General features: G+C 45.4%; 1 protein-coding gene across 1 annotated transcript; it reads right to left on the bottom strand.

Moving 5' to 3' along the window:
* Positions 1 to 25,062: 25,062 nt before the first annotated feature.
* LOC149451007 (vomeronasal type-2 receptor 26-like) lies at positions 25,063 to 49,505 on the bottom strand. Its single transcript, XM_089691151.1, has 5 exons — positions 49,380 to 49,505; positions 38,060 to 38,815; positions 30,594 to 30,821; positions 28,849 to 28,972; positions 25,063 to 26,183 (listed from the first exon to the last, which is right to left on the bottom strand). The coding sequence occupies exons 1-5, from the start codon at positions 49,503 to 49,505 to the stop codon at positions 25,273 to 25,275; spliced, it is 2,145 nt and encodes a 714-aa protein (XP_089547277.1). The 3' UTR covers positions 25,063 to 25,272.
* Between the last annotated feature and the right edge of the window lie 22,584 nt (positions 49,506 to 72,089).

The raw sequence follows: 72,089 nt of genomic DNA, 5'->3' as shown, positions 1-72,089 counted from the left end.
GAGAGGTAGACAAAGAGAGCCTCCATAGTGAGATGCCGTTTATTCCATATAGCAGATGAAAACAAGCCAAAAGAGAACACTCACAGTATAGCAGATCTCATCCAGCAGGTCTCCCATGTGCTGTGGGTGTACTGCAAGGTGCTGGGTGTTCAAAGATGGCTTCTGCCGGAAATGTTTAACCAGAAGTACATCACTGCGCTCCTTAGATTTTTTTTTTCCTCTTATATCACTGCCCCACCTTACATCAGTGTCCCCCCTTATATCATTGCCCCACCTTACATCAGTGCCCCCTCTTATATCATTGCCCCACCTTACATCAGTGCCCCCTCTTATATCATTGCCCCACCTTACATCAGTGCCCCCTCTTATATCATTGCCCCACCTTACATCAGTGTCCCCTCTTATATCACTGCCCCACCTTACATCAGTGTCCCCTCTTATATCATTGCCCCACCTTACATCAGTGTCTCCTCTTATATCATTGCCCCACCTTACATCAGTGTCTCCTCTTATATCATTGCCCCACCTTACATTAGTGCCCCCTTAAATCATTGCCCCACCTTACATCAGTGTCCCCTCTTATATCACTGCCCCACCTTACATCAGTGTCCCCTCTTATATCACTGCCCCACCTTATATCAGTGCCCCCCTTATATCATTGCCCCACCTTACATCAGTGTCCCCTCTTATATCATTGCCCCACCTTACATCAGTGTCTCTTCTTATATCATTGCCCCACCTTACATCAGTGTCTCTTCTTATATCATTGCCCCACCTTACATCAGTGTCTCCTCTTATATCATTGCCCCAACTTACATCAGTGTCGCCTCTTATATCATTGCCCCACCTTACGTCAGTGTCCGCCCTTATATCATTGTCCCACCTTACATCAGTGTCTCCTCTTATATCACTGCCCCACCTTACATCAGTGTCTCCTCTTATATCATTGCCCCACCTTACATCAGTGTCTCCTCTTATATCACTGCCCCACCTTACATCAGTGTCTCCTCTTATATCATTCTCCCACCTTACATCAGTGTCTCCTCTTATATCACTGCCCCACCTTACATCAGTGTCCCCTCTTATATCATTGCCCCACCTTACATCAGTGTCTCCTCTTATATCATTGCCCCACCTTACATCAGTGTCTCCTCTTATATCACTGCCCCACTTTACATCAGTGTCCCCTCTTATATCATTGCCCCACCTTACGTCAGTGTCCCCTCTTATATCATTGTCCCACCTTACATCAGTGTCCCCCTTATATCATTCTCCCAACTTACATCAGTGTCTCCTCTTATATCATTGCCCCACCTTACATCAGTGTCCCCTCTTATATCATTGTCCCACCTTACATCAGTGTCCCCTCTTATATCATTGTCCCACCTTACATCAGTGCCCCCCTTATATCATTGCCCCACCTTACATCAGTGTCTCCTCTTATATCATTGCCCCACCTTACATCAGTGTCTCCTCTTATATCATTGCCCCACCTTACATCAGTGTCTCGTATTATATCACTGCCCCACCCTACATCAGTGTCCCCGCTTATATCATTGCCCCACCTTACGTCAGTGTCCCCCCTTATATCATTGTCCCACCTTACATCAGTGTCTCCCCTTATATCATTCTCCCACCTTACATCAGTGTCTCCTCTTATATCATTGCCCCACCTTAGATCAGTGTCCCCTCTTATATCATTGCCCCACCTTACATCAGTGCCCCTCCTTATATCACTGCCCCACCTTACATCAGTGTCTCCTCTTATATCATTGCCCCACCTTACATCAGTGTCTCCTCTTATATCACTGCCCCACCTTACATCAGTGTCTCCTCTTATATCATTGCCCCACCTTACATCAGTGCCCCTCCTTATATCATTGCCCCACCTTACATCAGTGTCTCCTCTTATATCATTGCCCCACCTTACATCAGTGCCCCCCTTATATCATTGCCCCAACTTACATCAGTGTCTCTTCTTATATCATTGCCCCACCTTACATCAGTGCCCCTCCTTATATCATTGCCCCATCTTACATCAGTGTCTCCGCTTATATCATTGCCCCACCTTACATCAGTGCTCCTCTTATATCATTGTCCCACCTTACATCAGTGTCCCCTCGTATATCATTGCCCCACCTTACATCAGTGTCTCCTCTTATATCATTGCCCCACCTTACATCAGTGCCCCCCTATATCATTGCCCCACCTTACATCAGTGTCTCCTCTTATATCACTGCCCCACCTTACATCAGTGTCTCCTCTTATATCATTGCCCCACCTTACATCAGTGCCCCCCCTATATCATTGCCCCAACTTACATCAATGTCTTCTCTTACATCAGTGTCTCCTCTTATATCATTGCCCCACCTTACATCAGTGTCTCCTCTTATATCATTGCCCCACCTTACATCAGTGTCTCCTCTTATATCATTGTCCCACCTTACATCAGTGTCCCCCCTTATATCACTGTCCCACCTTACATCAGTGTCTCCTCTTATATCACTGCCCCACCTTACATCAGTGTCTCCTCGTATATCATTGTCCCACCTTACATCAGTGTCTCCTCTTATATCATTGCCCCACCTTACATCAGTGTCCCCCGTTAGATCATTGCCCCACCTTACATCAGTGTCCCCCCTTATATCACTGCCCCACCTTACATCAGTGTCCCCCTCTTATATCATTGCCCCACCTTACATCAGAGTCTCCTCTTATATCATTGCCCCACCTTACATCAGTGTCCCTTCTTATATCACTGCCCCACCTTACATCAGTGTCCCCCCTTATATCATTGCCACACCTTACATCAGTGTCTCCTCTTATATCATTGCCCCACCTTACATCAGTGTCTCCTCTTATATCACTGTCCCACCTTACATCAGTGTCTCCTCTTATATCATTGCCCCACCTTACATCAGTGCTCCTCTTATATCATTGTCCCACCTTACATCAGTGTCCCCCCTTATATCACTGCCCCGCCTTTTATCAGTGTCTCCTCTTATTTCATTGCCCCACCTTACATCAGTGCCCCCCTTATATCATTGCCCCACCTTACATCAGTGTCCCCCCTTATATCACTGTCCCCACCTTACATCAGTGTCCCCCCTTATATCATTGTCCCACCTTACATCAGTGTCCCCTCTTATATCACTGCCCCACCTTACATCAGTGCCCCCCCTTATATCATTGCCCCACCTTACATCAGTGTCTCCTCTTATATCATTGCTCCACCTTACATCAGTGTCTCTTCTTATATCATTGCCCCACCTTACATCAGTGTCCCCCCTTATATCACTGCCCCACCTTTTATCAGTGTCTCCTCTTATTTCATTGCCCCACCTTACATCAGTGTCCCCCTCTTATATCATTGCCCCACCTTTTATCAGTGTCTCCTCTTATATCACTGCCCCACCTTACATCAGTGTCTCCTCTTATATCATTGCCCCACCTTACATCAGTGTCCCCCCTTAGATCATTGCCCCACCTTACATCAGTGTCCCCCCTTATATCACTGCCCCACCTTACATCAGTGTCCCCCTCTTATATCATTGCCCCACCTTACATCAGTGTCCCCCTCTTATATCATTGCCCCACCTTTTATCAGTGTCTCCTCTTATATCACTGCCCCACCTTACATCAGTGTCTCCTCTTATATCATTGCCCCACCTTACATCAGTGTCCCCCCTTAGATCATTGCCCCACCTTACATCAGTGTCCCCCCTTATATCACTGCCCCACCTTACATCAGTGTCCCCCTCTTATATCATTGCCCCACCTTACATCAGTGTCCCCCCTTATATCACTGCCCCACCTTACATCAGTGCCCCCCCCCCCTTATATCATTGCCCCACCTTACATCAGTGTCTCCTCTTATATATCATTGCCCCACCTTACATCAGTGTCCCCCCTTATATCACTGCCCCACCTTACATCAGTGTCCCCCCTTATATCATTGCTCCACCTTACATCAGTGTCTCTTCTTATATCATTGCCCCACCTTACATCAGTGTCCCACCTTACATCAGTGTCTCCTCTTATATCACTGCCCCACCTTACATCAGTGTCTCCTCTTATATCATTGCCCCACCTTACATCAGTGTCCCCCGTTAGATCATTGCCCCACCTTACATCAGTGTCCCACCTTACATCAGTGTCTCCTCGTATATCATTGTCCCACCTTACATCAGTGTCTCCTCTTATATCATTGCCCCACCTTACATCAGTGTCCCCCGTTAGATCATTGCCCCACCTTACATCAGTGTCCCCCCTTATATCACTGCCCCACCTTACATCAGTGTCCCCCTCTTATATCATTGCCCCACCTTACATCAGTGTCCCTTCTTATATCACTGCCCCACCTTACATCAGTGTCCCCCTCTTATATCATTGCCCCACCTTACATCAGTGTCTCCTCTTATATCACTGTCCCACCTTACATCAGTGTCCCCCCTTATATCATTGCCCCACCTTACATCAGTGTCTCCTCTTATATCACTGTCCCACCTTACATCAGTGTCTCCTCTTATATCATTGTCCCACCTTAGATCAGTGTCTCCTCTTATATCACTGCCCCACCTTACATCAGTGTCCCCCCTTATATCACTGCCCCGCCTTTTATCAGTGTCTCCTCTTATTTCATTGCCCCACCTTACATCAGTGCCCCCCCTTATATCATTGCCCCACCTTACATCAGTGTCCCCCCTTATATCACTGTCCCCACCTTACATCAGTGTCCCCCCTTATATCATTGTCCCACCTTACATCAGTGTCCCCTCTTATATCACTGCCCCACCTTACATCAGTGCCCCCCCCCCCTTATATCATTGCCCCACCTTACATCAGTGTCTCCTCTTATATCATTGCCCCACCTTACATCAGTGTCTCCTCTTATATCATTGCCCCACCTTACATCAGTGTCCCCCCTTATATCATTGCTCCACCTTACATCAGTGTCTCCTCTTATATCACTGCCCCACCTTACATCAGTGTCCCACCTTACATCAGTGTCTCCTCTTATATCATTGCCCCACCTTACATCAGTGTCTCCTCTTATATCACTGCCCCACCTTACATCAGTGTCCCACCTTACATCAGTGTCTCCTCTTATATCACTGCCCAACCTTACATCAGTGTCTCCTCATATATCATTGCCCCACCTTACATCAGTGTCTCCTCTTATATCATTGCCCCACCTTACATCAGTGCCCCCCCTTAGATCATTGCCCCACCTTACATCAGTGTCCCCTCTTATCACTGCCCCACCTTACATCAGTGTCCCCCTCTTATATCATTGCCCCACCTTACATCAGTGACCCCCCTTATATCATTGCCCCACCTTACACCAGTGTCCCCCTCTTATATCATTGCCCCACCTTACATCAGTGTCCCCTCTTATATCACTGCCCCACCTTACATTAGTGTCCCCCTCTTATATCATTGCCCCACCTTACATCAGTGTCCCCTCTTATATCACTGCCCCACCTTACATCAGTGTCCCCTCTTATATCACTGCCCCACCTTACATCAGTGTCCCCTCTTATATCACTGCCCCACCTTACATTAGTGTCCCCCTCTTATATCATTGCCCCACCTTACATCAGTGCCCCCCCCCCCCTTATATCACTGCCCCACCTTACATCAGTGTCCTCTCTTATATCATTGCCCCACCTTACATCAGTGTCCCCCCTTATATCATTGCCCCACCTTACATCAGTGTCCCCCCTTATATCATTGCCCCACCTTACATCAGTGTCTCCTCTTATATCATTGCCCCACCTTACATCAGTGTCTCCTCTTATATCATTGCCCCACCTTACTTCAGTGTCCCCCCTTAGATCATTGGCCCACCTTACATCAGTGTCCCCTCTTATATCATTGGCCCACCTTACATCAGTGTCTCCTCTTATATCATTGCCCCACCTTACTTCAGTGTCCCCCCTTAGATCATTGGCCCACCTTACATCAGTGTCCCCCCTTAGATCATTGGCCCACCTTACATCAGTGTCCCCTCTTATATCACTGTCCCACCTTACATCAGTGTCTCCTCTTATATCACTGTCCCACCTTACATTAGTGTCCCCCTCTTATATCATTGCCCCACCTTACATCAGTGTCCCCTCTTATATTACTGCCCCACCTTACATTAGTGTCCCCCTCTTATATCATTGCCCCACCTTACATCAGTGTCCCCTCTTATATCACTGCCCCACTTTACATTAGTGTCCTCTCTTATATCACTGCCCCACCTTACATCAGTGTCCCCCCTTATATTATTGCCCCACCTTACATCAGTGTCCCCCCTTATATCATTGCCCCACCTTACATCAGTGTCCCCCCTTATATCATTATCCCACCTTACATCAGTGTCTCCTCTTATATCACTGCCCCACCTTACATCAGTGTCTACTCGTATATCACTGCCCCACCTTACATCAGTGTCCCCCCTTAGATCATTGCCCCACCTTTCATCAGTGTCCCCTCTTATATCACTGCCCCACCTTACATCAGTGTCTCCTCTTTTATCATTGCCCCACCTTACATCAGTGTCTCCTCTTTTATCATTGTCCCACCTTACATCAGTGTCTCCTCTTATATCATTGCCCCACCTTACATCAGTATCCCCCTTTAAATCAGTGTCCTTCCTCACATCAGTGCCCCCCTCACATCAGTGCCCCCCTTATATCAGTTACCCCCTTATATCAATGTCCCTTCTTACCTCAATTCCCCCTTACAGTAGTGCCTTCCTTGCATCAGTGTTTCCCTTACCTCAGTGTGCCCCCTCCCCCTTACCTCAGTGTGCCCCCCTCTCCCTTGCCTCAGTGTGTACCCCTCCCCCTTACCTCAGTGTGCCCCCCTCCCCCTTACCTCAGTGTGCCCCCTCCCCCTTACCTCAGTGTGCCCCTCCCCTTTACCTCAGTGTGTATCCCTCCCCCTTACCTCAGTGTGACCCCTCCCCTCAGCTTTCCCCCTCCTCCTTTTACCTCGGTGTGCTCCTCCCCCTTACTTCAGTGTGCTCCCCTCCCCTTTACCTCAGTGTGCCCCCCTCCCCCTTACCTCAGTGTGCTCCTCCCCCTTACCTTAGTCTGCCCCCACCCACTTACCTCAGTGTGCCGCTCCCCCTTACCTCATTGTCCCCCCTCCCCCTTACCTCAGTGTGCCCCTCTCCCCCTTACCTCAGTGTGCCCCTCTCCCCCTTACCTCAGTGTCCCCCCTCCCCCTTACCTCAGTGTGTCCCCCTCCCCCTTATCTCAGTGTGCTCCTCCCCCTTACCTCAGTGTGCTCCCCTCCCTCTTACCTCAGGGTGCCCATCTCCCCCTTACCTCAATGTGACCCTACCCCCTTACCTCAGTCTTCCCCCTCCCCCTTGCCTCAGTGTGCCCCCCTCCCCCTTACCTCAGTGTGCCCCCCTCCCTCTTACTTCAGTGTTCTCCTCTCCCCCTTACCTCAGTGTTCCCCCTTCCCCTTACCTCATGGTGCCCTTCTCCCCCTTACCTCAGGGTGCCCCTCTCCCCCTTACTTTAGTGTGCTCCTCCTCCTTACTTCACTGTGCCCACTCCACCTTAACTCAGCGTGCCCCCCTCCTCCTTTTACGTCAGTTTGCCCCCCTCCCCCTTAAGTGTGCCCCCCTCCCCCTTACCTCAGTGTGCCCCCCTCCCCCTTACCTCAGTGTGCCCCCCTCCCCCTTATCTCAGTGTGCCCCTCCCCCTTACCTCAGTGTGCCCCTACCCCTTACCTCAGTGTGCCCACCTCCCCCTTACCTCAGTGTGCCCCTACCCCTTACCTCAGTGTGCCCACCTCCCCCTTACCACAGTGTGTCCCCCTTGCCTCAGTGTGCTCCCTCCCCCTTACCTCATTGTGTTCCCCTCCCTCTTACCTCAGTGTGTATCCCTCCCCCTTACCTCAGTGTGCAGCACTCCACTCAGCTTTCCCCTTCCTCCTTTTACCTCAGTGTGCCCTCCTCCTTATTTCAATGTGCCCCCCTCCCCATTACCTCAGGGTGCTTTTCCCCCTTACCTCAGTGTGACCCCACCACTTACCTCAGTGTGCCCTCCCCCTTACCTCATTGCCCCCCCTCCCCCTTACCTCAGTGTGCCCCTCTCCCCCTTACCTCAGTGTCGCCCCCTCCCCCTTACCTCATGGTGCCCCTCTCCCCCTTATTTCAGTGTGCTCCTCCCCCTTACCTCAGTGTGCCCCCCTTCCCCCTTAACTCAGTGTGCCCCCCTCCCCCTTAACTCAGTGTGCCCCTCTCCTCCTTACTTCAGTATGCCCCCTCCCCCTTAACTCAGTGTTCCCCCCTCCACCTTACCTCAGTGTGCCCCCTCCCCCTTACCTCAGTGTGACCCCCTCCCCCTTACCTCAGAGTGCCACCCTCCTCTTTACCTCTGTGTGCCCCCCTCCACGTTACCTTGGTGTGCTCTTTTCCCCTTTACCTCAGTGTGCCCTCCTCCCCCTTACCTCAGAGTGCCCTCCTCCCCCTTACCTCAGAGTGCCCAACTCCCCCTTCCCTCAGGGTGCACAACTCCCCCTTACCTCAGGGTGCCCATCTCCCCCTTACCTCAGTGTTCCTCCCTCCCCCTTACCTCAGTGTGTCCCCCTCCCCCTTACCTCACATCAGTGCCCCCCTTATTTTAAAGTCCCCTCATACATCAGTGCCTTCATTACATCAGATTTCCCCTTTATATTACTGTCCTCCCTTATATTAGTACCCCCCCATTTGACAAGAGTCCTTCCTTACATCAGTGTGCCCCCTTACCTCATAGCCCCTCCCTACATCAGTTCCCCCTTCATATCAATGTCCTCTCGTAAATCGGTGTCCCCCATTACAATAGTGTCTTTCTTGCATTAGCGTCCCCTCTTACTTCAGAGCCCCCCCATATCAGTTCTCCACTTTATATCAATGTCCCCTCTTATATCACTTCCCCATCTTACATCAATTCCACCTTAAATCAGAGTCCTTCTTTCCTCCAGAGTCTCCCCTTACTTCAAAGCCCTTCTTATATCAGTTACCCCCTTATATCAATGTCCCTTCTTACCTCAATTCCCCCTTACAGTAGTGCCTTCCTTGCATCAGTGTTCCCCTTTACCTCAGTGTGCCCCCTCCCCCTTACCTCAGTGTGCCCCCTCCCCCTTACCTCAGTGTGCCCCCCTCTCCCTTGCCTCAGTGTGTACCCCATCCCCCTTACCTCAGTGTGCCCCCTCCCCCTTACCTCAGTGTGCCCCCTCCCCCTTACCTCAGTGTGCCCCTCCCCCTTTACCTCAGTGTGTATCCCTCCCCCTTACCTCAGTGTGCACCCCTCCCCTCAGCTTTCCCCCTCCTCCTTTTACCTCGGTGTGCTCCTCCCCCTTACTTCAGTGTGCCCCCCTTACCTCAGTGTGCCCCCCTCCCCCTTACCTCAGTGTGCTCCTCCCCCTTACCTTAGTGTGCCCCCACCCACTTACCTCAGTGTGCCGCTCCCCCTTACCTCATTGTCCCCCCTCCCCCTTACCTCAGTGTGCCCCCCTCCCCCTTACCTCAGTGTGCCCCTCTCCCAATTACCTCAGTGTGCCCCTTCTCCCCCTTACCTCAGTGTGCCCCTCTCCCCCTTACCTCAGTGTGCCCCTCTCCCCCTTACCTCAGTGTGCTCCCCTCCCTCTTACCTCAGGGTGCCCATCTCCCCCTTACCTCAATGTGCCCCTCCCCCCTTACCTCAGTCTGCCCCCTCCCCCTTACCTCAGTGTGCCCCCCTCCCCCTTACCTCAGTGTGCCCCCCTCCCTCTTACTTCAGTGTTCTCCCCTCCCCCTTACCTCAGTGTTCCCCCTTCCCCTTACCTCATGGTGCCCCTCTCCCCCTTACTTTAGTGTGCTCCTCCTCCTTACCTCGGTGTGCCCCCCTCCCCCTTACCTCAGGGTGTCCCTCTCCTCCTTACTTCAGTGTGCCCACTCCACCTTAACTCAGCGTGCTCCCCTCCTCCTTTTACATCAGTGTACCCCCCTCCCCCTTACTTAAGTGTGCCCCCTCCCCCTTAGCTCAGTGTGCCCCCCTTACCTCAGTGTGCCCCCCTTCCCCTTATCTCAGTGTGCCCCTACCCCTTACCTCAGTGTTCCCACCTCCCCCTTACCACAGTGTGTCCCCCTCCCCCTTGCCTCAGTGTGCTCCCTCCCCCTTACCTCATTGTGCCCCCTCCCTCTTACCTCAGTGTGTATCCCTCCCCCTTACCTCAGTGTGCACCACTCCCCTCAGCTTTCCCCCTCCTCCTTTTACCTCAGTGTGCCCCTCCCCCTTATTTCAATGTGCCCCCCTCCCAATTACCTCAGGGTGCTTTTCCCCCTTACCTCAGTGTGACCCCACCACTTACCTCAGTGTGCCCTCCCCCTTACCTCATTGCCACCCCCTCCCCCTTACCTCAGTGTGCCCCTCTCCCCCTTACCTCAGTGTCGCCCCCTCCCCCTTACCTCATGGTGCCCTTCTCTCCCTTACCTCAGGGTGCCACTCTCCCTCTTATTTCAGTGTGCTCCTCCCCCTTACCTCAGTGTGCCCCCCCTTCCCCCTTACCTCAGTGTGCCCCCCTTCCCCCTTAACTCAGTGTGCCCCCCTCCCCCTTACTTCAGTATGCCCCCTCTCCCTTAACTCAGTGTTCCCCCCTCCACCTTACCTCAGTGTGCCCCCTTACCTCAGTGTGACCCCCTCCCCCTTACCTCAGAGTGCCACCCTCCTCTTTACCTCTGTGTGCCCCCCTCCACATTACCTCGGTGTGCTCTTTTCCCCTTTACCTCAGTGTTCCCTCCTCCCCCTTACCTCAGAGTGCCATCCTCCCCCTTAACTCAGGGTGCCCCTCCCCCTTACCTCAGTGTGACCCCCTCCCCCTTACCTCAGAGTGCCACCCTCCTCTTTACCTCTGTGTGCCCCCCTCCACGTTACCTCGGTGTGCTCTTTTCCCCTTTACCTCAGTGTGCCCTCCTCCCCCTTACCTCAGTGTGCCCTCCTCCCCCTTACCTCAGAGTGCCCAACTCCCCCTTACCTCAGGGTGCCCATCTCCCCCTTACCTCAGTGTTCCCCCTCCCCCTTACCTCAGTGTGCACTCTCCCTCTTACCTCAGTGTGCCCCCCCCTTACCTCAGTGTGCCCCCCTCACCTTTACCTCAGTGTGCCCCCCTCACCCTTACCTCAGTGTGCCCCCCTCCCCTCAGCTTTCCCCCTCCTCCTTTTACATCAGTGTGCTTCTCCCCCTTACCTCACTGTGCCCCCCTCCACCTTACCTCACTCTGCCCCCCTCCCCTTTACCTCAGTGTGCCCCCCTCCCCCTTACCTCAGTGTGCACTCTCCCTCTTACCTCAGTGTGCACTCTCCCACTTACCTCAGAGTGCCCCCCTCCCCTCAACTTTCCCCCTCCTCCTTTTATGTCAGTGTGCTCCACCCCCTTACCTCATTGTGCCCCCCTCCCCCTTGCCTCAGTGTGCCCCCTCCCCTTTACCTCAGTATGCCCTCCCCCCTTACCTCAGTGTGCCTCCCTCCCCCTTACCTCAGTATGTATCCCTCCCCCTTACCTCAGTGTGCCCCCTCCCTCTTACCTGTGTGCCCCCTCCCCCTTACCTCATTGTGCCCTCTCCCTCTTACCTCAGTGTGCCCCCCCCCTTACCTCAGTGTGCCCCCCTCCACTCAGCTTTCCCCCTCCTTCTTTTACATCAGTGTGCTCCTCCCACTTACTTCAGTGTGCCCCTTCCCCTTACCTCAGTGTGCCCCCCTCCCCCTTACCTCAGTGTTCTCCTCTCCCTTAACTCAGTGTGCCCTCTCCCCCTTACCTCAGTGTGCCCCCCTCCCCTCAGCTTTCCCCCTCCTCCGTTTACATCAGTGTGCTCCTCCCACTTACTTCAGTGTGCCCCTTCCCCCTTACCTCAGTGTGCCCCTCTCTCCCTTATTTCAGTGTGCCCCTCTCTCCCTTATTTCAGTGTGCCCCCCTCCCCCTTATGTTATTGTGACCCCTCCCCCTTACCTCAAGGTTCCCTTCTCCCCCTTACTTCAGTGTGCCCCCTTCCCCTTAACTCAGTGTGCCCCATCCCCCTTACCTCAGTGTGACCCTCTCCCCCTTACCTCAGTGTGCCCCCCTCCCCCTTACCTCAGGGTGCCCAAATCCCCCTGAACTCTGTGTGCCCCCTTACCACAGTGTTCTCCTCCCCCTTAACTCAGGGTGCCACCCTCCCCCTTACCTCAGTGTTCTCCTCCCCCTTAACTCAGTGTTCCCCCCTCTCCCTCTTACCTCAGTGTTCCCCCCTCTCCCTCTTACCTCAGTGTGCCCCCTCCCCCTTACCTTAGAGTGCCCCCCTCCCCTTAACCCAGTGTGCCCTCTCCCTCTTACCTCAGAGTGCCCCCCTCCCCTTAACTCAGTGTACCCTCTCCCTCTTAATTCAGTGTGTCCCCTCCCCCTTAACTCAGTGTGCCCTCTCCCTCCTATTTCAGTGTGCCCCCTCCCTCTTACCTCAGTGTGTCCCCCTCCCCTCAGCTTTTCCCCTCCTCCTTTTACATCAGTGTGCTCCTTCCCCTGAACTAAGTGTGCCCCCCTCCCCCTTACCTCAGTGTGCTCCTCCCCCTTACAACAGAGTGCCCCCCTCCCCTTAATTCAGTGTGCCCCCTCCCCCTAAACTCAGTGTGCCCCCTCCCTCTTACCTCAGTGTTCTCCTCCCCCTTAACTCAGTGTGCCCCCTCCCACTTACCTCAGTGTGCCCTCTCCCTCTTACCTCAGTGTGCCACCCTCCCCCTTACCTCAGTGTGCCCTCTCCCTCTTACCTTAGTGTGCCCCCCTCCACTCAGCTTTCCCCGTCCTCCTTTTACATCAGTGTGCTCCTCCCACTTACATCAGTGTGCCCCTTCCCCTTACCTCAGTGTGCCCCCCTTCCCCTTACCTCAGTGTGCCCCCTTCCCCTTACCTCAGTGTGCCCCCCTCCCCTTTACCTCAGTGTGCCCCCCTCCCCCTTATGTCATTGTGACCCCTCCCCCTTACCTCAAGGTGCCCTTCTCCCCCTTACTTTAGTGTGCCCCCTTCCCCTTAACTCAGTATGCCCCCTCCCCCTTACTTCAGTGTGCCCCTCTCCCCCTTACCTCAGTATGACCCTCTCCCCCTTACCTCAGTGTGCCCCCCTCCCCCTTACCTCAGGGTGCCCTTTACTTCAGTGTGCCCCCTCCCCCTTACCTCAGTTTGCACTCTCCCTCTTACCTCAGTGTGCCCTCTCCACCTTACCTCAGAGTGCCCCCCTCCCCCTTACCTCAGTGTGTCCCCCTCCACATAACTCAGTGTGCCTCCCTCCCCCTTACCTCAGTGTGCCCCCCTCCCCATAACTCAGTGTGCCCCCCCTTACCTCAGAGTTCCCCCCTCCCCTTAACTCAGTGTGCCCTCTCCCTCTTACCTCAGAGTGCCCCCCTCCCCCTTACCTCAGTGTGCCCCCTCCCCCTTACTTCAGTGTTCCCCCCTCCCCCTTACCTCAGGGTGCCATTCTCCTCCTTTCTTCAGTGTGCCCCCTCCCCATTAACTCAGTGTTCCCCCCTCCCCCTTAACTCAGTGTGACCCCTCCCCTTTAACCTCAGAGTTCCCCTCCCCTTACCTTAGTGTGCTCCCCTCCCCTCAGCTTTCCCCCTCCTCCTTTTACGTCAGTGTGTCCCCCTCCCCCTTACTTCAGTGTGCCCCCTCCCCCTTACCTCAGTGTGCCCCCCTCCCCCTTACATCAGTGTTCCTGCCTCCCCCTTACCTCAGGGTGCCCTTCTCCTCATTACTTCAGTGTGCCCCCTCCCCCTTAATTCAGTGTGCCCTTCTCCTCCTTACCTCAGTGTGCCCCCCTCCCCTCAGATTTCCCCCTCCTCCTTTTACCTCAGTGTGCTCCTCCCCTTACCTCAGTGTGCCCCCTCCCCCTTACCTCAGTGTGCCCCCCTCCCCATAACTCAGTGTGCCCCCCCCCTTACCTCAGAGTTCCCCCCTCCCCTTAACTCAGTGTGCTCCTCCCCTTACCTCAGTGTGCCCCCCTCCGCCTTACCTCAGTGTGCCCCCCTCCCCATAACTCAGTGTGCCCCCCCCCTTACCTCAGAGTTCCCCCCTCCCCTTAACTCAGTGTGCCCCCTCCCCCTTACCTCAGTGTGCCCCCCTCCGCTCAGCTTTCCCCCTCCTCCTTTTACATCAGTGTTCTCCTCCCCCTTACCTCAGTGTGCCCCCTCCCCCTGAACTCTGTGTGCCCCCTTACCACAGTGTTCTCATCCCCCTTAACTCAGGGTGCCACCCTCCCCCTTACCTCAGTGTTCTCCTCCCCCTTAACTCAGTGTTCCCCCCTCTCCCTCTTACCTCAGTGTGCCCCCTCCCCCTTACCTTAGAGTGCCCCCCTCCCCTTAACTCAGTGTGCCCTCTCCCTCTTACCTCAGTGTGTCCCCTCCCCCTTACCTCAGTGTGCCCTCTCCCTCCTATTTCAGTGTGCCCCCTCCCTCTTACCTCAGTGTGCCCCCCTCCCCTCAGCTTTCCCCCTCCTCCTTTTACATCAGTGTGCTCCTCCCCCTTAACTAAGTGTGCCCCCCTCCCCCTTACCTCAGTGTGCTCCTCCCCCTTACCACAGAGTGCCCCCTCCCCTTAATTCAGTGTGCCCCCTCCCCTTACCTCAGTGTTCCCCCCTCCCCTCAGCTTTCCCCCTCCTCCTTTTATGTCAGTGTGCTCCTCCCCCTTACTTCAGTGTGCACCCTCCCCCTTAACTAAGTGTGCCCCCTCCCCCTTACTTCAGTGTGCCCCCTTCCCCTTAACTAAGTGTGCCCCTCCCCCCATCTCAGTGTGCTCTTCCCCCTTAACTCAGTGTCCCCCCCTTCCCCTTACCTCAGTGTGCTCCTCCCCCTTACCTCAGTGTGCCCCCCTCCCCTTAACTCAGTGTGCACCCTCCCCCTTACCTCAGTCTGCACCCCTCCCCTCAACTTTCCCCCTCCTCCTTTTACGTCAGTCTGCTCCTCCCCCTTACCTCAGTGTGCCCCTCTCCCCCTTACCTCAGTGTGCCCCCTCCCCCTTACCTCAGGGTGCCCATCTCCCCCTTACCTCAGTGTGCCCCCTCCCCCTTACCTCAGTGTTCCCCTTCCCCCATACCTCAGTGTGCCCCCCTCCCCCTTACCTCAGGGTGCCCTCCTCCCCCTTACTTCAGTGTGCCCCCTCCCCCTTAACTCAGTGTGCCCCCCTCTCCCTTACCTCAGTGTTCCCCCCTCCCCCTTACCTCAGTGTGCCCCCCTCCCCCTTACCTCAGTGTGCCCCCCTCCCCCTTACCTCAGTGTGCCCCCTCCCCCTTACTTCAGTGTTCCCCCCTCCCCCTTACCTCAGGGTGCCATTCTCCTCCTTTCTTCAGTGTGCCCCCTCCCCATTAACTCAGTGTTCCCCCTCCCCCTTAACTCAGTGTGACCCCTCCCCTTTAACCTCAGAGTGCCCCCTCCCCTTACCTTAGTGTGCTCCCCTCCCCTCAGCTTTCCCCCTCCTCCTTTTACGTCCGTGTGCTCCTCCTTCTTACTTCAGTGTGCCCCCTCCTCCTTTTACGTCAGTATGTCCCCCTCCCCCTTACTTCAGTGTGCCCCCTCCCCCTTACCTCAGTGTGCCCCCCTCCCCCTTACCTCAGTGTTCCTGCCTCCCCCTTACCTCAGGGTGCCCTTCTCCTCATTACTTCAGTGTGCCCCCTCCCCCTTAATTCAGTGTGCCCTTCTCCTCCTTTTACATCAGTGTTCCCCCTCCCCCTTACCTCAGTGTGCCCCCTCCTCCTTACCTCAGTGTGCCCCCCTCCCCTCAGCTTTCCCCCTCCTCCTTTTACATCAGTGTTCTCCTCCCCCTTACCTCAGTGTGTCCCCTCCCCCTGAACTCTGTGTACCCCCTTACAACAAGGTTCTCATCCCCCTTAACTCAGGGTGCTACCCTCCCCCTTACTTCAGTGATCTCCTCCCCCTTAACTCAGTGTTCCCCCCTCTCCCTCTTCCCTCAGTGTGCCCCCTCCCCCTTACCTTAGAGTGCCCCCCTCCCCTTTAACCTCAGAGTGCCCCCTCCCCTTACCTTAGTGTGCCCCCCTCCCCTCAGCTTTCCCCCTCCTCCTTTTACGTCAGTGTGCTCCTCCCTCTTACTTCAGTGTGCCCCCTCCTCCTTTTACGTCAGTGTGTCCCCCTCCCCCTTACTTCAGTGTGCCCCCTCCCCCTTACCTCAGTGTGCCCCCTTAACTCAGTGTGCCCCCTCCTCCTTACCTCAGTGTGCCCCCCTCCCCTCAGATTTCCCCCTCCTCCTTTTACCTCAGTGTGCTCCTCCCCTTACCTCAGTGTGCCCCCCTCCCCCTTACTTCAGTGTGCCCGCCTCCCCATAACTCAGTGTGCCCCCCCTTACCTCAGAGTTCCCCCCTCCCCCTTAACTCAGTGTGCCCCCTTACCTCAGTGTGCCCCCCTCCCCTCAGCTTTCCCCCTCCTCCTTTTACATCAGTTTTCTCCTCCCCTTACCTCAGTGTGCCCCCTCCCCCTGAACTCTGTGTGCCCCCTTACCACAGTGTTCTCCTCCCCCTTATCTCAGGGTGCCACCCTCCCCCTTAACCCAGTGTTCCCCCCTCTCCCTCTTACCTCAGTGTGCCCCCTCCCCCTTACCTTAGAGTGCCCCCCTCCCCTTAACTCAGTGTAACCTCTCCCTCTTACCTCAGTGTGTCCCCTCCCCCTTACCTCAGTGTGCCCTCTCCCTCCTATTTCAGTGTGCCCCCTCCCTCTTACCTCAGTGTTCCCCCCTCCCCTCAGCTTTCCCTCTCCTCCTTTTACATCAGTGTGCTCCTCCCCCTTAACTAAGTGTGCCCCCTCCCCCTTACCTCAGTGTGCTCCTCCCCCTTACCACAGAGTGCCCCCCTCCCCTTAATTCAGTGTGCCCCCTCCCCCTTACCTCAGTGTACCCCCCTCCCCTCAGCTTTCCCTCTCCTCCTTTTACGTCAGTGTGCTCCTCCCCCTTACTTCAGTGTGCCCCCTCCCCCTTAACTAAGTGTGCCCCCTCCCCCTTACTTCAGTGTGCCCCCTTCCCCTTAACTAAGTGTTCCCCTCCCCCCATCTCAGTGTGCTCCTCCCCCTTAACTCAGTGTCTCCCCCTTCCCCTTACCTCAGTGTGCTCCTCCTCCTTACCTCAGTGTGCCCCCCCTTAACTCAGTGTGCACCCTCCCCCTTACCTCAGTGTGCACGCCTCCCCTCAACGTTCCCCCTCCTCCTTTTACGTCAGTCTGCTCCTCCCCCTTACCTCAGTGTGCCCCTCTCCCCCTTACCTCAGTGTGCCCCCTCCCCCTTACCTCAGGGTGCCCATCTCCCCCTTACCTCAGGGTGCCCATCTCCCCATTACCTCAGTGTGCCCCCTCCCCCTTACCTCAGTGCTCCCCTTCCCCTTACCTCAGTGTGCCCCCCTCCCCCTTACCTCAGGGTGCCCTCCTCCCCCTTACTTCAGTGTGCCCCTCCCCCTTAACTCAGTGTGCCCCCCTCTCCCTTACCTCAGTGTTCCCCCCTCCCCCTTACCTCAGTGTTCCCCCCTCCCCCTTACCTCAGTGTGCCCCCCTCCCTCTTACCTCAGTGTGCTCCCTCCCCCTTACTTCAGTGTTCCCCCCTCCCCCTTACCTCAGGGTGCCCTTCTCCTCCTTTCTTCAGTGTGCACCCTCCCCATTAACTCAGTGTTCCCCCCTCCCCCTTAACTCAGAGTGCCCCCTCCCCTTACCTTAGTGTGCCCCCCTCCCCTCAGCTTTCCCCCTCCTCCTTTTACGTCAGTGTGTCCCCCTCCCCGTTACCTCAGTGTGCTCCCCTCCCCTCAGCTTGCCCCCTCCTCCTTTTACCTCAGTGTGCCCCCCTCCCCCTTACTTCAGTGTGCCCCTCCCCCTTACTTCAGCTTGCCCTGTCCTCCTTTTACCTCAATGTGCTCCTCCCCCTTACCTCAGTGTGCCCCTCTAGCCCTTACCTCAGTGTGCCCCCCTCCCCTTTACCTTAGTGTGCCCCTCCCCCTTACCTCAGTGTGGCCCCTCTAGCCCTTACCTCAGTTTGCCGCTCTAGACCTTACCTCAGTGTGCTCCTCCCCTTTACCTCAGTCTGCCCCCCTCCTCCTTACCTCAGTGTGCCCCTCTCCCCCTTACCTCAGTGTGCTCCCTGCCCCTTACCTCAGTGTGCTCCCCTCCCCCTTACCTCAGTGTGCTCCCCTGCCCCTTACCTCAGTGTGCCACTCTCCCCCTTACCTCAGTGTGCTCCCCTCCCCCTTACCTCAGTGTGCTCCCCTCCCCTCAGCTTGCCCCCTCCTCCTTTTACCTCAGTGTGCTCCTCCCCTTTCCTCAGTGTGCTCCTCCCCCTTACCTCAGTGTGACCCCCTCCCCCTTACCTCAGTGTGCCCCCCTTACTTCAGTGTGCCCCTCCCCCTTACTTCAGCTTGCCCCATCCTCCTTTTACCTCAGTGTGCTCCTCCCCCTTACCTCAGTGTGCCCCCCTTACCTCAGTGTGCCCCCTCCCCCTTACCTCAGTGTGCCCCCCTCCCCCTTACCTCAGTGTGCCCCTCTAGCCCTTACCTAAGTGTGCCCCCCTCCTCCTTACCTCAGTGTGCTCCTCCCCCTTACCTCAGTGTGCCCCTCTAGCCCTTACCTCAGTGTGCCCCCTTACCTCAGTGTGCCCCCTCCCCCTTACCTCAGTGTGCCCCCCTCCCCCTTACCTCAGTGTGCCCCCCTCCTCTCAGCTTGCCCCCTCCTTCTTTAACCTCAGTGTGCCCCTCCCCCTTACCTCAGTGTGCTCCTCCCCCTTTCCTCAGTGTGACCCCCTTTACATCAATGTGCCCCCCTACCTTACCCAGCATGGTTGTAGCATCACAGTGGGAGCTGGGAGGCAGATCAGGTATGAATGAGGAAGTTCTGTCTTCCCCCGGGACCTGGGGGGTGGGGCAAACAAGTGATGTAATTGGTTGTTAGGACACCAGCGGTCCTAGCAACCAAAGACTGTGGGGTGGAGGGTGCAGAGTTTAGAGCCCTCTTAATGCAGTACAACAGTAAGAAAACTGAAGAGATCTCTGGGCTGCAGCTGCTCTTGTCACTGCCGGCTGCAGCTGATGGTCGGTTCTGTGTAGTGAGAGCTCAGTGAAGAATCAGCACTGCTCTACTCCGGGTCCTAGAAGAAGACCAGCCACGCCCGCCCAGAGAAGGGTTACCTGGCTTGCTCCTTCTTCATGCATGCTGCGTGCACAAAGTTCCGGGAACGTTTCTCTCAGCCCACACAGAGGCGGCATCCTCCACCACTCAAGCGTACCTTTTAGTTCTCATGGCTGCGAGTAGTGTGGATCCCTGATGACTGGGAGATGAAGTTCCGGAGTGCCAGTGTCTCCCAGAGCACAAGCCCCCCCGCCCCCCCTAGTTTCGTCCCTGAGTAAGCATACACCCAAAATCTCAGTAGGGTTATCACCTCAAATGTATTAATACTCTACTGAGCACCATGAGCAGCACAATTACCTTCCATCTTTTCCTACATACAGTATATTGTCCTGAATGAAAAAATGGGACGAGGAGGATCTAATCTACTACTTGAGTCATTGATTTGTACCCTCCTGAGATACTATCAGAGGCATGACTAGAACCTTCAGGGCCCCCATGCAAGAAACCATGAAGGGCCCCCCTGACGCGAGGCCCTTCCCTCTGAGCCCAGGGCCACTTGATCCCAGGTCTCTTTACTCCCATTGTGAGGACTTTTATTTTGGCCCTGAGAGGGACCCTTTCATGTGTTCTGCTGCTGGCCCCCTTCCTGCCATCTCGGGGTCCCCCACATGGTGGCGGAACAACAGGGCCAGGCTGCAAGTGTGACCATTGCGACTCTGGTAGTTCCGCCACCAGGTAAAGCGCTCTGCAGTGTCATGGGATGTGTAGAATACTCTGCAGTGTATCATGAGATAGGTGAAATGCTCTGCAGTGTATCATGAGATAGGTGAAATGCTCTGCAGTGTATCGTGAGATAGGTGAAATGCTCTGCAGTGTATCGTGAGATAGGTGAAATGCTCTGCAGTGTATCGTGATATAGGTGAAATGTTCTGCAGTGTATCATGAGATAGGTGAAATGTTCTGCAGTGTATCATGAGATAGGTGAAATGTTCTGCAGTGTATCATGAGATAGGTGAAATGTTCTGCAGTGTATCATGATAGGTGAAATGTTCTGCAGTGTATCATGATAGGTGAAATGTTCTGCAGTGTATCATGGGATGGGTGGAATGCTCTGCAGTGTCATGGGATGGGTGGAATGCTCTACAGTGTATCATGAGATAGGTGAAATGTTCTGCAGTGTATCATGGGATGGGTGGAATGCTGTGCAGTGTATCATGGGATGGGTAGAATGCTCTACAGTGGCAAGGGATAGGTGGAATGTTCAGCAATGTCATGGGGTGGGTGGCATGCTCTGTGATGTATCATGGGTTGTGGAATGCTCTGCAGTGTCATGGGATGGGTGGAACGTTCTGCAGTGTATCATGCAATGGGTGGAATTCTCTGCAGTGGCATGGGATGGGTGAAATGCTCTACAGTGGCATGGGATGGGTGGAATTCTCTGAAGTGTATCATGGGATGGGTGGAATGCTCTGCAGTGTATCATGGAATGGGTGGAATGCTCTACAGTGTCATGGGATGGGTGGAATGCTCTGCAGTGTATCATGGGATGGGTGGAATGCTCTGCAGTGTATCATGGAATGGGTGGAATGCTCTACAGTGTCATGGGATGGGTGGAATGCTCTGCAGTGTCATGGGAAGGGTGAAATGCTCTACAGTGGCATGGGATAGTTGGAATGCTCCGCAGTGTCATGGGATGGGTGGCATGCTCTGCGATGTATCATGGGATGGGTGGAACACTCTGCTGTGTGCTATGTGATAGGTTGAAATGCTCTGCAGTGTGTTATGTGATGGGTGGAATGATCTGCACACATATATACACACATACAACCACACAAACACACACATATATACACACATATAAACACACATATAAACACATACAAACACACAAACACACACATATATATGCCGCCTTTCAAAGGATCAGCAGTGCAGTACCTTCCTTCCTTCATACAGTTGGGTACTGCACTGTAGGGGGAGGCAGAGAGCACAGCAGTCAGAAGATACCTCTCCCTCCTTTGCTTTCACTTTGCTGTGTTCCCTGTCTGATCGAGCTCCCAGTGCAGATGCATGATGGGGAGTTCGGTCTGACAGCCAATCTCTAACAGCCACTCGTTCCCCCTGGAGCAGCGGTGGGGTCGCCATTGCAACCCCTGCAAGCCCTCTAGCTACACCACTGGAAGCTGTTCCCTATTTAAGTGTCCGACTATTTCACAACCCTGGATCAACTGAACCAATGATTCAATCCCTGCATTCTTCTATTGTCCCTATAAATGGGAACCCAAAATTCACACCAGGCCAAGGCAAAGTTGATTTTACATGGTGGGTGAACAAAGGGCAATATAGAATGATTAGAGCTCAAAAAATATAATTCCAAATTATATTGCAATATAAAGTCTCAAATTGTACACTTTTTATCTGCTTTATAAAAACTGCCGAGAAATATGAAACTTTCCCTTAAGATGCTCGTTGGGCGTACCTAGACATGTAACGTCATCACGCTGAGAGCTGGCGGTGCTTTCTGGCTTTGACAAACGATCAATCTGTGATACTTTGTATGTGAAATTTGCTGTAATAAACTGAAGTGGTTCTTCCATACTACACTATGAGAGCCCCCTCTGTGCTAATCTCTCCTGCTGAGCGCACATTTAGGGACCATTGCTGATTTGCCACGGCTTGAGGATATTAGGCTGCAGATCAGCAAGGTGCTGTTTGATCTCCATTCTCAGATCATACCATGTGGTAAGGAGTTCCTATTAACCCTCGGTGGAGTGGTTTTGGGATACTTTCTCCCACATGTGTGTAGCACCCTCCCAGGTAGGTGCTAGGATTTGTATAGTTAGGTAAGTATAGCTGTGTGTCTCTGTTTAACAGAGAGGCTGTTAGGAAAATCTAGCTGTGCTCTCTGCATAACAGAGTGCTGTGATGGATTAGTCAGGTCTGCTCATGATGCTCTGGTGCTGCTGAGTTTGTCTGAGTTCTGTCTGCATTCAGGAAGCTATGAGAGCCTTCCAGAACTTGGGAGGGAACTAGGCAAATGAGTAGCATGAATATAGATACAGCCCCAGCCAACTGCAAGGGAGGGCAGTCCTGATGCATGCTAGGAGTGGTATTTATGTTCTGTGAGCACATGGGTTTGGTGTCTCTCCTAAGAGAGGATTGAACTAAGCCAGGTTGGAGGCATGCTTGCCTTGCCTGGCACATGCTGCCATGCAGCCTCAGCTTGGTCGACGTGAGGGCCTGAAGTTAGATAGTGACCCTGGTTCTACAGGAAGCTGACTGAGGGGAGCTGTCTGCCAAAGCTCTGTCTGGTATCATTGGAGGGTTTCACTTGGAAGATTGGAAAAAGGCAACCATTCTATCCTTGGGCCTTGTGAATACAAACATTGAGAAATTTGGAGACCTTGTGTGCTTGCTACCTCCCCTGGTGCTTGGTAGTCAGAGTGGCTCTGAAAAGGAACGAGAGAACTGGCTAGTGTTCTGAAGAGCTTGCCCGGTGACTTTGCTCAGCTAAGTTACCTTTGGGCCGTTGCAGTCTGTTGTAACTGGCTTGTACCTAAGAAGCTCAGCCCTGTAACTACTACCACTGCAAAAAGGGACTTTGCTCACTCCTAAAGTAATTGCTGCTACAAATTAAAGGGAAGTCTGCTATCTGCTTCAGCCAAGACTTCAAAAGATTGCTCAACTAAGAGATCAGCTAGATCTCCCCAGTGTGAATAGTTCTGATTTTAGAGTATCCTACTACATTCCCCATCCCTATCCCCAGTTATACAATAATTACTCCAACAACAAACATCCCTTAGACTGGACATTGGAGACAATGAGCAGGTGTGTGTGTATCTAGCTGTGAGAAATACCTGGTGCCTTGCTGCGGGGTGAAGAAGGGGGAAGACCTGGGCAAAAATACAAGCAACCCTCACAAGGGTGGCGCTACATGTGCATCTGGCTGACATTCATTTCACTGAAGACAATTCTTCACTTTGTGGACTTTGAAAACTTGGGACTTTCTTTGTTGCACACTTGGTGGTTCATTTGCTGTTTGTTTCATTCCCTTCATTATGATATATGTATTTTTGTCACAAAACACTGTTTATTGTTTAGTATTTTCACTGATGATCATTTAAAGGGATAGCATGCCTTATTTTGATGTTGAATATTTGATTTAAGTTCTGATGTCCGGACTGAGAGTGCCGCAGTCCTCGTGTTAGTGTTGGTTTATTTTGCACCTTAGGTTTTTTTGTGTTTATTTTTATAACATTTATAATTGGCAATTTGTGGCTAATAGAAATTTGAGATGTTTCCTATATCAAAGCCAAGTATAAGGTACTCTCATGATGGAACGTCATCCTGAAATGTTACACATGATGAATGATTAGTGCATTATGTTTTCCTAATCATGGTCAGGCAGGCTGATCCGAACAGATGTCCTAGGACAATTTTAGAAATAAACTTTCTTGGATCATGATTAACTGCTTCCAGACTGTCCTATAGCAGAAGTACTGCTACACGGTGGCAAGGATGCGCAAAATCACGTATATAAGCGTGATTTTGTCTTTCCGGGTAGGGAGCGCGCGCTCCCTACCATGCCACTATTGGCTCCTCAGCATGTCAATTTGTGGGGAAAAAAGGCATAAATTTCATTTATGTACAATGTTGCATGACCGCACAATTGTCAGTTAAAGTAACGCAGCGCCGTATCGCAAAAAATGGCCTGGCCTGGTCAAGTAGGGGGGTAAATCCTCTGGAGGGCAAGTGGTTAATGAGGAATTTTCTAGTATACTAACAGATAGACAAGCACATTTCAGCAGATCAGGGAACCATGGCTCACATACATTTACTAGAAGAGATAAGCAATACCAATAAATAAGATAAGCAATACCAGAATCTAGACCTAGTACCTGATATTACACTGGGATTTCATGTAATGGATTCATGTTTATATACTAGTATGGCAGTAAAGAATATTCTAAGCATGTTATCTGGTCCGCAGAACATAGTACCTAATTCCTCATGTTCTGGAGAAGACAGATTGGTGGGTTATATAGGAGATCACTTTTCAATGATAATTATTCCAATGGCACAAATACTGGGGATCTATGGATGTACACAGCTAGGTGCTACTACCACATGAAGTTTGGAGGTCTTTAGCTAGTGACTCTGGAGACAGTTGGCGACTTCTGCACACTGTGCTCTTCAGCATGCGCTGACCCCGCTCTGTGAGTTGATGTTGTTCCCAGTTGCTTCCACTTTGTTATAATCCCACTAACAGTTGACCGTGGAATATTTAGTAGCCAGGAAATGTCATGGATGGACTTATTGCACAGGTGACAACCTATCACGGTACTACGCTTGGAGCCACTGAGCTCCTGAGAGCGACCCATTCTTTCACAAATGTTTGTAGAAGCAGTCTGCATGCCTAGGCGCTTGATTTTATACACCTGTGTCCATGGAGGCAATTGGAATACCTCAATCCAATGATTTGGAGGGGTGTCCCAATACTTTTGGCAATACAGTGTAGTTGTAATGCATGTACTCTACCTGCTGTTTATAATATTTATGTTGCTTATCATCAGATTTTCCTTTATCATCAGGAGATTTGTAGAAAGCAATTTTATAATTCACTGAAGGCGTCAAACCAACCAAACATTTGATTTTGAATTATTATTATTAATTAAAATTGATCAGAATCATCAACTTTGTCCAATTATTAGGGAAATAATCCAGGAAGTAATAAAGGTGAACCGGGAAGCAATAGGGTCAATTTTCAGGCAGTGCAGTAGGGCAGAGCTGTGAAGATTAGCTGAACAGAACCACAAATACCTTGGCAGGTAAAGCTGTAAACATACTGTACATGTATTACAACGAAGTATGAAGCGGTATTCCCGGACTACCAGTTTCTGCACAAAAACATGACCACTACTTCTTGTCCAGAAGACACAATAGAAAAATACCATCACTTGTCTATTATTACATGACTACTAGTGGAGCTTTACATTTGATCATAAAAAAACTTGATATTGTATTTTGTTGTATTTATTGATAATCTGTCTTTTCTTTTGACTCTTTATGAGACACAATGTATAGGTTATTACCATGACATCATAACTTATCAGAAACAAGCTGCTGCACAAATAGCACATAAAACCGAATTAACTACACACATAAGCATTTAAAAATACATATTTAGTGGTTTTTTGTTGCTGGCAAAATTAATTGTTTTGTATTATTTTCTGGTTTGAACAGAATTATGTAACATTTTGGGAGAAAAATACAACAGAGAAGTCCAGCACTTGATGACATAATGGCAAAAATCTGCACAGCCACCATGTTTTTCCCTTTAGTGCTGAGATAGGCCGGGATCATGGCAATCCAGACACTGCAGAACACCAGCATGCTGAAGGTGATGTACTTGGCCTCATTAAAACTGTCCGGTAATGTCCTGGCTAAAAAAGCTATAATGAAGCTCACAACTGCCAGAAGCCCCATATATCCCAGGACAGAGTAGAAGCCGATAACTGAACCCTCATTACACTGAATGATGATCTTTCCCTGATAAGAGTGAGTGTCCTGATCCTGGAAGGGAGGAGAAATAGACAACCAAGTGACACAGATTATGACTTGGATAGATGAACAACCACACATTACACAGTTGGGCAATTTGGTCCCAAACCGTTTTCTCCAGGAACTGCCAGGTTTGGTGGCTTTAAAAGCAATACACACCGTGATACTTTTGGCAAGTAGAGAAGAGACGGCAACTGAGAAGATGACACCAAAAGAGGTGACACGCAGCATGCAGGTTACATCTACTGGACGGCCGAGGAACAAGAAGACACAGAGGAAGCTCAGCATGATGGAGACCAGGAGGAGATAGCTCAGGTTCCGGTTATTAGCTTTAACAATGGGTGTAGTCCGATGATAAACAAATAATCCCAATATAAGGCCAGTTATTACACAACATAAAACAGTCACAAATAATATTACTGTAGCAAGGGTGTCATTTTGATAAGAAATAAATTCCACTATTTTTTGCACACAGCGATCTTGTTTATTATTGGGCCATTGGTCATCTGGACATCTCGTGCAGCCTACACTGTCTATGGGGAAAACATATAATTACAATTGATTGATTATTTTTAGTTACTGCATGAACTGCATTATGTGCACACTATCCCATTCCGCATAATATTGTAATGAAAGTCTCAAACAGGATCCTACTGACCCATTAGAGGATTGTTGGATCATCAGCACTATTATGAAAAAAAGTAATTCTATTTATTAATCATCTGTCACAATGTCATTTTATGGATACTTTATATGGATATATAAAGAGCAGGGAGGTTGCAGCATATTAGAGATTTTCATTGAAGCATGCACTGCAGATGGGAGAATGGATAAAATATTATCAATTTTGCAGTCCTCCATTTTTTCTCAAGCCAAATCATACAGGTAGAGGTACAGAGCTCAGTAGAATTCATATATTTAAGATTCATCTGGATGCTTCTACTTCAAACTTCAAAGCCGGCAGTGCTATGGGAGGGGAGGTCCAGGCAGTGAGAGAAATTCAGGTCAGTGCAGCAGGTGGGAGAAATAACTGGAACTCATCTTTTGTGGCTCTCACTGCTGCAGCTGGAGCAGGAGATGTTGGCTTTCAGCTGCTGCAGTGAAAGAAAAAAAATGGTTTTAGTTGTCATTCTCTCACCTGTTGCACTGATCACCCACTCTATTCACACACAATCTCCCCTGTTGGGAGGGGGACTGTCTCCAGGGGTACCCATGCAAAAAGACGGTCCTGCTCATGGGTCTGTGTTGCCAACCTCCGATGACTTATGTTACTGATGAGACATGAAACATTTACTGAAGGAGCACATTTTTTTTACTGACAAGCTGAAACATGACAGCAACTCCTATCGTAAACAAAGACAATCAATATGTAAAGACTAAATTCACCATCAAGGAAAAAATAATAAATGCCCTGATATTTCCAGGAAATTAAATGTGCATTTATTATTTTTACCCACAGGAGCCCACAAAGCATTGCACCTGCGCTCAGTGGATCATGTTTATAAAGGAACAAGCGGGCATTCTGGAGGATGAAAGGGGGCACTCTGGAGGTACTAAGTTATTACCTCCAGAGTTCTCCCATACTACCTCCTACAGAGTGCCCCCTTAGTGTTTTTAGAGTGCCCCCTTACATCCTCCAAAGTGTCGACTTAGTAATACTGTAATAAGGGGGCACTCTGGATGCAATAATGGGACAAGCTGGAGGATGTATAAGGGCACTCTGGGAGTACTAAGTTTGTACCTCCTGAGTGCCCCCTTACATCCTCTTCCAGAGTACCCGTTAGTGCCCCCTTATGTCCTGCTCCTCCAGAAAGCCCCTTTTCATATACACAAAACACTTCAGAGAATAAAATCCTCATCAGTGACTCTGAACTGTGCATGTGCAGTCTGGAGGCAGCCAATTGGTGACCTGCCAAGCTTGGCCTCTACCTGTGTGGCGGCGCGTGTGAATATAAGCCACATCCCACTACCTAATCTGAGACTGAGCCCAACAGTTCTATACTTGGCTGGCTCTAGCCTGCACATGCACAGTTCAGAGTCACCAACAAGGATTCTATTTTCCTAAAGTATTTTACTGCCAGTCGGGATGTACTCACCACTCACTTCAGTTTTGTTTTACCTGGAAAAGCTCAGCAGAAATCACAGGCGCAAAAGTGTGCGGGTAGCAAGACCAGGAATTGTGATGACAGACCAGACTACTGCTGGACAAGACAGGTGCTCATAATGTGCCCCCTCTCCTAGTTTGGTGTTTGAGGGCTCAGGAAGACTCAGGAAGAGCTCAGGAAGACTCACAGCACCACGCATGCAGAGAATGGAGTGGGGGAGATACACTATGATGGCTGGAATGCCAAGAAGGAGAAGGTGCAGTGACAATGCATAACCTCCATTATGGAGCTGGAACAGAGGAGGAGGGAGTGTGGGAAGGCTTGGAGAGGCACCCTGCTGTGGCTGCAAGACTAGGAGAGACAGTAGCTGGATGGAACATCCTTTACCTCTATCACCAAGCACAGGGAGAGGAGGGGGGAGAGCGCGGGAAGGATCACAGAGGTATATGGCTAGAGCAGACAGTGGCAGGCTGGATGGGTGCAGGGGCGGACTGACCATTTGGAAACTGAGGCACTGCCCGAGGGCCCGGGGTCAGTAGGGGGTCCCATGAGATGCCCCTGGTACCTTTTTCATAGGCTTTTTTGAGTTTGGGCACGGACACAGGGGCCCTATTATCCCCTACTACCCGGGGGCCCCATGAGTTGTCAGTCCGCCCCTGGATGGGTTTGAGAGCTGGGTGTACTCATGACTCTTCTACCTGTTGTTATGCCCAAAGGAGTGCGGGAGAGAGAACAGAGTCAGCGGTGTGGAGCTGCCTGAGAATCCTGCAGATTGGGCTAGTATATGCTGAGAGGCAGCAGGGCTCCCATATCATGAGTCAGCTCTGGACGGTTGGCAACACAGTCATGGGGCCCCCTACTGGACACGGGTCTTTAGACAATGCCAAGTGCCCAAATGGTGAGTCTGCCCCTGATTGGTAGATTTTGAAAATCACTTAAAGAGCAACTGCAATGAAAAGGACCAGAAAAGTGAAATGCAGACTATAGATATAGTATATACATCTGTATGCATCATCATCTTGATTAATATCACCAACACCCCCATCATCAACACTGTCTATATTTGTATAAACGGAGCAGGAACCAGATATACCGGTATCATTAGATATTTCTCCTTCTGAACATGGAACGCAGTCATAACAGCACGGATATTTTGTTGTTTTCAGCTTTTTTCTGCTTCCTGGTAAACAATGTTCAGAGCACTCAGACACCGGGACCTGAAAACAATGAAAAGACCAATAATCTCAGTGTTGATGCAGAATATACAGTTAGCACAAACCAAACTGAACGGAACCATCACTGCATGCTGGCCCAGAACCAGTTACAAACATTTTGCTTCACAAAAAGAAAATAACCAATAAAGACCACAACAAATAACCTTAAATCCAAAATTCATCAAGATATAAAGTTCTATGACACAACCCGAACACATAAGAACACTTATAAGATACTCCTAATATCCAAAGGAATATCCTTCAATAATATACCAGTATAATGCCAATTATTTCCAATATTCGGAAGGTCTGGTAAACATATGAACAACAAATAAGTATTAATAAAAAGGTATCACTGATATCTGTATGTATCCTAGCTGGTGTTCTGAATAGATCAACTAGCTGGAAGGGACTCAGGCCCAAAAATATTTTATAACAAGTTTATATGATTCACTGACCGTGAAAAATAATTGAAAAGTGTAAACCTCTAAAGTGGTTGTAATGGATGAAGGGTGTTTTACCTTAAAGCATTCTCTGCATTAAGATAAAAACCTTCTATTGTCACCCCCCCTCATCCACATCAAATACTTACAGTACCTGAGCCCAGTCTTGATCCAGCACTGTGCCTGAGAGCAGAGGGGCTGCCGTCTCTCTCCCTCCTTCCTGGACTTAAAGACAGTAGCGGAAGCCATTGGTTCCTGCTGCTATCAATCAAAACCAGTGATGGGGGAGCAGGAGGTGGGCCCAAGTCACACTGTGTGTCTATAGACACACACAGCCTGGCTAGGGATTGAGCCCGCATGGGGGCCACCATAGGACGCGGCTTTCTCTTATGGCACATGGAGAAGAGGAGGAGCCAAGAGCACAAGCTTTGGACCCCAGAAGAATCACTTTAATCCATTTTTATGTTTGCATCGTGTTTCACTGTATACAGTTTTATCAGCTGTTACAAGATTCTTAATCCTAATCCTGATCCTGATGGGCAGCCCAAAGGTGAACCTGAACAGCAGGCTGGCAATGCTGCTGCTATTTGTGATACAGTGGTTTAGCAACAAGAATCGCTGTCACTAACAGGATTGCTGGGAAGACACAAAAAACAGAGCATTTCCTTTGTTTTTGTTTGCGTGTCTTTTCATTTGTTTTTGGGTGTAGTATGGTATTAGTGGAGATGTTTTAGGTGTAAAAAATACCATATTTATAAATGTTAAGAAACTTTACACTGTTAGGTATTTGGGGGTATTTTAGTGTATTTTATCGTTCTCTCACCCTTTTAAAAGACTTGAAAAAAATCTTAATCAGCCAAACCCGCCCCACAAGCCCTGATTTGGCATTCCCTGATGATTTAGCTGACACACCAAAAACTCTTCTAAATCTGTAAATGATTTCCAAAAATATGTCAAGGGGAAGCAGGACAGGTTCTCTTCCATCCAATAACAAGTACTGCATAGAGCAATAAGCCGTCTATTACAAATAGCAGACAGTTTTCCATTTGTAAAATGTCCTTCTCTTTCATGCAGCTCTTACCAAGAGTCACATGCTCTTTTGTACATTCAACACTTTTACTACACTTTGTTTATATCCATTTGCTAGTTCTCCATATAACAATGAGTATAAACAGGCATACCTGGTGGTTGTGTTTCCACGTTATGGCTTGTGAATTGATGAAGAGTTGCTGACCCTCTGGTGCCAATGGGGTAAAATTTCCAACATCCACATCAGCTTTATATAAACTATTGATAATTAATTTGTTTGTTATCTTGAAGTGGCTGATTTGTTCCCCATTTTCATCAAAATAAGACATGAGTTCATTTGGCTGTAGTGAATATCTCATTTCTTTTATGTTCTGCTTTGACTGTATATTAGAAAAAAATACAAACAAGATCAATGAATACCATTTTAAAATGAAAGAATATGCTCACTTTATGGAAATAAATGTTCATAGGGGCAGTACAGTGGCCTAATGGTTAGCATGTATTCCTTGCAGCCAGGGCAGCTGTTAGAAACCACGGGGCCCCATACAGCCAACCTGACAGGGTCCTTCCCAAAAGAAACACAGTTTACTATGCTTCGGTTTATAAATGAGCACAGTGAGCGAGTGGTACCGAACACTTGTGTTCATTCAGATAAGGAAGAGGCTGGTAAATGTGACATATTTACCGGACACTTCCCCCGATATCCATCCTGAAGGATCCTATTGTGTGCTTGCAGCTGTTGGTGAGAAGGAGAAGCAGACAGCACACAAGGGGTGAAGGCACACAGGGGGGTCCTAGGCAGAAGGGGGAAACATATGGTGCACAGGGAGGATGATGGGTGGCAGCCAAGGGGGGGGGCAATCACTGGAACTGATCCCCTGTATGTCTTTCACTGCAGCAGCTAAAAGCTAGCGGAAGGGAGAGGAGAAGTTTTCAACTGCTGCAGAGAGAGCCATTCATGGGTTCCAGTAATTGCCCCCCCACCATCACCCTCTGTAGCAATAATGCCCACAGAGATGGACGCGGTTCAACCATTTTGGCTCCAATCTCCATCTTGGCAAAGGATCCTCCATCTTGTACAAACATATTCCCCCTCATTCTCCGTCTCCCTCTCTGAGAGCCACAGTGACATCTGGTTGTGTGTGTGTGTTGGCAGTGTCACAGGAGGCCAGAGCACAGCAGGACGCCTCGAGCTATAAAACCCACAAGGGAGCTAGGGCCTCGCTGTCCAAAGAACCTGTGCAATCTAGCAGATCGTAAAAAGATAACCCAAGCCTTCCCCTGAGTTCAAACACATTCCAGAGGAGTAGAGACTAGAGAACACTTTTGAAATCCATTTTTCCCCTATGTCTCATATCTTGGAATATGAGAGACTTACATATCTTCAGATTGGCCACGAGAAGACACACAGTTTGATAGGTCACACTCCCTGACTGGAATACCTAGGACAGCAGAAAATTACATCTCTTGAACACTTCAAATATGTATTTCATATTTCATATCTAACCGTTCCTCAGATGCGTCTGCATAGTAATCTACCCGCGGGTGGAATGTCACTTGTGCATAGGAAAAGTTATGAGCCAAAATATGAACTACAAGAGATTTTGGCTTTAGTTTAGGTCTACGCCCAGACCTTCCCTCTCTAAATGAAGCATTGGTCTTTGGCTTTAGAGACACCCCCTGCTGGGGAACTACAAAATGGGCTGTCAGGCCTAAGAGAGTTAAGTTGAAGAACTCTCCCTTTTAACATCAGAACCAACCTGGGAGACATGCCCTTTTGCTCCGAAACTTGATCTGCAAACCCAAGGCTTATTGGCAAGTACTTTAACCCTTTAACCTCCTTTCTGTTACCTCTTTGCTGTGCTGTTGTTCTCTGTATATTTATATATATATTGGTTACATCTTTTTTCTGTAAATATTTTTATTGCACCCTTTTGACCTTTTAGTAATAAATCTTTCCTTCTGAAAGTGTTGAAACTGTATTTTATAGCTCGTTAATGCAGTTTACGAATTCCTGCCTCTAAAAGAGCACTACTGTGTTTGTTTAACCCTCTGTATAACCGGTCTGTGGTGACTGTGCTATACAGACGATTATCCCACCATTATAGTGTTATTGCTGAGATTGCCAAGTTTCCTCTTTGTCTATACAAAAAGGAGTTGGTGGCAGTGTAAAGGGTTAATTGCATAATTAACCTGATCCAGTAACAATCGCTCCCAGGATGCCGGTAAATCGATTGTGGTCCAATTACCTGGAAAATCGTTGTGCAGGGTGCAGCTGGGCGTGGCATTATTACACACGTGACATCGCGGTTTTAGATTGGCTAGTCATTCGGTCATGAGTTTGGTGAGAAGGTCAGGAGTCTGACGCCGCGTTCGTTACACCCTCCCTGCCCACATCTGATTCATCCAGTTTCCTGGGCCCCATACAGGAGGACTGGTGGTACCCCTTATCCACAGCCCTGCTTGGGGTTCTTGGTTCAAATCTTGACTTTGTGCAGTATTGAACATTGCTTGTGTGGGTTTCCTCTTGCATTCAGGGCATCCAAGTGACCTATTTGGCTCCTGTCTAAACTGGCCCTCATACGTGTGTGGGTCAAATACAAAATCCCAACTCACACCTTCTAAGCAGACCTTGTCAGTCTAGTGTCTAATGAAGCTGCGGAATGTATTTCAAACAAGGAGCCAGAAAAAGTAAGGTCCCAAGGTTTTAATTTCATCAAAGATCACAATACAGTGGAGGGAATGGAATGGGAAAATTCATGCTAATCATTAACTTTAGCTATTTTGTGTTATGAAAAAATCAAAAATGTTATTTACTTTATTTCCTATACATTTTTATTGGTATTCAATAAGTATACAGTGGCTTCATCGTGTGCAGTGAACATTCTGTATTCCTTGAATACATTGGTTCTCAAACCATGGCCCACTGGTTGCCCTAAACCAACTGCTGCAATGAAAAGGCCTCACATCTTCCATTTCGGACATACTGCAAGTCTCTCGCCATGCACATGGTAAATGCTGCAAAGCAATGTATCCCAGTACACTGGCGCTCAACACATGTTCCCACTGTACGAGAATGGTTTGCTAGGACCGACAAAACTGAGGAAATGGAGGAACTGATTTCTAGATTTAGGAAAACATAGTCATGCTGGAGTCATTTCAAATCCTCTTCAACCTATCACCTAACAGTAAATGATCAATCTATATCCCCGGACTAAAGTTCCTAATACAATGCTGTAGTGGGGAATACCCGGATCGCCGGAGACACTTTTATCACACATAAGGATGGGATGTAGTGCTTTATCATGACATACTTTACGGGGTTTCTGACCCTTGTGTTAGCCCACTGTCGGTTCATGCAAGTAACATGCTCTAAACTTTATTATTACCTTTTTGGCTAAGCTAATACTAAGGGATGTGATCCGTTTTAGCTTTTTATTACCTATACACGCTACTGTCGTGCAACCCCTTACCCCCAGCCTCCCTCATACAACATGGGGGGGGGGGAGGAAGAGAAGGGGGGGAATTCCCCCCCCCCCTTTTTTTTTCTCTCTCTCCCCCACCATCTCTTCCTACATCTCTTTTTCTTACTGCTCTTCTTTCCGACGTCTCTTTTCTCACACCTGTCATACCATCTTATAATTCTCTCTGCAACAACCAGATAGAGCGTTCACTTTTATACAGATATGACTAATTTCAACTATATCATACATTCAAGCTATAATTACGTAAACCATGACTTTCATAACATCCAATGCCTTCCATATTTTAAGCTTCATATCGTCTCTGCATTATAAAGTGCAGATTTCCAAGACGTGACAACATACTACTACATAGATATATCCACTTATATACATGTATATTTGATGTACTGCTCTACCCCACATTGTCATGTTTTACAGTTTACAATTAGTCCCGTCTGCGATACGGGAGGCTACATGTCATGACTATGTTCTGACTGAGATATTTAACTGTATATGCTCTGTATGCTCTCGTGATATTCTTCTACTAATAAAGTGTTTTTGGGAAAAAAAGAAAAGGCCTCACATACAGGACTTTCTTATGGCAAAATGGAGGAAGGGAGGCATTAAGTGGCAGTGGGTGCTGGGCAGAGTATTCCTATATGATTGTCGTGTCCCACTACTATATGGTGAGCATGCACCCATAGACACCAATTCATGCACCTACTCACCCCACTTACTGTATATGGGTGATATTCTATGGTATTTGCTGGTGTCACATGTGTGAATTTACAGTCCTTTATATGCTCCCTGCTGCTTCATCATGTATGCTGACTCTCCAGAACAAGGTTTTATGACATTGTTTTTATTGCAATGACCCGTGTTCTTGGACAACATATGTGTTCACATGCTCTCCTGATGAAGAAAGAGTGTTTTCAAAACACGTTGACATTCTTGTGTGAACCTTCTTTGTAAAAATCGGAATGTTCTCTGTAGTACAGATGTGAATCATATCTGGGTATATTACATGGATGTGGTCACTGCTATGTCTTTTTTAAATTTTGGACAATAAACTTGGTGGTTTCTGGTATATATTCTTTTTGTTGGCCTCTCTCACTAAATGTATGCCTTCCTACAGTCCCTTTGCTACAAAATCTTTCTTGTTTTATATATTGGTGGGATGTGGACATACCATATTTTTCACTCCATAAGACGCACCTGACCATAAGACGCACCTAGGTTTTAGAGGAGAAAAACAAGAAATAAAATAATCTGAACCAGTGGACTGCAGACACAGTACAGGAGATGACCAGAGACTGCAGACACAGTACAGGGAATGACCAGAGACTGCGGACATAGTACAGGGAATGACCAGAGACTGTGGACATAGTACAGGGAATGACCAGAGACTGTGGACATACTGCAGGTGATGACCAGAGACTGCGAACATAGTACAGGGAATGACCAGAGACTGCGGACATAGTACAAGGGATGACCAGAGACTGCGGACATAGTACAGGGAATGACTAGAGACTGCGGACATAGTACAGGAGATGACCAGAGACTGCGGACATAGTACAGGGAATGACCAGAGACTGCGGACATAGTACAAGGGATGACCAGAGACTGCGGACATAGTACAGGGAATGACTAGAGACTGCGGACATAGAACAGGAGATGACCAGAGACTGCGGACATAGTACAGGGAATGACCAGAGACTGCGGACATAGTACAAGGGATGACCAGAGACTGCGGACATAGTACAGGAGATGACCAGAGACTGCGGACATAGTACAGGAAATGACCAGAGACTGCGGACATAGTACAGGAGATGACCAGAGACTGCGGACATAGTACAGGAGATGACTAGAGACTGCGGACATAGTACAGGAAATGACCAGAGACTGCGGACATAGTACAGGGAATGACCAGAGACTGCGGACATAGTACAAGGGATGACCAGAGACTGCGGACATAGTACAGGAGATGACCAGAGACTGCGGACATAGTACAGGAAATGACCAGAGACTGCGGACATAGTACAGGAGATGACCAGAGACTGCGGACATAGTACAGGAGATGACTAGAGACTGTGGACAGCTGTGGCAGGACCTTCATGGCCAGACTCTGCAGAGACCTAAGCCTGCCTAAGACCCCCCCAGAGCAGGGGAAGACTGCCTGCTACTCAACAAGGATCCAGAGACCCCCAGAGCAGGGGAAGACTGCCTGCAAGCCACCAGGGATCCAGAGACCCCCAGCCTAGGGGAGAGAGTGCGGGACTGCCTGCAACCTGCCAGGGATCCAGAGACCCCCAGCCTAGGGGAGCAATTGCGAGTTGCCTACCAGTTGCCAGAGATCCAGAGACCCCCAGTGGAAGACCAGGCACCCTGTCGGATCCATGAGTACATGCTCTCTCCCTGCTTTACTTGAACTGTTCCTGTGCTGACCCCCCACCTCCCCGTTGGGTTACAATTGCTACAGAGACTCACACCACCCCCCTGTTGGATTACAATTGCTACAGAGACTCACACCGCCCCCCTGGTGGATTACAATTGCTACAGAGACTCTTCCTTGGTTCTCGGTGTTGGACTTTCAGTGTGTTGGTCCCTCCTTGTCGCCCTTTACTGGTGTACTCACCCTCCCTGCAAACTCCCCTATTCAGTAACTGTCATCTGTTTGCCTAAATAAATCTTTGTGTGTTTGCCATCTACTCTGTGTGTTCTGTGCTGCCTACCTTCCCTCACATTTATTCTTACTGACACACAGGAAATTATTACTTCTTCTGACCCTTGGTACAGGTGTATTTAGTGCTCCCACTGGCCACTGACACACGGGTTTTAATTTCTTCTACTGACCACCAATGCCAAGACATTTATGACCCCGAATGACAAAGGGGAATGCATTACTACTATCAATACAGATATATTTATTACTCTCACCAACACAAGAGTAGTAAGTACATTGGCATTGTTTACACCCACTAAATCTGGGGCAAATATTACTTCCACTAACCACTGACACATTGATTGATATATATTACTCCTTCTAAACACTGACACAGTTGCACCTATTACTATCACTGACCTCAGACACCAGATCATTTTTTAAATTCTAATTTCCAATGACCACAACAATTTGATGGGCAGGGATTTGGCCTTTTGTTTAAAATGTTTGAGGACCCCTGCTTACCACCAACCCCAAAATGTTTGGCAGAACCATTTAAGAGTCATTACTTTCATGAAATTATACTGCAGATAGACTGTGCATGCATTTGTTGCCTAGGTGGTAAGTAGGTAAATTACCCGGCAACAAGGTATTCCTAGAAAGGAGGCTCATGTCAGTGGAAGCACTTTTTTTACTTTTCACAGAAATATTGAAATTTGCATGTCTTGATAGAAAATTACTTTAAACACCCAAACGAGTATATATTTTCTGAAAGCAAGGGCTCTGTAGAACAAAATAGTGGCAGATGTAATTTTCTATGTTACATGAAATATGGGCAACTGTTGATCAAAAACATATCTTCAGGGAAAAATATATTAAATTAAATTTTAGTACATGCAGGCAGAATGTAATAATTTTTTTTTTTTGGGGGGGGGGGGATTATAAAATATTGGGTTGTGTTGGGTAAACAAGTGCCTATGCACTGGCAAAAAACTACAGTACCCCAAACTGCCCATAGCTAATGCTTTAACAGCCTTTATTGCTCTTGCTCCGATATTCACAACAATGTCTTGCGTGTGTGTGACAATTGCTGTTCACATACATGTGTACCCAGTGTGTGGGTGTTGGGTAAAGGGGTGCTTTCACAGGTTTTTAATTTTTTTATTACAATTTACTTTTGTAACCTTTTTTTATATTTAACTCTAGCTAATAAGCCTCCTATGTGATGGTATAGGCAGGTTAGGTTCTCCTTATGGAAAGATCAATGTCACCCATGTTTTCCACTGTAGCAGATCAAGTACACATTGTGCTTCATTAGCTGCTTACCCAGCTTCAGGTGCTGGGGAATGACAGCTCTGAACCTGGGAGGGATGTAATGTTTTTTGCTTCTGGGATCATTTGTTACAGAGGAGATCTCGGATCAGAGGTTACAGTCATCAAGTGGTTATATAGAAAAGCATTTAAAATGATTGGTTCGTTGTCACTTTCTCACCTTGTAATCAATGTTTTCTTCTCCATACTTCCATTTTAGAAATAAATGCCTATTGTGCAGAGCTTTAGCCAAGACTTCTACTGCATTGTACACATATGTAGCCACACCCGAGGACAGGAATTTATTTCTATTGGGTTCACCAAATTCTACAGTTTCATTTTCTCCACTCGTGCCATTCATTACAAAGAAATGCTTAATGAATGGCAAATTCAGTAAATGAGCAATTTTGGGGTATTTTTGAATGCTGTGAAGAACATCCTCAGCTCTTATAGTCCGTTGCACAGAAAGTTCTATAGCCAAGCTACAATTAATTTCCAGAAAATCTGTGTCTTCGTTCAAATAACCGGAGGTCCAAGATGGAGGAAATATGAAGGTTTTGTCAAAGAGCTCTTTTTTATTATGTATCAAAAATACAAAAAAGAAGTCAGAATAGGATCCGCACACGATTATCACACTTGCTTTAGAATTTTGTAAAGTTTTGGATGTTGAAAAATTTGGATTGGCAGAACTTTCAGATGCCAATTTAATTATGAAGGCAGCACAAATTCCATTGTCTGTCATGGACTTGGTTAGTCTCTGAAGCGCATTCTCCCCAGAATCATCGTCTGACACCAATATCCCAACCCAGGTCCAGCCAAAGTGTTTTAGGATTTCAGTTATTATAGTACTGTGGATGTGATCATTTTGAACTGTTCTGAACACATGTGGATAAATGTGTCTGTTGGTTAGAGAGTAGTCCATCGCTCCAAAACTTATCTGAAAATCATCAGAATAAAATACAATATTCTCCAAACATCTTAGCATGGAAATTTATGCTAAACACATATATTGTCTAAATACAAGAGCCATTCTTACTTGAATCTTGCAGTTCTTTGTGCATTTCTTGAAGGTCTGTGCAGGAATCCAGCATGAAACTACACCTGCACTTTGCCTCTCTGCAGGATTCCTGTTATATAGACTGGTCACTGCTACTCTCTCTGGTTGTACGGGGTGATTGGTCTTGTCTCCGCCCACTCCTCTAGTTTTCTGTAGACAGCCTGTATTGGATGAGTCTGCTTGGCCCCACCCACAGCATCACTCTTTGCACAGACTAGTGATGATGGCTGCCAACAGTATGATTTGTTTCCCTCAATGTATATATCTATGACAAAAATCTGGATAAGCTGTGTGTCTCCATATCACCTGTTAATTTATCTGTTTATAGACTTCTTGATATGTGTGGTCAGGCCACCTCACTCCTCTAGGTATCCTCATCTGATTGGAGGTGTATGGGTTCCTTACACTGACAAACCTCATTCTCCTTTGATAATATCATTACAGACTAAGTTTTGTATTAATATATATGATATGATGCAAGGTCACATATACTGTACATACACATTAATCAGGGATTTTCTCTTTTTTTTTTTTTTACATTTTGTATTGCAGGAGCAATAAAGAGTATTGTTCTGCAATACAATGGTTTCTTTGATCCATCATGAATGGGTTAAAATGGAGTTCCAGTTGAATAAAAAAATAAATAAAAGCCAGCATCTACAAAAGCTTCAAAGCCGGGTGCCCACTGCACATGCGCGACTAGCGCTGCACTTTGTGAATGGTTCCGTAGTCTTCTGGGACCTGTCACGTGTCCCAGAAGACTACAGGGAGGGAGGGCAACTTCCACTTACCTTAGAAGATCGCACCGGAAGTGGGAAATTCAAATTCAGGCACTCCCTCCCTCCCCGCTCCACAGAGGTGCCAATCCTTAACACAGGACAAAGCATTAAAGCAGAACTTCCCCTATTGAGTGGAGCTCCGCTATAAGTTCATGACAGTTCAAAATGCAGTGATCTGTGATTGTCTCCACCTGGTCACATGGTACAGGGTGCTGTGATTGGCCCATGTACAATGTGAGAGCTGGGACCAATCACAGCTGTCCAGGAACAGAAGCAAAGCTGTGATCATGTGGTTTGTGGTCATGTGATCCACATTCTGCTGTGTCCGGTGGACACTGCGGGTGCAAGGGGGGCACGCAGCACCCTCCAGGGTTAGTACAAGCAGAGCGATGTACTGATACAATGTACTTTAGCTGCCGATGTCCGCAAAAGTACAGCAGGCATTGGTTGATGCCCAATCACAGTAGAGTAGGCAGTTGGAGGCTCAGAAATGTAAATAAATGTTGTAAGCTTGCTTCCAGGTTTGGGACGTGCACGCACATACCGCCTGCTGACCCGCGTTGTGGTTGGACGCAGCACGATTTTGTCAGCAGGGGTCAGCCATTGATTTATGGCTGAGACCTGCTGGTCGGCTATGGCCAATCACAGCGCAGAGTCCTGTGTTATCAAACACACAGGTCTCTGTACACAGAGCAGCGATCTGGCTGTTTCCTCCCCCTGCAAAGCAGATCTTTGTACCCCAACCAATTATTAGGAAAAATATACCTGTGTATACCCATATACACCAAGTATTTGAGCCTCTGGTACTGTTGTGGTGGAATGATGATCTCCAATAACTCCAGCCAACTGTCCATGGTCCATGCAGAAATAATTAGGAACTGTTTTATTTGGTCCAGATGAAATATGTAAAACACTTCTTACAGCCATTCTCGTATCAATACTTGAATCCAATGCATGCCAACCCAATGTGATATTTGGTAAAATATCCGGACTCTGATTAATTTCATCAATGGCATAGAAGAAAATGAGAAGATGTATAAATGTTTGGGTAGTTGGGCTATAAAGATAAATTATTTTAATTTAAAACACATCAAAATCTTATTTTTTTAATTTCTTAAGCTAGCTTTAGTATCTTATGATTTTTGACCCTGGAGTTGGGCTTCAAAACGTGAATTTTTTTCTTGACAAACCATCGCAACAAGTGGATGATTACATAAACTTCCATTTATATTCAGTGTTAAAGTTGCTGTATTACAAAACTTGATACATTGAAGGAAGGGACTAGAATAGAAACTCCTCCTTATTTAACAGGGACGAGCATCAAACACAAAATTGACATTTACCTCCAACTGGTGGATTTGGCTGAATTGTGGGCAGTGAATTTTGGTGAAAGTGACATCAGGAAAAGACAGAGTGGCCCATCAAGTATGCCAATCTTGTTTTTGGGGGGTGGATTTTTTTTGTTTTTTTTTGGGGGGGTGTTAACTTTTTTTATCCGAGTATAGATCTATGCTTGTACCACGCATGTTTGAGGCTATTTAGTGTTGATTGAGTATACCTCTGCTGGAAGTTTATTCCAAGCATCAACTACTCTTTCAGTAAAATAGTACGTTCTGAGATGAGTTTTGAACTATCCTCCACTTAGTTTAAGGTCATGTTCCCATGCTCTTGATTTTGGTTTCATGTTGAAAATATTGTCCTCCTGAACCTTATTCATCCCCTTGATGTATTTAAAGGTTTCAGTCATGTCTCCCCTTTCCCTTCTTTCCTCCAGACTGTACATGTTAAGTTTCTGAAGTCACTCTTGATATGTTTTATCCCCTAGACCAGTGGTTCTCAACCTTCCTAATGCCGTGACCCTTTAATACAGTTCCTCATGTTGTGGTGACCCCAACCATAAAATTATTTTTGTTGCTACTTCATAACTGTAATTTTGCTACTATTATGAATCGTAATGTAAATATCTGATATGCAGGATGTATTTCATTGTTACAAATTGAACATAATTAAAGCACAGTGATTAATCACAAAAACAATATGTAATTATATATTGTGAAATATTTATTTCTAATTACAAATAAATGAAATTTTGTTATGAAGCATGGTGTAGCATGGGTAACAGTCTTAATATAACAACAGTAAACCATTTACCCAGTAATTATAATTCATGAAGTGTCATTTTACCTCCAATACTGCTGCTTTCAACACAGTAGCTGCTTTCAACACAGCAGCTGCTTTCTACACAGTAGCTGCTCTTTACACATGTGTGACTGGTCCACATAAGTACATTATGGCGCCAACACTGTCACATACACCTGTATTTGTACGGGGTGTATGCAATGGTGTATTTTGGTTTTGGTCTGCCCTAGGCAAGACTAAAATCGGGCACCCCCCGCATCTAAATTTGTCCCACCCCTTCCTGTTTAAGACCCACCTCTTCATCTGTAAAATCCACCCCTTCCTATTTAGGCTCCACCTCTTCATATTAGAGATCCGTGCACTGACAATGATGGGGCACTATTCCTCGCACTGACACCAACGATGGGTTACTATTACTTCCACACTGACACCAATGATGGGGCACTATTCCTCCCACACTGGCACTAATGATGGGGCACTATTCCTCCCACACTGACACCAATGATGGGGCACTATTCCTCCCACACTGGCACTAAAGATGGGACACTATTCCTCCCACTGACACCAATGATGGTGCCCCATCTTTAGTGTCAGTGTGGGAGGAATAGTGCCCATCATTGGATTGGTGTTAGTGGGAGGAATAGTGTCCCATTGTTGGTGTCAGTGGTAGGATTAGTGCCACATCATTGGTGTCCATTGGAGGAGTAGTGCCCCATCATTGGTATCAGTGGGAGGAATAGTGTCCCATCATTGGTGTCAGTGGGAGGAATAGTGCCCCATCATTGGTATCAGTGGGAGGAATAGTGCCCCATCATTGGTGTCAGTGTGGGAGGAATAGTGCCCCATCATTGGTGTCAGTGGGGGAAGAATAGTGCCCCATCATTAGTGCCAGTGTGGGAGGAATAGTGCTCCATCATTGGTGTCAGTGTGGAAGTAATAGTAACACATCGTCGATGTCAGTGGGAGGAATAGTGCCCCATCATTGGTGTCAGTGGGAGGAATAGTGCCGCATCATTGGTATTAGTGACACCAATGATGGGGCACTATTCCTCCCACTGACACCAATGATACTTACCTTGCTGACCCCTGCTCCAGCCTGGGCTCCAGCTTGGGCTCGCTCCCTCCCTCTCCCATCTACAGCCAGCATACTTACACACTTACCGGTCAGCTGTCTTCCTTCTCCTCCTCTTCACTCACTTCGGCAGCTCCCTCACTGGATCTCCTTTGACCTTCGCACTGCCGCTCGGCTCCTCCCTGATGATTGGCTGCCTGTGTGCCTCTCCTGAGCTACAGCTCCGGCGGCCAATCACCGGCAAGGAGGTGGAGCTGTTGAGTGATCCCGGGGGTGTGGCCAGATGACAGGGGCGGCTTGTCATCCCGCCCACACATCGCGGTCCAGGGAAATGAAGACACTGGACCCGTTGACCGGACAACCTCTCTACTCCTCCTCCAGCAGCGTGTTTGTTTTCCGATGGTCTTAGGCGACTCCTGTGAAAGGCTCATTCGACCCCCAAAGGTTTAGAACCGCTGCCCTAGACCTTTCACCATTTTTGTAACTCATCTCTGGGCTCGTTCTATCTTATCAATGAGGTCTCCAGAACTGGACACAGTATACTAAATGAGGTCTAACTAAAGATCTACAGTGCCTTGAGAAAGTATTCATACCCCTTGAAATGTTCCATATTTTGTCATGTTACAACCAAAAACGTCAATGTATTTTACTGGGATTTGATGTGATAGACCAACACAAAGTGGCACATAATTGTGAAGTGGAAGGAAAATGATAAATGGTTTTCAAAATTGTTTACAGATTAATCTGTGAAAAGTGTGGCGGCACTTGTATTCTGCCCCCCGAAGTCAATACTTTGTAGGACTCACTTTCCTTGCAATTCCAGCTGCAAATCCTTTTGTGGATGTCTCTACCAGCTTTGCACATCTAGAGAGGGACATTTCTGACCTTTCTTCTTTGCAGAATCGCTCAAGCTCTGTCAGATTGGATGGACAGTGTCTGGGAACAGCATTTTTCAAGTCTTGCAACAGATTCTCATTTGGATTTAGGTCTGAACTTTGACTGGGCCATGCTAACACATGAATATGCTTTGATCTAAATCATTCCATTGTAGCTCTGGCTGGATATTTCGGGCCATTGTCCTTCTGGAAGGTGAACCTCCACCCCAGTCTCAAGTATTTTGCAGACTCTAACAGGTTTTCTTCTAAGATTGCCCTGTATTTGGCTCCATCCATCTTCCCATCAACTCTGACCAGCTTCCCTGTCCCTGCTGAAGAAAAGCATCCCCACAACATGATGCTGCCACCACCATGTTTCACGGTGGGGATGGTGTGTTCAGGGTGATATGCAGTGTTAGTTTTTCACCACACATAGAGTTTTGCTTATAGGCCAAAAAGTTAAATTTTGGTCTCATCTGACTAGAGCACCTTCTTCCATATGTTTGCTGTGTCCCCCAAATGGCTTCTCACAAACTGCAAATGGGACTTCTTATGGCTTTCTTTCAACAATGTCATTCTTCTTGCCACTCTTCCATAAAGGCCAGATTTGTGGAGTGCACGACTAATAGTTGTCCTGTGGACAGATTCTCCCACCTGAGCTGTGGATCTCTGCAGCTCCTCCAGAGTTACCATGGGCCTCTTGGCTGCTTCTCTGATGAATGTTCTCCTTGCCCATCCTGTCAGTGTCAGAGGAAAAGACGAGGAAGCCCGGGCAAATGCGCCAATGCGCAATATGGCCACGCCAATTCACGCAAGTGCGCAAGTGCATAGGCGGGCAACACGTAGTAAAACATTCCTGTGCACAAAAACACACCAGCACACGCAGGGTGCACTAATTGCTGACACTCAGTGGCCTTTATAAAGACTGCAGCTCTGCTCAGTGATTGCTGGATTATCATCAGCCCCTCCTGTTCCTGAGTCTACTGCTGATTACCCATTACTGACCTGGCTTGATCCTGACCTTGCTCCTGTCTGCTGCTTTGTGTATAACCCCCGGCTTGATCCTGACCTTGTTCCTGTCTGCTGCTTTGTGTATAACCCCGGCTTGATCCTGACCTTGTTCCTGTCTGCTGCTCTGTGTATGACTCCGACTTGATCCTGACCTTGCTCCTGTCTGCTGCTCTGTGTATGACCCCGGCTTGATCCTGACCTTGTTCCTGTCTGCTGCTCTGTGTATGACTCCGACTTGATCCTGACCTTGCTCCTGTCTGCTGCTCTGTGTATGACCTCGGCTTGATCCTGACCTTGTTCCTGTCTGCTGCTCTGTGTATGACCTCGGCTTGATCCTGACCTTGTTCCTGTCTGCTGCTCTGTGTATGATCTCGGCTTGATCCTCACCTTGCTCCTGTCTGCTACTACTCTTGTGTCTGACCCTGGCTTGATCCTGACGTTGCTCCTGTCTGCTGTTCCATATTGATCTTGGCTCTGGCTACTGACTACTCTACCCATCCTCCGGGATCCACGTGTTCTCTGGAGAAACGCATCCTTCAACTGGAGCATCCACGGGTTCCATCTCATCAGGCATTTCCAAGCAGCAACACCACTGGCAACCCGTGCTTCTTTAGGCGCTGCACCTCCTGTTTCCACTCCCAGGGGCGCACTGCACTTAGCCGTAAGGGGGGCCCTCTCTCTCTTACAGCCTCCGATCAGTTACGTGACAGTCAGTTTAGGTGGACGGCCATGTCTTGGTAGGTTTGCAGTTGTGCCATACTCTTTCCATTTTCGGATGATGGATTGAACAGTGCTCCATGAGATGTTCAAAGCTTGGGATATTTTTTATAACCTAACCCTTCTTTAAACCTCTCCACAACTTTTTCCCTGACCTGTTTGGTGTGTTCCTTGGCCTTGCTGATGCTGTTTGTTCACTAATGTTCTCTAACAAACCTCTGAGGGCTTCACAGAACAGCTGTATTTATACTGAGATTTAATTACACACAGGTGGACTCTATTTACTAATTAGGTGACTTCCAAAGGCAATTGGTTTCCCTAGATTTTAGTTAGGGGTATCAGAATAAAAAGGGCTGAATACAAATACACTTTTCAGATATTTATTTGTACAAAATTTTGAAAACCATTTATCATTTTCCTTCCATTTTACAATTATGTGCCACTTTGTGTTGGTCTATCACATAAAATCCCAATAAAATACATTTGCATTTTTGGTTATAACATGACACAATTTCAAGGGGTATGAATACTTGTTCAAGGCATTGTATACAGGGGAATCAGGACCTCCTTCCTCCTGCTGATGATCCCACTAGCGATACATCCTAGAATTCTGTTTATTTTCCCCACTGCCTGGTCACACTGTTTGCTCATTTTGCAATCATCTGAAATAAGTACCCCCAAGTCCTTTTCCTCTGTAGTGCTGGCCAACTCTGTACCCCCAATGTCGTACTCTCTGAAGGGATTTTTTCCCTAGGTGCGTGGTTTTACATTTAGAAATATTGAACTGCAATTTCCACTTTTTTGACCAATCTTCCAGCAATGCCAAATTACAGACACCTCCAGGGATATCAACCCTATTGCACACCTTTGTGTCATCAGCAAAAGACATACCTTACCCAACAAACCTTTAATTATATAACTACGTTGCCTTTGACCTTGGTCTGAAGCTTCGAGCAGCCAATAATGGAGATGATTGATAACCCAGCCTCTCACTACAGCAAGGTTAGTGGAGAGTAGTTATAGGTGTTGATTCAGAAAGAACACACATAGCCATTTCCCAGTGAAAGTGCACATTCATTTGCTCTCGGCAAATAGGAAAAAAAAAAAAATGTAGATAGGATTCTTCTGTGTTGGTTGAACGTAAATAATTTATTTTATATGGAAATTATTCCTCCCACTGATACCAATGATGGGGCACTATTCCTCCCACTGATACCAATGATGGGGCACTATTCCTCCCACTGATACCAATGATGGGGCACTATTCCTCCCACTGATACCAATGATGGGGCACTATTCCTCCCACTGACACCAATGATGGGGCACTATTCCTCCACTGACACCAATGATGGGGCACTATTCCTCCCACTGATACCAATGATGGGGCACTATTCCTCCCACTGATACCAATGATGGAGCACTATTCCTCCCACTGATGGGGCACTATTCCTCCACTGACACCAATGATGGGGCACTATTCCTCCCACTGACACCAATGATGGGGCACTATTCCTCCCACTGACACCAATGATGGGGCACTATTCCTCCCACTGACACCAATGATGGGGCACTATTCCCCCCACTGACACCAATGATGGGGCACTATTCCTCCCACTGACACCAATGATGGGGCACTATTCCTCCACTGACACCAATGATGGGGCACTATTCTTCCACTAATTAAACTAATATACTTGTGAGCCACCCGGATGTGCCAACAAATAAATGTATTAGATCGCTGGTTAACTGGCCCACTCTCCCAAGGTGTGCGTTTAATATCAACTGGTTAAATAATTACCGCGCTCTAATACTAACTAAAAAAGTGCTCAGTGCTTATAATATATGTATAAAAATTAACATTATTGGTATCTTAAAAATAAAAAATATATTACCATGAACTATTACTCAATGTGCAATACTTATATATATGTGCCACTAATTCATCAGTGAACCAAGTGGTAATTCATAGTGAGATATATATAAATAAAAATAAAGATAAAATATAAATAATAAATAATAATTAGTATCTCAAGTCCCAAATGCAAAAGTGCTAGAGTGTTCCAACCAAATGAGATGATACTCTCCTTCCAATAAATGGTATGCTTCAATCTTGCAGCTTTGTAATTAGCCTGTATGCCTGTGAGGGATTATCCCTCCTTTGATCCACTCCTTATTTCAACAACTGAGTGTTCCTCGCAAAGTACATGCAAGAAAAGAAAGAAGATATGGTGCCTTATCCCAGAGATAAATCAAGACTTTAATCTGCTTCCATATTACACTCACATGTCATCAGTAACATATCGCTTTTCAATATAAAAGAGCCGCTGGCTGTGGTGAAGATCGGACTAGAGGGTGTGTACCCCACGCCGTCAATACTCGCCGTATCAGATGTGCGGTGACGTCACTGCCCCTCCCCAACGCGTTGCGCCACAGGGACTGTGTAGCTTCGTCTGGGGGATGATGTGTAACTGTCACCTGATCTGCGTTCCTTATATAGTGTGATTGGGCACCATTTTGCTGGAGAGGTCCAGGGCACGGCCATGTTTTTGGGGTCTAGTTTTACTTAAAATACACATCCACTGTGTATTTAGTAATGTTGAAATAGATACTGTGTTTGTCACAGCCATCTGCGGCTTTACCAACGGCGTGTATAGTCCATCTTAGGTACAATGTAACAATAAAAAATATATACTTTATTGCCATACAATAATTAAAAATAATAATTCCTATATATAAGAATTAACCATAAAATTTCCATGGTACTTATAAGAAATATACAAAAAATTATATGAAAAATTATATGAAAAATTATATTTAAAAAATTATATAAAAAATGATTCTGTATATAAAAAAAACTTCATATATATATTAATAAAATATAGAAAAATACAACATTATTCTATATATAGAAACATTTCACACATATATTAATAAAATATAGAAAAAATACAACATTATATAAAAATATACATACTGACTGTGCCTCATTTGTATCAATTAGGTAACATATTAGCCTATCAACAATCATGTCCACAATGTGGTGTAAATGCCAGTATGTTTTATATCTGATTGGATATGGCTCCCTCCTATTCAGTCACTACAATTAATAATCACTTAAAAAGCATGACAAATCAAATTCTTTATTTAAACCATTAGGGACTAAACTATTCATTTCATAAATCCAATATGATTCTTTCTTACTGATTTCCCTAATCATATTGTCGCCCCTCCAATGCGTGTTGTGTTTTTCAATACCCCAGAATTCCAGATCATCAACTTGTTGTTTATGATATTGCCGAAAGTGTATCTGTACATTATGATACTTGAATCCTTTTATAATATTACGAACATGTTCTTTTATTCGGTCTTTTATTCGGTCTTTTGGTTCTCCCTATATAGATTTTATTACATGGGCACTTTAAAGCATAGACGGCTCCCTTCGTGTCACATGAGATGAATTGTTTAATCTTGTATGTATGGCCATTAATCGGATTACTGAATTCCTTTCTGCATCTTGGGTTATTTTTCGTTCTTAGACAGCTGTAGCATCTACCACATCTATAAACTCCAGTACCTGAAAAGAACGTAATACTCTTACTAGTGAGAGGTGGGTTAAGAATATTCCTGACCACCTTATCATGAATATTAGGGGCCTTTTTATATACATATCTAGGCTTTTCTGCTAATACATTTTTCAGATCCTTGTCTAGTTTCAATACATCCCAGTGTCTATTAACTATTTTTTGTATATCTCTGTGTTGTTTATTGTAAGGTAATATCATGGATATAGTATTGTCCTCAGCCTTTTTCTTAGGTTTGATATCTCTCAACAAATGATCTCTGTCCAGTACCTCGGCTTTTTCTCTTGCTGCCTCTATTAGTTCTTTCTTGTACCCTTTTTCAATGAACCTCTTAGTCAGGACATTGCTTTGATCTTGATAGTCTTTTATGCTGGTACAATTGCGTCTCAGCCTCATAAATTGTCCCCTTGGTATATTAGTGATCCATGGTTTGTGGTGGCAACTGTGGGTGGGAATATAAGCATTTCTGTCCGTAGATTTAAAATAATTTTTTGTATGGATCTTTGATCCTACTTTAAATAGACAGATATCCAAAAAATTAATTGCTTCCTTATTAGTATTCCAACTTAATGTAATGTTGTGGTCATTAATATTGAGATTTTGATAGAAGTTAGTTAACCACTTCCAGACCGGACACTTCCTGACCAGGGCAATTTTCAGCTTTCAGCGCTCTCACACTTTGAATGACAATTGCGCGGTCATACAACACTGTACCCAAACTAATTTTTTACCATTTTTTTGAGACAGATAAAGCTTTATTTTGGTGGTATTTATTCACCGCTGGGATTTTTATTTTTTTTGCTATGTAAATGAAAAAGTCCAAAAATTTTGAACAAAAGTGTTTTTTTAATAAATTTTGCAAATAAATAATATTTCATCATAAATCTTTGCCAAAATTTATTCTGTTATCTTTTTAGTAAAAAAAAAAAATTAGTTTATAACCAAAAATTATAATTTTTAAACATTTTTTTTTACATTTTTATTTTATTTTTTTATATTATTATTTTTTATTTATTTATTTTTTTTACATACAGTCACCCTAGCAGTACAGTGTCACCATGGTGACACTGTACTACTTGTGGGGGGTGATGAAGATTTTTATTTTTTTTTTACACTGATTGCTTTTACACCCATATAGGATGTAAAAGCAATCATTTCTCTTTCTCTCTGTGTGCATTCCTGCACTCATTGAAAAGTACTGAGTGAGCTGTGATTGGTCACAGCTTGTCACATGGTACAAGGCTGTTGTGAATAGCCTTGTACCATGTGACCTCTGTGATCATTCACAGATTTCACACGTAGTAAGCAGTGATGTCAGAAGTGACATCTTGCTTACTACTTTGCATGTGATCACTGATTGACCAATCAGTGATCACATGATCGGGACCTCGTACAGAGGTCCCGTCCGACGATCGGTGTTTCACTGTGTCCGGAGGACACAGCGGGCACCGGAACGTGGTGCTGCGCGCTACCAGGGAGCGCGCACAAGCAGGGTGCGAAGAGGCCATTCATAAACGGCCACCCGACCCTGCAGTGCCGTTTATATGCAACGGCCGGACGGGAGGTGGTTAATAAACCTTCATCTCCATCCCATATTATTACTAGATCGTCTATAAATCTATGGTATAATATTAGTTCTTGTCTACGATTGTGGAATATTGTTTCCTCCTCCCATTTTGCCATGTAGAGGTTAGCAATACTGGGGGCAAAACGTGCCCCCATAGCTATCCCTTTCACCTGCAAATAATATTTGCTAGAATACCAGAAATAATTGTGATTTAAGCAGAATATTATGCATTTAATTCAAAATTTTTGTTGTTTTTTCTGCAATTCGGAGTACTTATTTAGCACCTGGTATGTACTTCTATCATTTAACATCTCATTCATAGAATTCACATAGACAGTTTTAGACAATACTACAATGCCCCCCCCCCCCCTTGTCAGCAGGTCTGACTACTATATTTTTCCTTTTGTTGAGGCTTCTAATACCTTTCTTTAAAACAATGTCTTCCTTACATTTTTGTACATTCAACTTTTCCAAATCTTTCATAACAAGTTTCTTAAAAGTATTGAAATATGTATTGCCAACATTTTTTGGATTACATGTGGATTTATTTTTGAGATTACTATGTTGAATATTAAATGGTGAATTAGAATAATCATGCTCTATGGGATTTTGTACAAAATATTTTTTAATGTTCAATTTTCTAACTAATTTTTGTAAACTAATATTAGTTTCAAATTTGTTTAATCCTCTATTAGGGGCAAATTTCAGACCATGATCTAATGCATAGATTTCTTCATGCTTTAGGGGAGTACCACTTAGGTTAAAATTCCTTCTCCTAATGGTTTCTTCTCCTTTTTTTGTTTGTGTTTTCTTCCTCCTCTGTTTCCTCTCTTTCTCCATTTTCTTTGCTGTGATTCTCCAAATCTGGTTTTTGATTCCATTCTAAAAAAGGATTAGGTAATGGGGTATACGATTCTTCAGATTCTAACGGTGAGTATTTGTTATATACTGGGATATTAAATGGTTGAGGTGTGTATTGATTCTGATAAGTCTGTTGATTGTAATATCCATCCCTATTTTCTGATGGATTAACATGGTTGTAATCATTTCTGTAATCATCTCTATACTCATCTCTATATTCATTCCTAAATTCAGGTTTATGTTGTCTGCTTGGATTGTGATAATTCTGGGGGCTTGTATACTGGTAACCCCTACCACTGTTCTTAAAATATGGTCTTCCTCTTGTGTGAAAATATGGTGGAGGGGGCCTATTTTGATAATATGGTGCTGGGGCCCTATTGTAATTATAGTGGTAGTTCTCTCTTTGTTGTTGAGGTGGTATTTGTTTAATGGGTGGTTGTCTAAGTTCTCTCTGGTGTGTGGATGTTCCATTTTGTGTCATCCTAGGAGTATGATGGTTTGGTTCCTTGGATGAATTATTACTGAACCCTATAGTTTTTTTTAACAGGTAATTGGTTTATTTCTCTATTTTTAGCTGGAGTATTTTCTGTAGATCTAATTCCATCATTTGATGTAAATTGCTGCCATTTATAAATTTGTTTGAGATTGTATTCCTGTATTACTTTCTGATATTTGTTCTTTTTCCTATTTTTAATTTCTCTGTCTTTGTTTTTAACATGTTTACTCAGTTCAGTCATATGTTTGGAGAACTCTGGATGTTCTTTAAATAATTCCACTTTCTCTTTATATTCTTTCAAAATAGTCTCTATTTTTCGCATTTTTCTCTGTTTCCTCTTAATTAAAAAAAACTATAATTCCATACTTTTTCACTAAAGAAATTGAACTATTCTGTTATGTCATCTTCTTCTACCAATCCGTCTGCTATGGGCAAATCCTATCTCAATTTTTTTGGGGATAATTCTTTCTTTAAGGAACTTCTCTAATGTGGTTAAATCCCACCATGTGTTCAACTTTTTTTTCCATAGTGTGCATGATTTTTCTAAATAAATTATGAATATTAATGTCAGATTTTTCATCCTTTTTAAATATATTGTCTATATTTAGTTTTCTATCTTCTAGAAATGAAAAAACCTCCATGGTGTCTACTAACAAGTGTGTGAGATTAAGATCTAATAATTAAACTAATATACTTGTGAGCCACCTGGATGTGCCAACAAATAAATGTATTAGATCGCTGGTTAACTGGCCCACTCTCCCAAGGTGTGCGTTTAATATCAACTGGTTAAATAATTACCGCGCTCTAATACTAACTAAAAAAGTGCTCAGTGCTTATAATATATGTATAAAAATCCAAAAAATGTTGACAATACATATATCAATACTTTTAAGAAATTTGGTATGAAAGGTTTGGAAAAGTTGAATGTACAAAAATGTAAGGAAGACATTGTTTTAAAGAAAGGTATTAGAAGCCTCAACGAAAGGAAAAATATAGTAGTCAGACCTGCTGACAAGGGGGGGGGGGGGGGGGGCACTGTAGTATTGTCTAAAACTGTCTATGAGAATTCTATGAATGAGATGTTAAATGATAGAAGTACATACCAGGTGCTAAATGCTAATCCGTTAAGAACATATAAGAATGAGTTAATGAAGTTGGTTAATTACGGAAAAAATAAACATGTATTAAATGAAAAGGAAACAGCATTCTTAGTACCATCAACATGTACATTACCTATAATTTATTCAGTACCCAAAATTCACAAAGACCCACTCAACCCACCATTAAGACCAATTATTAATGGTATAGACTCGCTCACAGCCCAAATGGGAGAGTATATTGACTGGTATTTACAGCCCTTGGTTACCCAAACCACAGCTTATTTGAAGGATACCCGACACATTATTCAATTGACGCGGAATTTACAACTTAACGATAACATTCTATTAAGCACAGCAGACGTGTCTTCATTATACACAAATATAAACCACGAAGGAGCAATAAGGGCAGCACAATGGGCCCTAAATAAGTACTCCAAATTGCAAAAAAAAACAACAAACATTTCTCATTAAATGCATAATATTCTGCTTAAATCACAATTATTTCTGGTATTCTAACAAATATTATTTGCAGGTGAAAGGGATAGCTATGGGGGCACGTTTTGCCCCCAGTATTTCTAACCTCTACATGGCAAAATGGGAGGAGGAAACAATATTCCACAATCGTAGACAAGAACTAATATTATACCATAGATTTATAGACGATCTAGTAATAATATGGGATGGAGATGAAGGTTTATTAACTAACTTCTATAAAAATCTCAATATTAATGACCACAACATTACATTAAGTTGGAATACTAATAAGGAAGCAATTAATTTTTTGGATATCTGTCTATTTAAAGTAGGATCAAAGATCCATACAAAAAATTATTTTAAATCTACGGACAGAAATGCTTATATTCCCACCCACAGTTGCCACCACAAACCATAGATCACTAATATACCAAGGGGACAATTTATGAGGCTGAGACGCAATTGTACCAGCATAAAAGACTATCAACATCAAAGCAATGTCCTGATTAAGAGGTTCATTGAAAAAGGGTACAAGAAAGAACTAATAGAGGCAGAAAGAGAAAAAGTCGAGGTGCTGGACAGAGATCATTTGTTGAGAGATATCAAACCTAAGAAAAAGGCTGAGGACAATACTATATCCATGATATTACCTTACAATAAACAACACAGAGATATACAAAAAATAGTTAATAGACACTGGGATGTATTGAAACTAGACAAGGATCTGAAAAATGTATTAGCAGAAAAGCCTAGATATATATATATAAAAAGGCCCCTAATATTCATGATAAGGTGGTCAGGGATATTCTTAACCCACCTCTCACTAGTAAGAGTATTACGTTCTTTTCAGGTACTGGAGTTTATAAATGTGGTAGATGTTACAGCTGTCTAAGAACGAAAAATAACCCAAGATGCAGAAAGGAATTCAGTAATCCGATTAATGGCCATACATACAAGATTAAACAATTCATCTCATGTGACACGAAGGGAGCCGTCTATGCTTTAAAGTGCCCATGTAATAAAATCTATATAGGGAGAACCAAAAGACCATTAAAAGACCGAATAAAAGAACATGTTCGTAATATTATAAAAGGATTCAAGTATCATAATGTACCGATACACTTTCGACAATATCATAAACAACAAGTTGATGATCTGGAATTCTGGGGTATCGAAAAACACAACATGCATTGGAGGGGCGACAATATGATTAGGGAAATCAGTAAGAAAGAATCATATTGGATTTATGAAATGAATAGTTTAGTCCCTAATGGTTTAAATAAAGAATTTGATTTGTCATGCTTTTTAAGTTATTATTAATTGTAGTGACTGAATAGGAGGGAGTCATATCCAATCAGATATAAAACATACTGGCATTTACACCACATTGTGGACATGATTGTTGATAGGCTAATATGTTAACTAATTGATACAAACGAGGCACAGTCAGTATGTATATTTTTATATAATGTTGTATTTTTCTATGTTTTATTAATAGATATATGAAGTTTTTTTTATATACAGAATCATTTTTTATATAATTTTTTTAATATAATTTTTCATATAATTTTTTGTATATTTCTAATAAGTACCATGGAAATTCTATGGTTAATTCTTATATATAGGAATTAATATTTTTAATTATTGTATGGCAATAAAGTATATATTTTTTATTGTTACATTGTACCTAAGATGGACTATACACGCCATTGGTAAAGCCACAGATGGCTGTGACAAACACAGTATCTATTTCAACATTACTAAATACACAGTGGATGTGTATTTTAAGTAAAACTAGACCCCAAAAACATGGCCGTGCCCTGGACCTCTCCAGCAAAATGGCGCCCAATCACACTATATAAGGAACGCAGATCAAGTGACAGTTACACATCATCCCCCAGACGAAGCTACACAGTCCCTGTGGCGCAACTCGTTGGGGAGGGGCAGTGACGTCACCGCACATCTGATACGGCGAGTACTGACGGCGTGGGGTACACACCCTTTAGTCCAATCTTCACCACAGCCAGCGGCTCTTTTATATTGAAAAGCGATATGTTACTGATGACATGTGAGTGTAATATGGAAGCAGATTAAAGTCTTGATTTATCTCTGGGATAAGGCACCATATCTTCTTTCTTTTCTTGCATGTACTTTGCGAGGAACACTCAGTTGTTGAAATAAGGAGTGGATCAAAGGAGGGATAATCCCTCACAGGCATACAGGCTAATTACAAAGCTGCAAGATTGAAGCATACCATTTATTGGAAGGAGAGTATCATCTCATTTGGTTGGAACACTCTAGCACTTTTGCATTTGGGACTTGAGATACTAATTATTATTTATTATTTTATATTTTATTTTATCTTTATTTTTATTTATATATATCTCACTATGAATTACCACTTGGTTCACTGATGAATTAGTGGCACATATATATAAGTATTGCACATTGAGTAATAGTTCATGGTAATATATTTTTTATTTTTATTTTTAAGATACCAATAATGTTCATTTTTATACATATATTATAAGCACTGAGCACTTTTTTAGTTAGTATTAGAGCATGGTAATTATTTAACTATTCCTCCACTGACACCAATGATGGAACACTATTCCTTCCCCCACTGACACCAACGATGGAACACTATTCCTTCCCCCACTGACACCAATTACTATTGTATGGTTATTCCCCTATTTGTATTTGTATTTCTCCTTCTGTATCCATCATTTGTCACTAACTTATCTAGACTCTTCATGTGTGGTCCTCTCCCAGCGCTGTTTTGTTTTTCGTTTGTACCTAGTTTGGGATCTTTGCCCTGGGTGCTGGATGACCTTGTTGTGCTTACATGCTGCAGGGCACAAGTAATAGTGCTGCACTACTTTTTGGTGATCTGGCAAGCATTGGTGGCATAGTACATCTTGTACATTTAGACCCCAGCACTGCAGTATTTCATGGTGAAGTGGTGAGCACCATCAGTGCAGTACAAGCTGGTTAGGCAGACAGCACTAGTAGTGTAATGCAACCACAGCCACCAAACAATCGAAGACAGGCCTGTAGAGCCATAGTAGTCTTCCAGAGGTGCTTGCAAACCCTAATTGAACTGTTTTTCACAGAAGACCTCTACAATTTGATTGTGGACCAAAGTAATATGTATGCCCAACAGTACATCGCCAGCAAACAAAATTCAAACCTTGACAGACCAGTGGGAACCTATCATGGTTTCTGAATTTAAAACTTTCTTGGGCTTAACGTGATATTAAAGGCAATTTTTTTAAAACAAAAAACATATCATCCTTACCTGCTCCATGCAGTGGTTTTGCACAGAGCAGCTCTGATCCTCCTTTTCTTGGGACCCCACTGGTGCTCATGGCCCCTCCCTCCTGCTGAGTACCCTCAGAGCCAGCAGCTCGCTACAGGGGCACCCAAGCAGGCTTGCTCCTGAACCACTGCTCTGTGTTTCCATTAAGACACAGAGCTGTGGCTTGGCCCCACCCCCTCTCTCTCAATGGCTCACTGGCTGTGATTGACAGCAGCGGGAGATTGGCTAAGTACCAGGAGGGGCTGCTACACAGAGAATCCATTTTTTACTTTCATGCAAAGAATGCATGAAGGTAAAAATCTGTGAGCCTATAGAACCACTTTAACCCTTAACCATACCATGTCACATGCCTGATGAAGGGGTCCAGCGAGACTCCGAAACTTTGCCTTGCTGTAACTGTTTTAATGAATATGATCATTCATTAAAACTTTTGGACCCATATTGGTGATCCTCGGTGTGCTGCTGACATTCTCCCTTGCTGGAACTTAAGAATGCCCCATTGTTTACTGGAAATGAAAATGATCAACCTACAGAGGACTGAATTCAAAGACACCCCGAAAATCAAAGTGAATAAATTATGCAGCAGGGTAGTCCATTTTGCTGAAATTTCATTGCAGCAACTCAGAATGGTCCTCAGTAGTTTGTGTGGCCCCCACGTGCTTGTATGTATGCCTGACATTGTCAGGGCATGATCCTAATGAGACAACAGATGGTGTCCTGTGGTATTTCCTCCCAGGTCTGGACCAGGGCATCACTGAGCTCCTGGACAGTCTGAGGTGCAACCTGGCGGCATCAGATGGACCAAAAGATGATATCCCAGAGGTGTTCTATTGGATTTAGGTCAGGAGAGTGTGGGGGCCACTAGTATCAATTGCTTCATTCTCCAGGAACTACTTGCATACTCTTGCCACAAAAGGCCAGGCATTGTCATGCACCAGGAGGAATCCAGGACCCACTGCACCAGCATAGGGTCTGACAATGGGTCCAAAGATTTCATCCCCATACCTAATGGCAGTCAGGGTGTCATTGTCTAGCCTGTAGTGGTCTGTGTGTCACTCCATGGATATGCCTCCCCAAACCATGACTGACCCACCACCAAAACGGTCATGCTGAATGATGTTACGGGCAGCATAACGTTCTCCATGGATTCTCCAGACCCTTTCACGTCTGTCACATGTGCTCAGGGTGAACCTGCTTTCATCTGTAAAAATCACAGGGCGCCAGTGGTGGACCTGCCAATTCTGGTGTTCAATTGCAAATGCCAATCGAGCTCTATGGTGCCGGGAGAAAAGCACAGGGCCCACTAGAGGATGTAGGGCCCTCAGGTCACCCTCATGAAGTCTGTTTCTGATTGTATGGTCAGAGACATTCACACCATTGTTCTGCAGGAGGTCATTTTATAGGGCTCTGGCAGTGCTCATCCTGTTCCTCCTTGCACAAAAGAGCAGATACCGATCCTGCTGATGAGTTAAGGACCTTCTTCATCCCTGTCCAGCTCTCCTAGAGTAACTGCCTGTCTCCTGGAATCTCCTCCATGTTCTTGAGATTGTGCTGGGAGACACAGCAAACCTTCTGGCAATGGCACGTATTGATGTGCCATCCTGGAGGAGATGGACTGCCTGTACAACCTTTGTAGGGTCCAATTATCGCTTTATGCTACCAGTAGTGACACTGACCCTAGCTAAATGCAAAACTAGTGAAAAACAATCAGAAATGATGAGTAGGGAAAAAAAGGTCAGTGTCCTCCACCTGTAAAACTAGTCCTGTTTTAGGGGTCGTCTCGATGTTACCCATTTAGTGACCTTGTTGTTAATTTCCTTAACACCAAAGCAGCTGAAACTGATTAACAACCCCCTCTGCTACTTACCTGACCAGATCAATATCCCAGGAGGTTCATTGACTTGATGCAAGAGTCTGATTAAAAAGTGTTCCTTTGACTTCCGGTTCCGGCGCTGATGCTGTGAGGTGGTCAGACTCGTGGCTCCCGGGAACCCAGCATAAAATGCCGGCACTCTGCATCGGGGACTCCTGCAAATAATATCAGGTGCTCCCCCCTGACCCCCCCACACGCCTCTCGATCAATCCGGCATGGAGCGATTCCTCCTGCCGACGACGCCAGCTCAGGTCCCTCCATGAGGGGAGAGGGCTCTCCCCCTCCTGCAGCCAAGATAGCCGGCGATAACAGCTCCTCAATGGACACAGGCACAGAGGCTGAGAGGAACACAGGAGCAGGTACAAACACCCTCCCTGCTCACACTGACACAATGCTACCAGCTCTGCTCACTACTCCTGGCACTTGTAGTCCCACAGACCTTTATGAGAAGATTGCACAAGCAGTCGCCTCCATCTTACTGCCCACAATCACACAAGCCAAGGATAAAACAGTAGCCACTGGCATTGACCAGATTAGAGAAGATACAGGTGATCATTCCAAACGCTTAACTGAGGTGGAGCAGCGTTTGTCAGATTTAGAAGATGATGTTCAATCGCTACATGCAGGTACACTTCAGACCAATCGTATGCACCAAACCATCCTAGACAAATTGGATGATTTAGAAAACCATTCACGCAGAAATAATTTGCGTATTGTGGGTCTTCCGGAATCATTTCCATCAGGGGTACTTCCAGAAATATGTTCCACACATATACCCTCAGCTCTGGGCATAACCACACCATGCCAAGTCGAGAGAGCACATCGCCTAGGGTCACCTTCGAATGACCGTCGCACACCGCGTTCGGTGATCATCAAATATCTAAATTATGCTGATCGAGTGGCTATTCTCAATTCTTTCCGCAACTCATGATCCCTGCAACTAGATGGTCACATATTACTCCTACTTGCTGATTATTCGCAAGAGGTTTCCCGCAACCGCAAGGCCTTTCAGCAAATATGTGCCACGCTATACCAAAGGGGTTACAAGTTCACCCTGGCTTATCCGGCTACTCTCCACTTCACTACACCCTCTGGCGATACAAAGTCTTCCATTCACCCAGAAGAAGCCACTCAATATCTACAAGATTCTCTGGCAGATATGGACGCTGTAACGTCTTCTTACCATCCCACCTGAAACTTTGGCCCTAGAGATCAACGAAGCCCCCGGAAAGATCCACCGAAATGCCAACGTATTCATTTTGCCTCCTCCAAATCCCGCCAATCCTGAGTTGACGCAGCCATACAGGTGCTATATGGATAGCTCCTCACAATGATCTACCTGCTCCACTCATCTACATATAAGTCTTCTAGGCCTTTAGATATCACCTTGATTTGAGTCCACGGTTAGATCTAATAGCCGCTAGATAGTGATAACCCTCTTGGTTCTGTGGCTACTCAGTTGTCACTCTGTTTGATAATAATAATAATAATTTACTCATGCATTTATTATGACACCCCTTTTCTGTGCCTTGCCTCGACCAAAAGCTCCGCTTTGGCCGCTCAACTTGTTGAGTCCACTCCCCGTCGGTGCTTCCAAATAGGTCAGGGGTCTGTGCTCCTCTTTCCTCTCAACAACTCCAATGAGCCCCTGTTGCAGATCATTTACGCTATTACCCGGATACGCTGGTCGTAGCATAGGGACAGCATGCAGATTAATGTAAAGTCCAATACATTGCTATAGTTTTCTGTTTATTTTGCCAATCAGTTAGGCCCCAGTTGGGCCATCATGCTCTACTCTCTCTCTTTCCCTTACTACTATCTTTCATCACATTTTTTTGGAGATTTTTCCTGCCCCAGGAGTTAATCATATTCCATCAGAGATGGGGTGGTTATGGGCGGCTAGATTGCTCCACTCAGCAAACCTGTAAGTCTATTACCACGGTACACATCACCTTTCACGTGACACAATGATACGTATTTTTTCCTGGAATGTCAAGGGCTTGAGATCACCACATAAACGCATGGCGATACTTCGTCATCTCTGCAGACTCAGAGCAGATATAGCACTACTTCAAGAAACACATCTAGGTCACACCGACCTAACTCATATGAAGAAACTCTGGGTAGGACACGTTATAGGCTCCCCCTCACTCAATAATAAAGCAGGAATGCTTATTCTGATACACAAAAGACTCACTCCCAAATTAATTTCGGTAACCACTGACGAAGCAGGCAGGTTCCTAGCAGTACATCTTAAAGTAGGGTCTCAATCCCTGGTCCTTACCAACATATATGCTCGAACTCACCATCTAAACAGTTTTTCCAGGTCTTGTGTTCAAGGCTGGCTGGCTACATCCATCTCCCTTTAGTAGTTGGAGGGGATTTCAACTCATTCATGAATGCCCTTGAAGACAAGTTGAAGTCACTAGATCTTAACCGTCGTTCACCTTCGGAGTCCCATTCTACACACACCCTCCTATCTACCTTTGCGGAAGCAATGCAACTAACAGATATTTGGCGCTTGGATGGGGAAGGAATTCACCTTCTTTTCTCCAGAACATCACTTGCTTTCTAGAATAGATTATTTTTTCTGCAATCCTATTACAACGCAATACACTTCATCTTCAGACATACATGACATTGCTATCTCAGACCATTCTCCCATCTCCATTATCCGCAATTATCTTAACAACAAACAACAACATAAAATGTGGCGCTTTCCTTCCTGCTTAGCAAATAATCAGGAGCTGTTACGACAACTCCAAGATGATTGGGTGGACTTCCAGATCACTAATGCAGCTCATTTAGCTAATCCAAACCTATTTTGGGAAACAGGTAAGGCGGTCTTATGCGGTAAAATCATCGCTTTTACATCTACCTACAAGAAAAAGCTTGCTCTCAAATACACAGAAGCTAGTAATCAACTCCGACTGACGCAAACAAATTTGGCGGAATCCAACACACATGAACACCGGAAAGCCAGGCTAGATGCAAAACATCAATTTGAAACATTGGCAACAGCCCAAGAATCTATGCACCAATCCCATCTTGACCTACAGTACCATAAATTTGGCAACAAACCTGGTAAATTGCTAGCTCGCTTGTGCCGTAAACCATTTACTTCTACACACTTCACCTCCCTTTAAAGACTCTCGGGGCTCGTTAAAACACTCTCCTGAGGAAATTATTTCCATATTGGAAAATCTCTACGCTAAACTTTATGGCTCCGAACCCATTGACCAATCACAGGCTATCTCCTTCCTAGACGATATTGCTCTTCCTCAAATTGACCCCATAGCACTCCAATCCCTCAATGCTCCTATTTCACAATCCGACATTCACTCTGCCATAAAAACCCTAGCAAATGGTAAAGCTCCCGGCCCAGACGGATACACTTCTGAATTTTAAAAACTCATGGACACAACCCTTTCCCCAACCCTACAATCAGTGTACTGCTCAATACAAGAAGGGGGAGCATACCTTCTGTTCGCCTTCCAAGCACATATAAAACTAATAGCAAAAAAGACAAGGACCCTTCTGAACCGGGCTCCTATAGACCAATCTCCCTTCTAAATCTAGATGCCAAAATTCTCTAAAAAATTATAGCAAATCGTTTAGCCATCATCTTGCCTTCAATCATCCATCCTTCTCAAGGAGGCTTCATACAGGGTCGCTCTGCCGCTTCTAACATCCGCAAAGTACTAGCTGTATTAAACCATGCAAAAATCAATCCTCTGCAGGACCTAGCGATAATTTCTCTTGACGCCAAAAAGTCCTTTGATAATGTTAATTTCCAGTAGCTACAGATGGTTTTACATAGATTCAGTTTCTCGGGCCCCTTCACTCATTTAGTCCAAGCTATGTACTCGGCTCCAACGGCACAGGTGATTGCTGCAGGGCGCATATCTCCCCCTATAAAACTTCATAAAGGAACAAGACAAGGTTGCCCCCTATCCCCTTTACTCTTCAATCTGGCCCTAGAACCCTTAGCTTGCTTCCTACTGTTCCATTCACAACTGCACGGAGTTCAAACTGCACAACAAGATCTACGTCTAGCATTGTTTGCTGACGATATTTTGTTTTTCACTGCCGACCCAACCCACGACCTGCTTTATATACATGATATTTTCACGGTCTTCTGGCACTGCTCGGGTCTCCGCATTAATTTCACGAAAAGCAAAGTCCTCCCGTTATTCCATGCATGCACTCCCCCATGGGCTCACAATTCTCTTTTCAAAATTACCTCACGCCACATTACATATTTAGGAATAAAGATTGGAAAACTTGCTTCTTCTCTTTACTCGCTTAATTATTCATCGACAATTCAAAACATTATAGGCGAATTGGAGTTAAGGAAAGAGCTACCTTTGTCACTTACGGGGCGGGTACATCTCTTCAAGATGGTGAGCTTTACGAAATTGTTATACCCTCTTCAAACTATCCCTCTACTGCTTAAACATATGGACACGATTAGATTAAACAAGGCGATTTCCAACTTTTTATGGAAAGGCCGTCGCTCACGCATTGCCCTGCAGAAGCTATATCTGCCTAGATGTGAGGGGGGAATTGGTCTTCCAAATATCAGAGTATATAATCTTTCATGCATTTTACGAGTGTGTATAGATTGGCTGACCAAATCCTCTAATTACTCTACCTTAATCTACAATTAGAATCTGCCATGGTTCACCCTTTTGATCTCAGAGCCCTTCTTCATTCAAACCCTAACTCACTCCCACCACACTTAAAATACAATCCACTCATACGAGATACCCTTATCACATGGAGGGAAACCAAACGTAAACTAGCTGTATCCCCATGGGTCTCTTTCTTCCTCCCCATTCACCACAATCCTGCTTTCTCCGTCCCGCAACAAAACGCAGCATACGATCTATGGTTTGCCCAGGACCTCAAATTAGTAAGCCAATTATATGACATTGCTTCTGGCTCTCTCCTGTCTTTTTCTCAGATCTCAACTTCCTTCAATCTACCTCCTCACCATTTTCTATACGCCCCACAAGTATGTAACTATGTGAATATGAGATCACCAGTTAAAGCTGGCCGCTTCCGTTCATCGTTCATAGATACCTTAGTCAGGGTTCAAAAATCTAAGATATCTCATATCTATGGACCGTTAAATCTGCATTATGTACAACCTCTAGAGACATCCTCTACCAACTCTCCCTGGATTAGAGACTTCGATAACACATTTTCAATGGATCAAATCCTCACTGGTTTCAACAATACCTGTGCTTTCAACACCAATGAGTTCTGGCGGGAACAACAACTCAAGCTAATGCATCATGCCTATATGCCATGCTTATATGTCCACGGGAATCCTTCAGCTTCTACCTGCCCTCTATATGGCCACTATAAACCCTCTCTAAAACATAGATTTTGGACTTGCCAACCCATATCTATTTTCTGGACCCAACTACTCAGCTACATCGCTTACATTACTTCTCTTCAATTACCAAGGGACCCCCTACCTCTTCTCTTTGGCAATCTGGAACTGTTTCTGCCAAGGACTAGCCCGTTTCAGCTTGCCACACTCCGTGCCACAAAATCATGGCTGTCCTCTTGCCTGATGGTCGCGAGAAGAGCTATATTGAAAAAGTGGGTCTCCAATAGCCCCCCAAATATCTCAGATGTCAAGACAGATCTTAATGCCCTTCTTCGTCTGGATCAGCTTAACTTTCTAACTTCCTCTCATCATCATAGAGAGGGGCAATATAATCGAAAATGGAGACTCTATATACAACAGTCCTTTCTGACCTCAGAGCAACGGTTATTACTTCATGACTCTTCTGTAATGATCCAACCCGGAAGCATGATCCAGTAATCTGGCTATATTATATTGGTCCATTTTGTATCAAGTCCACATGACTAGGCATCTGTTGGGGGTGGAGCCTGACTATGACGGCACAGGAGAGCGCGCAGTAAGCACTCTCCGTTAGCCTTCCCTGGTTTATCCTCCCCAGGAGTCTCCGATAGAGAGACCAGCTGCATCAAGGGTGAGCGGTGACTCACCCGACTGGAGACGGTGCGTGGTGCCCGTGTCCCTGGAGACGGTCGGCTTCCTGGACCTGAGAGAGAGAGATCTGGCAGAGAGTTGGGAGAGGAACGCCTCGGGGCTCTCCTCTGACGTTTGGTGGAGGAGGAGTGGAGTCTCCGGAGAGACGGTCGGGCTGTCAGTCAGATAGCCTAGGAGCTAGGAGCCAGGAGAAAGCCGGCTTCGGAGGGGGAGTGAGATTGTCAGGGAGATAATACTGAGACGGATGAGGCAGTGGAGCGGCACCGACACGTGGGCAGCCGCAGAGAAGCCTTGGGAGATCCGGGTGTAGGAGAGCTTGTCTGACATACAAACGAGTAGGAGAAGTGGAGGAGGTAAATCAACACACTCCTGTCACATTACATCATCTCCACCCTGTCTTTCTAAGACCTCAAAATCTCCCTGCTGTCATATCACTCCTGCATCATACTATTCCTATTGCCTGACACCACTGCTATAATAAGGCTAACCTCCTAAACTTCTATATCTTTCCCAATCTATAATCTAATATATATCAGTACATCGCCTCCAAAATAAGGACGTATCGGATGAGAAAGATAAGTGACTTGAGCCATATTGGACCCATAGGAATCCCCCTAAGAACTTATAATGAGAAAAGAGGACTGCTTCTGGAGTGATATCCCAACGTGAAGGGTGAGTGAGGACCGTGGGCCTTCCTGCAGGTCTTATTCTATATTATATATTGGACCTATACAGTGGAGCCTTATATACATTGATTCCTCGTATTAGACTTTCAGATGACTATGGTAAGACTTTGCATTGATTATAAAATCTGAAAATAAAAGAGGGGATTCCTAGGGTGGGTCTGAAGATCGGGAGGAGTAGGTGTCCAGGAGAGCAAGCAACAAGAGTAAAGGCTTTAAAAATAATGAAAGGTAAAAACATCAAAGGGAGTGGGCCTAAGAACTCACAAACTGGTACGATCAAGAAGTATGTGTCACAAGGAAATGTTACCCCAGAAAGATCTCAGGCAATAAATGAAAAAAGTGAATTGGAAATAAGTCTGGATAATAGCCCGAGACTCTCCCTGGGCCCGGTATATAGTAGCCAACAATTAATGGAAAGCCAGGATCTGAGAGATCGTGAAAGAGATATGCAAATACCTAATAAAAAAGAAATGGCGGAGATGTTTAAAGGCTTGGAAAAATCACTGAAGCATGAAATGGGGATGATTCGGGAAGAAATGGGACAATTGTTAACTAGAGTGGAAGAAATGGAGGAAAAAGTGCAAAATTATACCCAAACCATCCCAAAATTAGAAAAAAGGCTATTAGAAGATAGAAAAGAACAAAGGAGATTGCTCTATAAGATGGAAGAACAAGAAAATAGAGAAAGGAGAAATAATCTCAGAGTAAGAGGAGTCCCAGAACTATCACAGAGGGAAGATATAAAAGACTTAAAAGAGTTAGTTGGCAAGATTTTGAACTCCATAATGGACAAAGTGGATGAGGAGATGTTTAAATTGGACGGAGTATACAGGATTGGAAAGTATCAACAAGACAAAGGGATAGAAAAACCAAGAGATATAATTGTTAAATTCCATAACTACGGAGATAGAGAAGAGATATGGAAAAAGATTAAAGGAAAAACAAATATTATATACGGAGAGAAAATTATTCAAATTTTTGCAGACTTAACACCAGAGACTCTGAGAAGGAAGAGATCATTGAAACCCCTATTAGAAGTGATGAAAAATCATAATGTGAAATACAGATGGGGCCGCGATACAAGTTTAATCGGGTGGAGGGATGGAATTACAGCTATCTTAAAAGTTCCGGAAGATTTGGAAGACTTCTGTGATAAACTGGGACTACAGAGACAAGTGATACCGGGCTGGGAAGTGGAAGAGGGAGAGTTGGGCACGGGTAGATGGCAGTTGGTTAAAAGAGGAAATAGAGAGACAATAGATAAGGAGACATTGGGGAGGAGGGGGGGAAGGTGAGCGGTTATAGTCGGAGTTGAACCCCTGTAGTGGGATCAAAGGTGGAACATGATCCATAGGCAAAGGAGGCCTAGGAGGGGGAGGAGGCTGGGGAGGGGGGAGGGGAAGGGGGAGGGGAAAGGGGAGGGATATGGCGAGGGAGGGGGAGAAGGATGGTATAGGGGGAAATTTTTAAAAATACTCTGCATAGTGAGGCGATGTATACAAGACATATGGAAGATATAAAGTTTATAACCTACAATGTAAAGGGGTTGAACAGTCCTGGGAAGAGATTTAAGCTATTTAAGGAGTTGCAACATAGAGAAGCTTCGGTAGTTTTTTTACAGGAGACGCATTTTGAGATTAAGTCAAATATTAAATTAATCACTAGAAATTATCCAACATGGTTTTATGCAGATTCCCCAATTAAGAGAGCTAAGGGGGTGGCAATTGGGTTTGCTAAAAATGTAAGGTGGGAGGTAGAGGACAGAGTGACGGATCCTGAGGGGAGATTTTTGTTTTTGAAAGGTAGGTTGCAGGAAATAGAGTGTACAATAGCGAATATATACTGCCCAAATAAGAGACCTGAAATATACCTGAAAGGGATACTAAGAAAGCTGATGGATTTTAAAAAGGGAAGATTGATAGTGGCGGGAGATCTGAACTTATGTTTAGACCCACAGATGGATACAACCTCTCGTGTGCAACGAGAGGGAGGTAGGTCTATGAAAATCTTAAAGAAGGAGATACATGAGGGCCAACTAGTGGACATATGGAGAATAACGCATGGAAAGGAAAGAGACTATACCTTCTTCTCTAATGCACACGAGACTTACTCGAGATTGGATTATATAATGGTAGATCATCAACTTATTGAGAGGGTGGATAAAGTAGAAATAGAGACAATGACTATCTCAGACCATGCCCCAGTTATAATGAAGGTAAGATGGGGGAGGCAGTTGACAAGGGGGGTAGGATGGAGGTTAAATGAGGCCCTTTTATTAGATCAAGAGATCGATCAGCAGATCAGAAAAGAGATGGAAAGATACTTTCAAGAGAATGAAACAGGGGATGTATCAGTGGCCACTGTCTGGGAATCCCATAAGGTATATATTAGGGGTATATTGATCGCGCTAGGGACAAAAAAAAAAAAGGAAAGGAGTAAGAAACTGACAGGGCTCTTAAAAGAAATATACGACCTGGAACAGATCCATAAAAATAGAATAACAAGTGAGATAAGGCAGAAGGTATTAGGAAAGAAGAAGGAGTTGGAGATATTAATGGAAGAAGAAAGGAGGAGAGTACTCAATAAAGTAGCAGTAGAGAGGTATAGATGGGGAGATCGACCAGGAAAACACTTAATGAGAACCCTGAGAAAAAAGAAAAATAGAAATTATATAGAAAAAATAAGAAGCCCCAAGGGAGAAATGGCTCACTCTACTAAAGAGATTGGGAAGGTATTCAAGGAATATTATAGCAAGCTGTATAATATTAATTCCCAGAATTTAGCAAATAATAGTGAAAATAAAAACAGAGAAAAAAGAAGGACATATTTAAAAAATGCAGGACTACCAAAGATAGATGAAGACCTATTGAAATCCCTGGAGTCGGAAATTACACAGGAGGAAATAAAGATAGCGTTGAAAGATACTAAGGTGGGGAAAAGCCCTGGCCCAGATGGATATACCGTAAGGTATTATAAAAAATATAGTGAACTGTTAATACCTAAATTGAAGGAGTATATGAATGCCCTGGGTGGGGAAATGGAGATTAGACAGGAATCCCTACAAGCCCATATAACACTTATACATAAGGAAGGGAAGGATGCTACTCAATGCTCTAGTTATAGGCCAATTGCACTCCTAAATATAGATACAAAACTATATGCAAAGGTCTTAGCAAATAGGATGAAAGACTTGATGCCGGAATGGATTCAGGGAGATCAGGTTGGTTTTGTATCAGGGAGAGAGGGTAGGGACAACGGAATCAGAACTTTGTTGCTGATCCAGAAAGCTAAAAAAGGGAAAACCCCAGCAGTGGTGCTCTCGATTGATGCCGAAAAAGCTTTTGATAGAGTAAACTGGAGCTTTATGATGGATACCCTAGAGATCATGGGAGTAGGTGGTAGAATGAGGGAGTGGATAGGAAAGTTGTATAAAATGCCATCCGCGGTTATTTTGGTAAATGGTGAAAAGTCTGAGCCCATTGGGATGTCAAACGGGACAAGACAGGGATGCCCACTGTCCCCATTGTTGTATGTATTATCATTGGAACCCTTGTTGGAAACAATTAGGAAGAATGTAGATATAAAGGGAATACAAATAGGGGAAACTGAACATAAAGTGGCAGCTTTTGCAGATGACCTGCTGTTTTATGTGGGAAATCCTAGGATAACACTCCCGAACTTAATAAGAAGTTTAAAAGAGTATGGGGAAATATCAAACTTAAAAATCAACCCGACAAAAACTGAGATCTTAAACGTAAATCTTCCAAAGGGTGAGAAAGAAAAGATACAAAGAGAATTTCCTTTTATATGGAGAGATACAGAGATAAAATATTTAGGGGTTAAACTTACTGCTTCATATACAAAACTGTATAAATTAAATTATATTGCTCTTTTAAATGAGATCAAAGAGGAACTGAGGATAATGGGAAGAGGAACTCCCTCTTGGTTAGGACGAATAAATCTGATAAAAATGATAATTGTACCCAAAGTCTTGTATAAATTTCAGATGATCCCAATAAGTCTCCCAGAGGCCTTTTTTAAAGAAATTAAAAAGATGATAACAAAATTTATATGGAAAAATAAAAAACCTAGAATATCCTATGACCTGATGAGTAGAGGTAAAGAGAGAGGGGGTTTGGGAGTGCCAGATTTTAAGAGATACTATAACGCTGTAGTTTTAACAAGAATTTATGACTGGACACACAATAAAAAGGGAAAAAGGTGGGTTAAGATAGAGAACGAACTGAGTGGAGTTGACCTGAGTAGAAGCATATGGGCACCAATACAATATAGAGGTTTAAAAAATACCACGAGTGTATATACACTGAATGTTCTAAAGGTTTGGGATAATTTACATAAACGTATGAAGTGGGATTTTAATTCACAATTAATGTCACTAAGAAATATGGAATATTTTCCACCAGGTATAGAGGGGATTATGGGAAAATGGATTAAAAAGGAAGACATTCAATTAAGGGATATTATGGATGGACAAAAATTAAAAACAATAAAAGATTTAAAGAAAGGTGGAGGGGAACTTTTTATTAAGATCGATGAGTGGAAATACCACCAATTAAAACACTTTGTTGAGAGCCTTCCGAAACCTATGAGAGGGAGAAAGGATTGGAATTTATTTGAGAAGCTGTTGGAATCACGGGGAGAGGGGAAACGGGGCACGGCAAAAATATATAAAATTCTCACTGAATTAGTCACAGAGGTAAAACCAATGTATATAGAAAAATGGGAAAAGGACTTGGGGACAGAGATAGATGAGGATAAACAGAGGAAAATATATAGACTCACACATGAAAATATCAGTATGAGAGAAGTGGAGGTAAATTATAAAAGTTTGGTAAGATGGCACATCACACCAAAGGTAGAACATAAAATGGGTATAGAGAGAACACAAGAGTGTTGGCGTGGGTGTGGAGGGATTGGTACGTGGTTTCATATTTGGTGGGAATGCCCAAGGATTCAAAGTTTTTGGGAGAAAATGGTCAACTTAATAGAGAAAATCTCAGGGATAAAGATAGGATTAGATCCAGAAGTGTGTCTGTTACATAAGACAGATATACCAGTGAATAAATACAAGGATTCCGGTATATGGTACTATGTAAATGCAGCAAAGGGGTTGATACCTAGATTCTGGCATAGTTTAGAGGTTCCGAGAGAAAAGGACTGGTTTGAGAGAGTAAATCAGATTAGTAAGATGGAGAAACTATACTATATCCAAGAGGGTAAGATGGAGATATATAAAAGGAGATGGGAGAAATGGGAAGATTTTGTACTTCAAACGAATATATATGAAGCAGTAGAAATGAGAAGAGAAGAGGGGTAGGATACGCTTGTTTTAGACAGAAAGTAGGGAAGAACGCAGAGTGGGGGGGTTGTTTGGGGGGGAGGAGGAAGGGGGTAATGTTTTAAGAAGGGAAAAATAAAGGATAAGAAGGAATTGTGTATTTATTATGAAAAAGATGAAAGTGTAATGTTATCTTTATGAAAAATTAATAAATATTTAAATAAAAAAAAAAAAAAAAAGTCCACATGACTATGTATTATAGACATACAAGGCTCTTTTGTTGCTGCTCTCTTACCACTCCTAACTAGTCAAACTAAATTTCCATCTGACTATTCTTTCCACCATCTCCTTTATACTCCAATCCCTTCTCTAATCCCTATACATCTTCCTTTCCCACCCCTAACCAGGAGGCCTTACAACACCTACTGTACCTTCTGCTACATAATGCCTCCTCTTGCCATCCCCCTAGATCTTTAATACACCGTTCGGCTCACTACTAAACATATTCAGTGACTTCTTGGGAAGGGCCCCTCCAGCCCGCTCCTGCATCATTTCTCCTTCTCCTTTCTTTCAATTCTGTTCTCCAGTCTAGTCTCTCTCTCATGTCTCTCCTTTCTTTTTATAGCTCCCTCTAACTTCTTCGTTTTTCTCCTTCCTTTCTGTTTATTTCCTATTCACATATGTTTTTTTTCCTTCTTCAACCCATATATATGACTTTCAACATAGTCTCAGTAATCCGGCACATAGCCACTACATTGTAACCTGTGGTCACGTTCATATTTCTGGCTGGCTGATGAAAGTATGTACAAAAAATAGTATAACAAAAAAAAAAAAAAGTAAAAAATGTAAAAAAAAATTAAAAGTTGAATCAAAAAAATAAAAAAAAAATCATTTTTTTTTTAAATAATGCCAATAGTCAGGATCCCTGATCACCATTACACCAGTCATATGATGATGCTGTACTTCACTGGTGACAGTATGTAAACAAAATTGTCTAATTTCTTAATTTTCCAAACAATTGTGTCAAAAAATTGCAAGTTCAAAAAACTCAACATGCCTCCTACTAAATATCTCAGGCTTTCTACTTTCCAAAAAGGTGTATTTGGGGGGGGGGGGGGGTATTTATACTGTCCTGGAATTTTATAGCCTCAAGAAAAGATATAGGCCATCAGCATATCAATTTTAAAATATATACCATAGTCTGCAGACTCTATAATTCGGCAACAGGAGTGAATGTGTTGGTGGGTCTGCTATATTGTTTTGGTGGATGTCCA

This window comes from Staurois parvus, unplaced genomic scaffold, assembly GCF_062004578.1.
Source record: "Staurois parvus isolate SC_StPar_1 unplaced genomic scaffold, SC_StPar_1.0 ptg000552l, whole genome shotgun sequence".
Lineage (NCBI taxonomy): Eukaryota > Metazoa > Chordata > Amphibia > Anura > Ranidae > Staurois > Staurois parvus.
This window is presented reverse-complemented; position numbering and strand designations above follow the sequence as displayed.

Bases quoted from the DNA above. Each gene is read 5' to 3' on its own strand.
- LOC149451007 (XM_089691151.1), bottom strand. From the start codon at position 49,505: ATGAGGCTGAGACGCAATTGTACCAGCATAAAAGACTATCAAGATCAA. The intron at 38,816-49,379 runs GTACTGGACAGA...GATGATTTTCAG, and splicing joins CAGCAAGAGAAAAAGCCGAG to ATAAGTTTTGGAGCGATGGA. The intron at 26,184-28,848 runs GTATATCTGGTT...TTTTCCCCATAG, and splicing joins AGAAATATCTAATGATACCG to ACAGTGTAGGCTGCACGAGA.